Consider the following 70,794-nt stretch of genomic DNA (forward strand, 5'->3'; position numbering starts at 1 on the left):
GCGCGTTCGTGCGTATAGGGTAGGGGATCTCGTCCGGACGGCTCCGCACCCGCCCCTCCCTCCCCACCCGTTTGGGGCTGCGGAAAGCCGTGCGGTTCCCGCGGCCACGGCAGTCCTCCTGGCTCTCTGCGCGAGGCCCCTGTCCCCTCCTCTCCTCGCCACGGTGCAAGCCCCCTGCCCAGGCTCGCACCCTCACATACTCTTTCCCTGGAGGGTCATGCCGCGGCCCGGAGTGGGTCTGCAGCTCGCGACCAGGACGCACACCTTCGGGCCCCGAGGTGGAGCTGTGGGCCTGGCTGGCTGTCCAGCCGGCTGGACTGTCCCCGGCCCAGATGTGCGGTCGGGAAGGGGAGAACTCGGCACCGGCGCCGGCCTCTCAGAGACGTACTCGAGCACACAAAGCCACCGTTGCCCTTCGCCCAGAGGGGCAGACACACGCACGCGGACCCAGGACGCACTCCACAAGGCACTCTGACCTGATGCCCAGGCCTCCACACGCCTGGAAGCGTCTCCAACTCCCCAGGCCCTGCGGCATATCTCCCAAGCTGCGGCCGGTCCTTCCCGGTCGCTGCGAAGCCGGCTTTCCTGGTCGGGCGGGTGGTCTGGGACCCGCGCTATTTTTTTCACCCTCTCCGGAGCCCGCAACCCTCTTCCCGCGAACGAACCGGAGTGCACAGGCTCCGCGGCGCCCAGGGCTGGGGCCGGAGGGTGCTCCCGTGAGCTCCCATCACGCAGCCGGGGGATGGTGGCCGTGCACAATGGAAGGAGCGAAAGTCGCTTCCTCCAAGAGGCGGAGGATTCCCGAGGTGTGGGGGACCGCAGAGGCACCGACCCCTGAGCCGGTGCAGAGCTAGCTAGCCTGGGGGTAAAAGAGCTCACGCCGCCCAAGGCCCAGCCATTTCTGGGCTCCCAGAGAGGCCGGCCTCTCCCTGAACTCTGTGTGTGGAGCCCCACCGCCTGCAGCTCGCCCCTGCAGGTCACACGATCTGAAGTCTCCCGCCTCCCACTCAGGGCCAAAACAGCCGACCGCCTTTGAGCAGGCGATGATCTGGAGGAGAAATGGGAGATGGACCCGCTGCAGCCCAACCGCCGTCTTGCTCCAGGGCTGCGGCCCCGGGGAGGGACCAAAAGAGCGTGTGGCTGCGCGGTAGCTTGCCTAGGTTTGTGAGTAAAATCAGAGAAGCGTGGAAGCGTGGGGTCCCCTGCCTGGCTCAGGCGGCGCTTTGCAGCGGGTCTGCACCGAGGGGCGGACCTCCGCGCTCACCGCATGCGAACCGCGGGAAGGCCGCGGGAGAGCTCTGCGCCGGCGCCGCTCGTGGCCGGTTTCGTGATGACAATCATATTCTAACAATCATCCGAGATCTCTCCTTTCCCCTCAGCCGAGAAGAGCACGTCTACAGGGGCCAGAAGAAGGGCAGGGAGGAGCCCTAAGGGGAAGGACGCTATGGACAGCGGCGCAGAGCAACAAACAAGCAACAGCCTCTGGTCGGTGCTCCGAACATTTCCGAGTGGAAAATTCCCTGGATCAGCGCCCGCCACCCCCGCCCCCACGCTTTCTCTCAATCCTTTCTGGGCTGCTCGAGAAAGGTGGCTAAATAGTGAGACGGAGAAGAGGCTGAGAACTACCAGTGACATTGTAACCAAGACCCGCACAATCTGTCGCCTCCTGCTTCTTGGAGGCTGCAGGCATGGGTGCTGAAAGCCTAGACTTCTGTCAGCACCCAGGCTTTCGCGGCGGGGAGTAACAGACACACCCAAGGACGCACACACGACCCAGAGACGTCGTCGAAGAAGCAGAGCCTGCAGGCAGGAAAGGCTGGAGCCACGACAGAAGGGCAGAAAACTAAACGAATCCCGAATATTGGGTCACCATTCTCCCAGCCCCAGAGCACCTATTCCTGGTATTGTTCAAAACAAATTTGGCCAGAGCTTTGGGAGGAGTGAGAAGCTCCCAGAAACACCTCCCCAGGCAAGCGCTGAGCTTGGGTCAGGTGTTAAGCAGGCGTTATTTGAATAAATAGAAGAGTTCTAGTCTGGGAGCCTGGACACCTGGACCCAACCCAACGGAAGGGCCCTTCAAAAAGCCTAACAAGTCACGTGATCTCCTTGGACTGTTTCCACTCTTACAACTGTGTGTTCTGAAGAATCTGGAGGATTTTTAAAGAATCACCTTGCAGAACAGGGTTGAGGGGGCCACGTCTTCTTTCCTTGACCTGAGTTTCAGCAGAATGGAGGGTGAAGCAGGGTCAGGCAGAGGTGTGGGCTGGTGGCTGCAGCTGCTCTGTAGAAGGTGGAGTCTTGACTGCAGCAAGAATCAGGATATTTGGGCAGCAAACGCCTCAGTTAGTTTTACCCTGAACTTGGGCAGGGGCCTGGAGTGAGGGGAACCAGGAGAGAGTGCTGGCAAAGAAAGAAGCTACTGGTTCATATTTGCCATTTTAGAATTAAAGGACATTTAGAAAGTGAGATGGAGAAGGATGATGCCAGTGTTGTTTTTCTCTCTCCATTTACTTAGACATTACCAGAGCTCAGCTTGGTTGGAGCTGCTGTGTATGTAGTGGATGGTATGGGGTGTCTGTGAGTGTCAGTGAGAGGTCCCTGTAGTCATGAGCAAGCTTGGAGATTGCATAGGTTTGCCAGATAAAATACATCTGGTAAATCTAGCAACCCTGGGTATGTGAGTTCATCTGGACTCATGCAAATACCTGTCCCCAAGGCCTTCATTTGCTTCCTGGGGGCCCCAACACCTATGAAATTCTGATTCCAGGGCCACTAGTCTCTGTCCAATTTCTTGATTATGGTTTGAGGACTGGAGCACTTCTCTTTTCCCAAGGACAGTCTTTGCTGCGGACCCAGCACACTAGGTGGATCCCCTTGGTCTGAAGCCCCAGATGGGGCTGCCCAGCAGACTTGCTCTCACAGGATATGAGCAGCCAGATCTGCCTTCCACTCTCTTCTGCTCTTAGCTGAATCACTGGGGAAGATGGAGAACTCTTATTATGAGGATTCCATGACAAGGGTTGCACCCAGCCGTGCTTTTTCATGTCTGGAGACTAGTCCCCCTGCCTCCTGGGCATCTGTTGTCCCACCTGTGGAATACACTAGAACGGAGACTGCTGTTGGGTGAAAGATTTCATCCACTCTCACATGACCCTGCTGAGATATAGCCTGCAGGGCGGATAAATCCCTTCTACTCTGCCCCCAGTACTATCTACAGAAAGCCTAGTTCAGCAGGGTGACTGGAGAGGACTATTAATAGACAGCAGCCATGTAACCCAGCCCAGGGCTAGAAGGGGGTATGAGATCCAGATGGGAGACTACACTGCTCTGAACCCCCGTCTCCCCAGGAGTCTGCAAAGTGCCTTCAATATCCTCCTTTGTTGTGGCTACTTTTACATATTAATCAGGGGGTGGATGTTTTTAATCTCATTTTTACAGAGGAAGAAACACAAAATACAAAGAGCAGGTAAGGACTGAAGCCAGCACTGGGATCCCAGCAGGCTGGCTCCAGGGTCTTTGCTCTTAACTACTGTTTAGAGCCGCAAACTGAGGCGGCGGGTAGGGGTGGAGAAGGACTAGCTGACAGCCCTACAGTCTGCGACAGCTGAGCGCAGCTGGGCTCGCGGCCCGCATGCCTGAGCTTTGACCACTATGGGGCGCTGTCGGGGCAGCAGCCGGTCCATCGGCTCTGTACTTGATTACGTCCAGTGCCCATCTCCCCTGTCATCCCCAGAGGTTGAGACGGCCCCAGTCTCAATTGGGAGTTACTGGTTGCTGGAGGGAGGCCAGGAGAGAAGTCCTAACGGTATGGCCAGGAACCCAGCTGATGAAAAAAAAGCACGGAACCAACATTGTGTGCACAGGATTGTGAAAGCTGAAGGCAACACTGGCTTGCGGTTGAGGTCAGGGTTCATTGACAGAGGTCTCGGCGCTGCCTGTTGGTAGAGCCTGCAAGTCCGGCGAGAGAAGGGGGAAGGGAGAAGGAACGTAGGTGGCTCTGTAGTGAGACTGGGGGTGGGAGAAACAGGGAAATTGAGAAAGAGATTCTCAGACGGACGAATAGAAATCCAGATAAATGCAGGGTTTCCACAGAAAACAGAGGCAGAGATTCACCGAGAGCTAGAGAAACACAGTCACAGAGCTTGAGTGCGACAAACGGGTACCAAGACAGAAAAAGATCGGATACAGGCAAACTCAGAGATGGGCCGGTCCGCGCTCTCGAAAGACGACCGAAGCGCCCCAGAAAAGCTTTCGGAAAGCGGGCAACGGGCACGCGACGCGCTCCCTGGGTCCGCGCGCACAGTCTCCCATCTGGAGTCCCGCGGTGTGGCAAGGGGATGGGGTCCCCTTGAGGCGGGGTCCAGGCCTTGGAGGGGAAGACAGGGGCGCAGCCAGAATCGCTCACCTCTCCGAGGCCCGAGGCTGAGAACGCCAACTTTGTTCCTTGCGATCACTTAAGCGCGTCTCGCCTTGGGCCGGAAGCCGCTCGGGTTCCTTCGGGCCCCGCTCTGGCGGCTTTGGTCCCGGCGTCTCAGGCTCCGCTGGTGCGGCTCCAACCGCGCTTCGGCCTCGGTGGCCCGGGCGCTGCCTTGGGGAGATGACGGGTGGGGGACTATCGCTGCTGCTCCCAGCTCCAGCTGGCACCCGCGTGAACCCTTACCATCCAGGGCTGAGCGCAGTGAAGGCAGCGGCTCCAGGGAGCGAGGGTTTGCGGGATGGGCTAGAGGAGGATCTGCCTCCGGCCACCCGAGCAGCGCTCCCGCGGCGGCGGCTGTTTGTTCCCGCCGGGCCCCTCCGCCGAGGCGCTCTGCCCGCCCCCGCCAGCCCCACCCCGCTCGGGGAGCTCCGCCCCGGACTCGCGCTCTTCCGCCTTAAGCTGCCGCCAAGCGGGAGGGACTAATCCCCAGACCTCTCCAGCCCGGGGCGGGGGAGGGGGGGCTAGGGGCCAAGAGCGGCAGAGTAAGGGGGGGCGCCTCAGCTTCTTCCGCCCGCGCCCTGGGCGCTGCCCCCGGCTCGGGCTCCCGGGGCAGCCGAGAGAGCCGTCGCCAGTAGGGTACTCACCGAGAGATGAGAGCGGCAGAGTGAACCACGAGGGGGCGCTGCAGAGCTGGGGGACACCCCTCCCCGCCAGTCCTCAGTCCCCCGCCCCCTCCCCGCCCGCGCGCAAAACACACTCGCCCCAGAGGCAGCGCGGCGGAGCCCGAGCCGCGGCCGGAGCGGAGCCGGAGAGCGGCGGTGGCGGCGGCGGCACCATGACCCTGGGCAGCTGCTGCTGCGAGATCATGTCCTCCGAGAGCTCCCCGGCCGCACTGTCCGAGGCCGACGCAGATATAGACGTGGTGGGCGGCGGCGGCGGCAGCAGCGGTGGGGGGGAGCTCCCTGCCCGCTCTGGGCCCCGCGCCCCCCGGGACGTGCTCCCCCACGGCCCCGAGCTTCCCCCGGAGGAAGCCGCGGGGGAAGCCGTGGAGGACGAGGAGGAGTCCGGTGGCTGCTCGGACGGCGAGCCCCGCGCTCTAGCGCCCCGAGGGGCGGCGGCCGCAGCGGGAAGCCCCGGGCCAGTCTCGGCGGCGGCCCGGGGCGCGGCGGGGCCCGGGCCAGGACCGCCGTCGGGGGGCGCGGCAACTCGGAGCCCCCTGGTGAAGCCGCCCTACTCGTACATCGCGCTCATCACCATGGCCATCCTGCAGAGCCCCAAGAAGCGCCTGACGCTGAGCGAGATCTGCGAGTTCATCAGCGGCCGCTTCCCCTACTACCGGGAGAAGTTCCCCGCCTGGCAGAACAGCATCCGCCACAACCTCTCGCTCAACGACTGCTTCGTCAAGATCCCCCGCGAGCCGGGCAACCCGGGCAAAGGCAACTACTGGACGCTCGACCCGGAGTCGGCCGACATGTTCGACAACGGCAGCTTCCTGCGGCGCCGCAAGCGCTTCAAGCGGCAGCCGCTGCCGCCGCCGCATCCACACACGCACCCGCACCCCGAGCTGCTGTTGCGCGGCGGGGCTGCAGCGGCGGGGGACCCCGGCGCCTTCCTGCCGGGCTTCGCGGCTTACGGAGCCTATGGCTACGGCTACGGGCTGGCGCTCCCGGCCTACGGCGCACCCCCGCCGGGCCCAGCCCCGCACCCGCATCCACACCCGCACGCCTTTGCTTTTGCCGCCGCCGCCGCCCCTTGCCAGCTGTCGGTACCCCCGGGCCGTGCCGCGGCGCCTCCACCCGGACCTCCGACGGCCTCGGTGTTCGCGAGCGCAGCCTCGGCTCCGGCCCCTGCGCCTGCTCCGAGCGCAGGGTCGGGCCCGGGCCCCTCGGGCCTGCCAGCCTTCCTGGGCGCGGAGCTTGGCTGCGCCAAAGCCTTCTACCCCGCGTCCCTGAGCCCTCCCGCAGCAGGCACCGCACTCCTGCGCCCAGGCCTCAAGACGGACGCGGGTGGAGGGGGCGCCGGGGCCGGGCAGAGGCCTTCCTTCTCTATAGACCACATTATGGGCCACGGTGGCGGCGGGGCAGCACCCCCGGGCGCCGGCGAGGGCTCCCCAGGGTCGCCGTTCTCGGCGGCGGCGGGTCCTGGGGGTCAGGCCCAGGTCTTGGCCATGCTGACTGCCCCGGCCCTGGCTCCAGTGGCCGGCCACGTTCGCCTCTCGCACCACGGGGACGCTCTCCTGTCCTCAGGGCCCCCGTTTGCCGGCAAAGTCGCAGGCCTCAGTGGCTGCCACTTCTGACCGTGTCGGGATCCGGGCCACTTTGAGCCCGCACTCCTCAGTCTCTCCAGGAGCTCCTGCGGTCCCAGCGGAACTCAGGGAGTCTATTTATGAAGAGTCTCCAGACCTTGGGCCGGCGCCCGTGGTTCCACGCTCGGAATCTCTCCGACAGTTGGGACGAAGCGGGCTTCATCGCTCAGGAAGAGGCCCGGGTCTACGCGACGAGGTCGCTAGCCGTGATCCCATTTCACTTGGAGCAGTAAAAGGGGGAGGGGATGTCTTCGCTTTTTCCCAGTCTCTGCGCCTCTTGGCAGCCCCGGAAGAATGTTTTCCCGGAGAGGTGCCTACCCAGGCCCGGGCAGATCCGGCCAGAAACACCAACTGCGCAGAGAGGTCTCCCCTTCTGCTTCTCCCTCACTCCTTCCCCAGCTTTGAGGCCCTGATTGTTCAATATTATAATTTAAAGACATCTATTATCTACTTTGTGCTTAAAAGGAAAATGCAACTTTTCTTTTCCCCTCTCGCTCTTCTCCAAAGCAGTTCATTCTTTCACGGAAGCCTACTGCAGTGTCTACACAGGCGGAGGTGAACGGAGAGGTGAAGCGAGGGTCTTCACAATGCCTGGGCAATCCCGAGATCCCACTCCATTGAGGAAAATCCTCCCTCTTTTGCGTCGGGGGCGCTTTGGAAGGAACTTTACCCCTTTCCCGTGGCCGGCTGGGTCCAGCCATCCAGGGCCAGCAGCCCTCTCCGCGGTCTGCTCTGTCCCAGGCCCTGGGATATTTATTGTAGCTAAAGGCAATGAGGTTGGGGTGGGAGAGGAGGGTCCGGGTCAGGGACCAGAGAGGTGGGGGTGGGGTGGGCCAGGGCACATCCTGTGGCAGGGGTCCTGTAACCATGTGTAAATATCTGTATCGCAGGCTGCTATCTGCGTTCTCTGTCCACTGGGTGTGCATTGATTTAGACTTCTGCAGTTGGGGAGACTCTGTGAAATCGTCTGATGGTCTGTGTGGAAGAAAAGAAAACCTGTCTCCCCCCACTCCCCATCAGTGTCAATTGAATAAATGTACGTGAACTCCAGCAGTCACCAGCTCTGTCTGCTTGCCTGCATTCCCCATTCCCGGTCCGGGGTCTCACAGACTCCTAGGCAGAGTAAGCAGGCCAGGCAGGCAGAGGAGGGCTTGGGTTTGTCAGATACAGGGGACACTGTGGCCTTGGCCTTCGGCTGTTAATAAGGCCAGGATTCTGGGATGCCTGTGACCCCTCCAGCACTTTCATTTTCGCTGTGGTCCTCAAATGTTTCTGCCTGGGGTGTCTGCAGAGAGGTTTTATTTCAAATGTACCTGGGGGATTCTCATCTCTTTCCAGTTCAGACTTAGCATGGCCTGGGCAGATCTGGGTGCCTCAGGCTCATGGACACTATACCCTTTAAGAACAATGTGAGTGAAAGCGTTTACTGATGCATATTCTGTAAGCCTTTCTGTGCTTCTGGACATGGGGGCTTTTATGGAGCTTGTGTTCCTGTTTGTCTGGGTGGACATATGGCCTTGTTTTTTGTCCTTTATTGGGGGGGGTGTCAGTTGTGTTTCAGGATATCTGTGTTTTTATTTCTGTGTGTACCTGTGACCATGTCTCTGTGTTTTTGATTCTCTGTCACCGTCTCTTTCTGTGTCCCTAAGAGGAGAGAGGTCTCTCTCTGGCCATTGTAGGGCATTCTTTGCATCCCCCCTAGACACCCCCCCCCCCCCGCCACACACACACAAACATGGAATGATTGGAGTGAAAGGCCTGAATTGAAAACTGTGAAACCCCTCTCTCCTCCAGCCAGAGAAACTTGGTGGTGAGGGCAGTATGAACTAAAGGAGAGGATCGGTGAGGCCTTGTTCTATTAAGGTAAACTTCCCGAATCCTTGAGCCTTGCTCAGAACCTACTGCCTGAGTGCAAAGCCATTGGGCTGGCTGGAGTCTTCCATAAGCCCTGAGTCTGGAACTCCCAGAGGCCAGACTTGCAAGTGTGTTGGGTGAGAGGTGATGCTTGGGGTGAAACAAAGATGGTTACTTAGCTCTTTTCTCTGAACATTCAACTAAGGTCATAGGAGAAAAAGAGAAATATGGAGGTGCAGTAAGAAGCAGTTCAGCCTTCAGAGAAAATAGACACATGCTGGGGTTGACAAGTCTGTTGGGAGACAAGTGACAGGAGGAAGAAGGAAAGGTCAGAGAATCAAATGTAGTGAGCTTGAGACAGGCAGACAAGGAGAAGCCTTACAGGCTGCTTTAGGCAAATCTCAGACGTTAGGAGCAGTAGGAAAGGAGGAAGAAGTAGAGGAGAGAGTACCCTGTATGAAGAGGGTCAGAATCAGGATCTGGGTGAGAACACACCAGGGTCCAGGAAGAGTGCTTGGGACTCCTAAGTCTCTTAACACCTTCCTCAGGTAAGGAGAGAAGAGGTTCCAGGCACAGATGTTAAATGCAACCCCTCTGCCAGAGGTGAGGCATCCTCTCCTCCATCTTGTTGAGGGTCTGCGGGAGTGGAGTGAGACTGAAGCACGGAGCTCCCTTCCAGTGATTTTATCAAATAGTCCAGGAGAAGGAAGGTTAGATTCAGTGGTAGATAGAGGGAAATGTCTGCTGATTCTGGGATAATGGTCTCTTGTTGGCTGCTTCGTTGACTGCTGTTACTGAATTTGATTTCATTTCTTTTCACTTGAGGAAGGTTGAGCGTTTGAACAAGATGGTGTGTTTGCTCTCAGTAAAACACTTTGTAGCTTAGATGATCTTATTTACCATGACTATGCCACCCCCAGATATTAGGTTGGAGCGTTAAGTAAAAGATACCAATTTGTTTCTCCTCTAGAGAAAATTAAGTCAGCCAGAATTCATATCTGATGGTGTAGATAGATATTTCCACAACTGCTACTTCCAGGAGAAGCAGTGGGTCTTTCCGGATTGTTCAGTGTGTCTTTGTGAAGAGTGTGTGCGTGCATGAATTTATCTATGTGTATTGCTTGGTGTATCTGCGTCAGAGGGTCTGTATGAGGAAAAGGTGGAAATAAAGAGGATTGGACAAGAGTGAGATGCATCCTTCCAGGGGATTCTAGGGAGCTTGGCGTCTCAGACCAATTCAGACCCCAGTTTTGCCCTGGGTCAAGAAGGCCAGATCTGGGCCAGATATAATTACTGGCCTTGAAAAATACCAGACAAAAACTGTTGAGATATGTGCACCGTTTAAGTCAGGGGAGAAGGGAGGATATTTTGAATTCAGGACTCCTTCAGGTTGTGTGGGCTGGGAACCTGTTAATTAAGAGCTGGCAAGGACCCACCTGGGACCTGGATTGTAGGGAGGGGCAAGAAGGCTGAAGTAATCCCACGTTTGTAAGGTAGAGGCCTGGGACTTCTTTTTCCCCTTCCCCCTGACAAGAGAGGTTCTGTAAGTGGTCCCCTTTCACCCTCTGGGTGCATAAGGGCAGTGGTTCAGCATAAGTCCGCTTACCTAGGAGGGAAGCCAGCCTTCTGGGAGGAGAAATAGGCCATTCCATCTGGAGCCCCTCCTGTGGGTTCCCTGGCCGTCTGGGTGGATACAGCTGAGTCTCTGACCCCGAAAGCTCCAACGATCGGTGACAATAATAAGAAAATATCCAGGGCACACCTTCATCTCTCGAGGTGAGAAAAAAAATGTCGAAAAATCAGCTTGGGGTTCAGAAAGTGCTGCTGAGAGCGGGCAGTTTAAAGGAGAAGAAAATTGGCGAATTTCACTGGTCAATTTCACTTCATTTCGTTCAATTTCGTTCAATTTCATTCCTTTTCATCCGGCGCCGGGAGGCCCGAGGCCACAAAGAGGGGGAGGGGGTCTTTCCGGGCGGAATTTCCCCATCTTGCAGATTTACTCTCTACGGCTGAGAACAGCCTTGATTCTCAAACTGACATACGTCTTTCAGCCAAGGCTAAAGTCAGACATTTTATTTCATTTTTATTTTATTTTACTTTACTGAAGGGTGTTTGGTTTCGGTGATCGGGGCAGATCGGTGAGCCTCTCCCCATTTCTCTCTTGAAGCCCAATTAAATTGGTTAATTCTTTTCACCGCCGATTCCTCCCCATCTTTCTTTCTCCTGGGGCTCCCCGGACCACCCAGGAGCGGGAGTTGAGGTGGGGGCGGACACTTCCCCCTCCATATCCAATTTGTTCTCGCCACAGCGGGCGCGTCTTCGTGGTTACAAAGCGCTTTTCCCCTGATGACTTTTTTCCCCTTTTCAAAAACACTTCTCCCTCTCCCGTTCAACTAGCAACCCACCCCTCCTCCCTCTCCGCTCCGGTTTATTTAAACTTCGCCTCCTCCAGCGCCGCCGTAGCGCACACTTAATGAAGTTGAAGGCTCCGTGAGCCCGGGTGAAGAGGGTTTGGAGTCTGTTGAAAGGGGCGTTTTGTGACACTGATTGGGGCGGGGGTGGGGCCGACCGCGGACCAGACAATGACGGATCAGGCGGGTTTTCCTCCGCTTAGGGTCAGGCGAATAAAGGCGCCGACGCCGTTTAAACGAGGGACCCGGCAAGAAAAAAGGGGGGAAAGATTTTAGTGTGGAGCGTGCCTCTTAAGATTTCAACCTTAGCGGGGCGGTGTGAGGAGGCGGGTCGCCTAGGGTCTTTATGGATCGGAATCGGAATTTAACTGAAACGCTGCGCATCCCGCCAAAGAGAAGCGAGGCGAGTTTGGGTTTGCTCCCAAATTATTCCGATACGTGGTTCTAAAGGTTGTCAGGGCTCGGGCCTGGCGAGGTATCCAAGAGGACCCACCCGCACGCTGAGACCCAGCTCACAGTTGACCTTGCGGCTGGCGTTCTGAAGTTTCCGGAGAAGCGGTGAAAGAGAACTAGAGGTGGCCGAGGTCGTACAGGATGATTCAGCCTCTAAGCTTTTCGTCCAGGCATTTGAGAGCAAAACAAATGTTAGAGTTTTGGAGTGGAATTATTCTGTTCCTTAAGGTCGGCATAGACACGTACCAACGCAGAAATCTGTAGGGAGGACAGAGATTCCCAGCTCTGGTTTAGGGAACGAATCTTTCCGCGAGCTGGTGGGCGCGGCGCGGGGCGGAGCGGGCACCGCCTCCTTTCGTAGCGGAGAGGCAGTGCGACCCGAGGCTCTGGCCGCTCCGGAGCCCCAGAGGCTTCGGACTGTTGGTGAAGGAAAGCGTTCTCCTCCGGTACCTGCGCCCCAGGGCTGGACTGGGCGCGGAAACACCCTCGGGGTTGTTTCCGACCCTCGCACAGCTCCCGGCTCTGAGTCCTGGGTGTCTGTGGAGCTCTGTCTTTTCGCTCCACGCGGACTCAGAGCGGAAGACGCTCGTCGTCCGCGCATTTGCTTTTCTCCACGCGGCAGGGGTCTGCGCCTGGTGTCCTCCCCCCGGCCATGCCAGCCTCCGGGCCGCAATCTCGTCCTCCTGAAGGGGGTCGACAGGGTCCCGGTCCTCAGCCCGTACCCGCCTCCTTCCCGCCCAGCTATTCGGGAATGCGCGGCTCCCAAGGGCTACGCATCAGCGCCCGCACGCTCCGGCGGTTGGGAAGATGCTCACAGCAGCCGCCACAGGGAGTCCTGAGCGTTTCGTCCCGGGAAGCCGGGGTCTTGGAGGTCTGTTTTCATTTCCCCCGATGTTGGAAAAACTTCTTAGGATAGTCTTACCTTCGGGGCATTTCTGTCTACGCAGGCAGAATTATCCTTGGAATTGCGGTTGCATGGATCTTAGGACTGGAAAGAAGAATTAATAGCAGAACAAGATACTTAAATCAGTCCCTACGTTTCCAAAGAATCGCCACAGCTCTGAAAAGCGTATTTCAAATTATGTGTGGACACTGCAAAACGGTGTGTGTGTGTATGGCGGGGTAGGGATAGATGTGGGTGCCGGAGTGCGGCTTATTGTCCACATTAACTCATCGCCCCTTCCAGAGGGCCCTCGCTTTGTGTCCCCCTCCCCAGCAGGTGTCGGTGTTGTTTGGACTCCTAGACTAGCGGCCCATTCCTTTCAGATGCAGATGTGCGGGGCCCGGTCACAGTGTAGGGAGACCACCACCCCCACACATGCTCTAGTCCTTGCGGTCCCTCCGGTCTGCGCCTTCAGGGCCCAGGGGGCTCGAGTCAGAACTGCGAGTTCCATGCAAATGTCCAGTCTTTGGGGGCTAGTTCTCCCTTCCCCACGTGTCACTCAACTCCAGAGAGCGCAGCTGGTGAGGTAATCACTTAAACTAGCCTTGGACCCAGATGGCAGTAGCCTAGAGGGTTCTGAGGACGGTATGGCTCCACTTTCTGCTTTGGAATGGAAGAGACCAGATTACACAGCGGAACAGTTGTGGATCGGGCCAGTGGATCCAAGAACTTGGGCTCCCAGTATGAGGAGTGGAGGAGTCACATCACAAGGCTGGAGACGCTGGTGGGCTGGCCTTGCATTGGTACCACCCGACAGCCCCAGGCAGCCACTCTTTGTGGAGCCCCAGGCAGACGGCAGGTTCGGAGGACTGTTGTGAGGATCTTTTTGCAAAGCTATGAGTCTTTGATATAGCATTAAGAGGGCAGATGGACTTCGAGGCAGCTTCCGGGTTCTGATGGGCCCCAGGCAGCAGGTCTGGCCTCTGATCTGTTTACCCCCTCTCTCCTCCCTCTGTTGACCATCTGAAGAGTGTGAGGACAGTGTCAGGGCTCAGTTTGTGTGAACAGTTTTCCTGTTCAAGGAGGTAACTGTAAGGATCAAACGCTGGCGAGTTAATTTGCCTTAGGCCCTGGACATCTCTTAACTCTTTGGCTCCTTCTTTCCACAAATATTTATTGAACATCTACTGTGTGCTGGGCATTGTACCAGAGGTACAAGCAGCAAGCATCTGCCTAGCATCATTAGATGCCGTCTGATTCTGATAGTGGAGAACAGAAGAGAAACAAAAGAAGTGATTATTACCATATTTGAGGTTTTTAAAAAAAGTGGTATGTTAAGGGTTAAGGATGGTAGATTCCCACTTTATGATGATGGTTCCAGGTGTCACAGTCTATGTGTATGTGATTTTTGAGTATTTGGGATCTGTGACTGTGTATATGTTTGTGTGTGAGAGGAAATATGTTTCTGTGTGGGTGATGGTTCAGGGCTGAACACTTGCGTGTGCTAGCATGTCAATTTGTGATTATCACTGTGTGAGAGTGTGGTCCCCCCCTCCTGGGGCAGAGACAGAAGCTGGGGGGATGTGGTATGGAGGACTGGGGTGGAAGGGTTAGAAATAGGTTTCTTCAGGGGTGAGGAGAAGTCCTGAGTTCTGAGCCTCATCCCTTGTTCTTCTAGCAAAGACTGAGACCTGTCCACCTTTTTCCTACTTCCTTCCCCACTGCAAGCAAAGCTGGGATTTGGGGGCAGCCAGTGAAGGTACTGAGGGGCACAGCAACCAACCTGTAGTGGAGCAGATTAGCCTTCCCCTCAAAGCCTCCACTTCCTCCCTATCTCACTGGTGTCCAGTACCTTTAGCCTGCCTTAGATGGGTGGCTCCAGGCTCTTCCAGAGCAGCGAAGAGGCTCCACAGTCTGGCCTCTGACCTGCTCTTCTGCCTAGTGCCATGAGACCCCCCCACCTTGCCCCCACTCTTCCAGCCCACACTTGGTCAGCGGGCCTGAGAGCTTTGGAGTCTTCATTCCTAGGAAACTAATCTCACAGCAAGAGGACGGTGCCGTTTGTTGAGCTGGTAACACTGGAGCTTGCAAGGTTTCCAAGGCTAACATTGAATGGATGGAGAAAAAGGTCTAGAGGAGAGGTGAGGTTGGGTTCGCTCAAAGTTGCTCAGCAGGATGCCAGATGTAATGCTGGAATCTACAGGCTCTGTGAACCAACATCAATAGTTAAAGTATTTGCTTAGGCATTTTGAGGGAAATAAAAACCCAACATCTCCCCTGGTACTCTAGGGAAATCTTGAGTGTAGTCTGGGTTATGGATGCTTCTGAATCCTTGCTTCCCAGAGGAAGGACTGGAGAAATGTTGAGATCCAGGTGTGAGAAAGCAGACTATGATTCAGATAAGTTAGGGTATGAGATTGGTTGCCCTTAGGTGAATGAGGTACAGTCAGGAGGAATGTGAGTGAGCAAGAACCTCTAGCGCTCCACTCTATGCCAGGTTCCTGGGCTGGGGCAGACAGCCGAATCCTTCTGTGAGTCCCAGACCTGGCGAATTTGGGGCAGCAGCTTGGCAGTGAGGAAGGAGAGGTGACGGGAGAATAGTCAGAGTTTGCCAATAAATTGTCTCTTTCCCTTCAGTATTCCTAGGGAGTAGCATTCCTCCTTCCCGGTTTCTATGAGTCTGTTGGCCAGTCTGTCAGTCCACCCACCTGGCTATACCAAGTCTTGCTTCCCATGCCCCATCAGACTTTAGATCTTTCATGCAGTGGGGGATAAATTAAGAAAATCTGAATCAGGTAGGCCTGAGGTTCCCCTGGCTGGAGCCATTCCTTCCTGAACCAGGATGGAATGGCCCAGTTTTAAGGCTTTGAGGAATGTTGGTGGGTGGTAGGCCAGTGTATGTGTGCCTGTGTGTGTGACCCCACCTGTGTGCATGCACAGGGGTGCATAGAAATTCTGAGTTACACTGACCCCCGAATGGGGGGATGCCTCTTTCCCTTCCTTTGCAGTTTTCATTTTAGCACCTTCCTGAAGATGATTAATACTAGGGGCAGAGAAGGGGAGGAGGAAAGAGGATTGCTGACTCTGTGACCTGGGGCCAGTCTGTCCCACCCTCACTGACCCTCAGTTTCTCTGAGAAATGAGCTGGGTTGCGTTAGCCTGGACTCACCTTCCAGGTCTGGGGTCAATGACTTTGCCCAGCTCCTCCCTCTAGTCCGCCAAGGAGTTCTCGCTCCTCCCTCTGCTCTCCTGCCAGGGTGCAGGAAGGGACAGAGCTGGCCTGCCGCAGGTTGTGCTGGGACTCCAGAGACGAAGCCCAGGTGGCCACCTCAGAGTGTCCATTGTGTCGAGGGGCAGGAGAGTGGGGGCTTGACTCCTTTCTGGATGCAGGAGACTTCTAGCCTAGACTGTGTGATCTCTCCTCCCCTGGCAGAGCTGAGGGGCTGAGTCTCCAAGGACTTCTTGGTTCCCTGATTCTGCATAAACCTGCCTCCTCTGTGGATAATGGGGAATACATGCTACTGTGAAGGTGAGTCACCACCTGGCAGCCTGCTGAATCCCCTGCCCTTTGTGGCATTGGGATAGGTGGCGGGGAGTGGGAGGCTGGTCCCCAAAGTGACCGGGAGCCTCTTCCCCAGCTCCCTTTACTCCTGCCTCTGTTCATCCAGAGACACCGCACCCCCTTTCTGGGAAGCGCTGTGGGGAGTGTTCGCGTGTTGAGGCGGAGGGAGAGGGGCTGGACAGACAGGAACCAGGGTAGGTGGCCCGCGGCATGGGAAGGACAGTTCCAAATCCCGGCTGGGGAGCGGGCTGTGTTCTGCTTCTTCCCTCGGTGTCCCGTCTGAGGGCAAACTTGAGAACTTCAGATTGCGTAGGGTTGTATCGGCAAGTACACTGAGCCTGGGGGTAAGGGGTGGACCGCGCTCTCAGAGACAAATTAGCAGCAAGCCAGTCCTCAGACCGAGACCCAAGGCAGAGGGGAGAGGCGGGAGGGGGAGGGCCGGGCTCCGTGGTCGCTCCTCCTGGAGCGGAGACTGGAATTTCCGATGACTCGTCTGCTCTCCGCCTGCATCTAGGATTCTCGCTCTCAGATGCGCTCACGCACCCAGTTACATGCTGTAAGCAGAAAGAGCCCCAAAGATACGTGTAAAGACTATTGGGAAGCAAAACACTTCCTGCAGAGCAAGGCCCGGGACCTGGGTCCACCAGGCTCCCCACCTGAAAGTGAGAAGAACGAAGTTCCTGAAACCCTCCCAGACCCGGATCCGAGCGCCGACGGGGCCCTGCCACCTGGGGGCGCCGCTGGCCCCGAAGTACCCAGAGCTTTAGGTGACCCCGCCCCGCCCGCTCTGACCCTCTGTTAGAGGCTGATCTGCAAACAGGGAAGCTCTTGCTTTAAAGCGAACCGACCTAGCGCTACAAGGGATGACCCAACTCTGAGCGCGCCTGACCCTGCGCTAACAGGCGTGACCCTGCACTGACCCGGGCCGATCCACGCTAACATGCTAAGGGGATGTGCTTGGGCTAACCCGGCTGGCTCTGTGTTCTCGCTCGCAAGGCTTTCCCGCACAGATTAAGTCCAGTCCTTGTCGTAGGTCCCCAAGTTCTGGCACCGAAACTGGACCCCTCATCCTCACCCCCACCTTCACACGGGTCGCTGCTCCATCCTTTCTCCCTCTGGCACATCATTTGAAGAGAAGGCTGGGCTTGCCATAAAGGTCGTGGGGTGTTGGAAGGAGAACTTCCTTAAGAAACTGATTCTGTAGAGGCTGGGGCATCTTGGGGGCCAGGGCTCTGTGTGCCTTCCTGCGTCTATGCTCCCACCCTGCCCCTACCTCTCTGTCTACACTGGCAGCTCTAGCTTGTGGCAACTCCATCCTCTGTGGGCCCAGTGTTGCTCTCTGTGAAATGAAGCAAGCTTACCACCAGGCCATCCCTCATTTGCTGAAATGTCCTTCCATATCCACTCATCAGTCTCAATTCATTTCAGCAAGTCTCTTATTACCTGCTTTGTGCTTGAGGATACAGTGGCGAGCAAACCAGATGTTGTCCTGTCCCTAAGGTGATGATGATCTAGGGAGGAGAGGAAGAAGCAGGCACCTGCATATCTAATTAAAACTGTAACATGGGCTCTGAAGGCAGGAGACAGGGGGCTTTGAGGGAGACTAGCTGGAGGATATAATTAAGGAGGTGAACCACTTCCCCACTCTGGCAGGCCGCAATCTGTTGGGGAGACTGACCACCACCCAAAACTCCATCCTGTTTGACTCTGATGCCTATCAACAGAGCTCTGACCATTGGGTTACCAGTCACTGCATGAGCAGGGAGCCAGGGTCCCCTTCTGCTGTGCCATTGTCCGTCCCAGAGAATTCCTTTCATTCCACCAAGAGGGATTCACACTTCTTTCTTATATTCAGGGAATCTTCAAACTCGTTTTCCTCTCCCCTGGTCCTTGAAGTTGGAAGAGGCAGTCTACCCTTCAAGAACCGCTATGGAAGCCAGGCCAGCTTTGAGATACAAGATCCCTTTGATTCTGAGATCTTTTTACGCATCATGGTCATCTGGCACAATACATTGTTGTTCATTAGAAGGATGATTCTAGATGTCTCTGATTCTACCCTTTGATAAGTCCAAGAGTCAGTGATTCTAAGGTTCATGCATTTGATTGTCTCTTCTCCCTCTTTCTAGTAATACCTGGTTCACTCTTGGCTCAGGTGTCACTTCTTCCAGGAAGCCTTCCACCCCTATCCCCCAAGGCTGGTGTTAGATCCTGTCCCCAGTACTTCTACAGCCCCTGGTGCTTTTAACTAACTTATTGTAGAGTGTTTTCTACTCATTGTTCTACCTCCCTTACCAGACTGGGAGCTCCCTGAGGGCAGGAGCTGAGTCCAGTGCATCACTGTGTTCTCAGCGCCTGACACAGGCCTGGCACCTGAGTGAATGAATCAACCACCTGCGTGTGGAAGTGCCCCCAAAGTGCATCACATTGCTCAAACTCAAGTGGACGTAATGTTACTCAGAAGTTTGATCCTTAATAGAGCAGTGATGGTGTTTGGTGCCCTGTGTGGTGGGGGAGAGGGAGTGGGCACAGCAGTATCCAGAGCAGGGCCTGGGGGCCCGTGAGCCCCACAGTAGCAAGATAACCCAAAGAGAGAAAGGCGGCAGGGACTTCAGCTCAGCTCATCTCCATTCTCTTCTCCCTTCTGAAAGGAGCTTGAGCTGGGAGGAACCCTCTGAAAGAGGGGACCAGCGACCTCTCCACCATTTCCACGCTCCCATGGTGCGGCAGCTGTCAGGGGGCAGCTCTGAGCTTCCAGAGCTACACGGAGAAGAGAAGTGCTCCCAGTCCAAGGGCAGAGGCTTCACTTGCCTGGTGTGAGTGAGGGTGAGGGAGGGGTGGGAGAGAGGGGAGTGGGCAGAGGGAGTGGCTTTCAAGGGTATGGGACAAAGAGGCTGACTCAGCTGGGACCCGCAGAAGGCATCTTGCATCGGACTCATCTTGTTTTGAACTTCTAGTCTCATCTGGCTACCCATATGACAGAGACCTAGAGGACAAACGTATTGATTGGAAATCCAGACTGAACAGAAATAATCCCAAGAGAAGGGAACTTGAGGCCCCAGTGTGGGAACCCACTAGTCCCTCACCCTCGTCCGCTCCATTTTCCCTAAGTGTGCACACACGGTGTGGACCGGGACCAGGTTATAAGGGAGTAGAGCTGAATCAAACAGACAGTTCCCTGGCCACGCACCTACCTCCCATGCAGCAAACACTTACTAGTCCTACCATGGCTGATCATTCCTGAAGTGGGCCCACTCTAGGGGTGGGTGTAGGCTGGGGGACAGAAGGGAATTTATCCAATATCCTACCCCTGAGGAAGCTCACAGTCTAATGTTGGTATCACCTGGTGCTTCAATTCAAGGGCAAGGGGGTTCTGGGATGGGGAGGAGACCTAGGAAGACTTCTTGTAAGAGGTGGCATTTGAGCTGGGACTTGAAGGTTAGGGAGCATTTGGTTAGCAGAAGTTTGAGGGGAGGGCATTGGGGCATTCTATCCTTCATGAGCAAGGGCATTTAGGAGAACTAAGACTGAGTCTAGTGTTAACTCAAGCCAAGAGGGCCACCCTGTGCTCTTCCTGGATCTACAAAGACTACTCTCTGTATATAAAAGGTCTTCAACGTCTTAGTAGTTTAACAAATGAAGATTGTTTTTATTCATCTCATAATCCAAATGTTGGATCAGTGGTCATGGTAGTAGGGCAGGGGACGTCATCCAGAGACCCAGGGCCTTCCCTCTGGGGCTCTATTACTCTCTAGAGGAGGTGTTCTTATTTTTGTGTGTGTCATGGATCCCGTTGGCAGGCTGGTTAAGCCAATGGACCGCTAAGAATAAAAATGTTCAATACATAAAATCCAATTCATGGGACTATAAAATAAATCAATTATATTGAAATTCAAGTATCAAAGTATTAAGAGTTTTTATATAATAGGATGGAATATAACAAGTTAAACAGAAGACAGCAAAAGGATTAATAGTACAATTTCAACATGTTTTCAGTGTAAATGATCTTTTGATATTTTGGCAGCCACTTGACATGATATAGAAAAATATATCGGTGGCCTAGTTACAGGTATGGGGGATACCACTGGGATTTGTTGCCTTTCTTTGCAGTTGAATAGAATATTGAATCTCAGTTTGGAGGTTCTGTAAAAGTAAAGATAAAAATTTTCTCATCCAAATATATGAAGCTCCCACATAGCAAATTCTATCATCAACCCTCTGGGGATTATGTACCCCAGTTCTAGTGGTTTGGCATCCTCCACTGGATCTTCTAAACTCATCAGAGGAGGAAAGAGAGCTGAGGATTTGGGGTGGGGGTGGGGTGGGGGCATGTGTGAGTTTTTAAAAGGCCAGGTCTGCAGGCAGCAAATATCACTCTGACCACTTTCCTTGGCCAGAATCCAGTCACACGGCTCCAGCTGATTGCAAGATAGCTGGGAAATAGTGTCTGGTCTTGAGCACAGGGGTCTTTGTAGGTGGGAAAAGAATCCACTTGCCAGTTCAGTAAGTACAGGAGACCTGGGTTCGATCCCTGGGTCAGGAAGATCACCTGGAGAAGGAAATGGCAGCCCACTCCAGTTTTCTTGCCTGGGGAATCCTATGGACAGAGGAGCCTGACAGGCTACCGTCCATGGGGTCGCAAAAGAGTCAGACGTACCCGAGCACATATGCTTGTGTGCAGGAGGAGAAGGAGAAGGGAGAGGAGTAGCCTGACCTTGCCACACTTCTATCAGGGGAAAGTCATCTGCAGCCAAACATAGACGAAGCTTGCGAAGGAAAGGTGAACTTGAATATCTGAAGACATGAACTTTGCCCTAGACATCTCCTGCCTTCTTGTTGCCTCCGTCTTTATTCCTCTGTCCACCCATCTGCCCTTCAGTCAGTCTGTCTGATTTTCCCCTCTTAGCCAACTCAAATCCTTTGTGGGATGAGGAGGGACGTAGAAGCGCACATGAGTGTTAAGAGTAAAATGTCCCTGTGGGCAGATAATCGCTCACTGTCATGTCTATGCTGTCTCATGGCTTCTCCCCCGCTGGCAACCTCCATCAATGAAGAGGTGCACAGACCTCGCTAGAAAGTATTTCCATCCCCATTGTCTCATTTGGTCCACCTGGGGACTTGAGGTGAGCATCTGTGTTTTCCAGATGGGACTTGTAGATGTTAAGGGGCTCCTGCAATGTTGCACCAGAAATAGCAGCATCAGGACCTGAACTCCGATCTGCCTCCAAGGGTCCCTTTGCTCCTTTGTCCCCACTGGAAGGTTTTCTTTTTCTTCCCTCCCACAGGCTTCCTGCTCCTCCACGGGCCTCCAGGCAGGCTCTGAAGAGGGAGGGATGCTCACCCCTCCCTCTGGCCCCCTCACAGTGTGGTCCAGGTCCCAGGACCTGAGGATTCTTGGACAGGTAAGGCAGGACCCACACCTTGTCAATGACTTGCTAAGGCTGCCAGAGAGACCCTGGTCCTAAGTCCTTTCATCCCTTCCTGCTGCAAGAGTTTCTGTCCTTTATTTCAGCACTGACCAAGGTCCCCTGTTGGCCTCAATCTTCTTATCCATCCTACTCAGACATTTCTTCTCTTCTCGCTGCCCCTCTCTTCCTCTCCTCATTCATCTTTCTGCCATCTGTGCATCCAGTCTGAGTCTCCTTTGTCCGAAGGCCGCTCTGCAGGGTGTCTTCTCGGCTCGCGATCACTCTGGTGCCTTTGCCTCCTGGAGCCCTCTAGGCACCCTACCTTAGCAGCTCCAGGAAGGGAGCTGAGGCTGACCCCCATCCTCTCAGATCTGGTGACCTCAGAGGACCCCTGAGGGGCTGGAAACCCAAGTCCTCCTCAGAGCCTCAATCAGGCAGTGTCCACGGCTCTGGACCATCTCCTTGGTGATTACAGAAGAGCGCGTTCCTGAATCTATTCTCCTCTGGACCGGCAGGCCCCAGTTTCTCCCTCTGCCTGCCTTCAACGCCTGCCCCCCCCACCCCGCCCCGTCTCTTTCAGAACACCCCTCCCCCTACTGCTGCATTGATGGGGGCTGCGAGGGGATCTGGTTTCTGATGTGTTTGCTCTTGGATAGTTATGCAGAGGGCAGCCCTATCCTGCAAAGACTCCCTGGGGAGAGGGGCGGCCACAGAGTCACAGTGCGGGGTCTGCTCTGTACAAACACACACACACAGAGGCAGCCGTGCTGGAGTGTGAGCACATGCACACTTCTCACCTTGCCTTACCCTGCAACACACAGAGGCGCCCACACACAGATGGAGAGTCAGGGCTCTAGGTGTACCCAGCAGGATGAACCTTTTCAAACACTGGCAGCAGCAGAGAGAACGGCAAAATGAATTCCTTACACACTCACCACTTAGATAAAACAATGATCAGATACAGGCACATCCAAGTGACAGCTGCGTTTAGCACGAGTAAGTGAAAAAGTCTAATTAGTGTTTTTCTGGTTACACTAATGCAGAGTTGAGTGTGTTCATTATTTTCCCATGAATAATTACGTGGGGAGGGTGCATTTCATGGAAGTGGGTATGGGATGGGCATTACTAGCAGTCATGGAATATCCTCAGCCGTTATCCTTGTAGTGTCTTGTGTGTCGATGACAACAGGGGTGTGAACTGGATGCGTTGGGTGCGTTGGGAATCTGTGACATGTGTCATGCATGGGTGATTGTGTCCTGAACAGTGAACTCAGATCATTTGTGATGATAACTGTGCCTGTGAGGAAGTGTCTGTGTGTGATAGGGTATTTGGCGTGTGTGTGTGTGTGTGTGTGTGCGCGCACGCGTGCGCATGCCTGGGGCCCGCAGGAGAGGTGTGCAAGTGTCAGGAGAAGCTGAGAGGCAGCTAGCCTGGCTCTTGGGAGAGACACTCATTGTGAAGAGCTCAGCGCTCGAAAGCGGCTGTTTAACAGCTTGAGCATCAAATTATAGCCCACGTGGACAGAGGTGTCAGCGGTCGCTGGTTGCTGTAAATACTTCAGTGCAATTGACAACAGCTTGTGGAGGGCTAAGTGAGATGGGGAGTGGGGGGCCTCCTGCAGGGACCCTGGCCCTATAGTCCTGTCGTTGCTGGATGGAGTGCCGGTGGGGAGAGGGTGCCTTGCACAGAGCAGTGGGTCTGCAACGGGGTAGGCTTCAGAGCTAGATTGGTTCCAATAATCCATCCTTTATAGCTGGGTAATCTTGGGCAAATGATTTACCTACTCTGTGCCTCTGTTTTTCTATCTGGGAAAAAAAGAAAACAACCAACAGAGATCTTCGGGAGGAAGTATAAGAACTTTTTCATCTGAAAGCACTTGTAGTTAGACAGACACTAGCTTTTATCGCCTTGTGTAGGAAATTGCATGGGAATTAACACAGAGCCTCTCCCATAGGAAGCTTTCAATAAATGTTAACCAGTGCAGTTAGCTTAGTGCTATTGTCTTCATAAGCCTGGATCCATAGCTGGAGGTACCATAGTGCTTCCCAATATGCATGGAAAAAGACTTCCCAGAGGGCAGCCAGTGGGTCTTTGTGGGTTTTCAGAGAAGATGTTTTTTAGTTTCCTGTCTTTCAGAGAATCCTGCTGGACAGGATCTGAGAGATTCTGCCCAGGGACTCTCTCTGTAGATCTTCTTGCCTTCATTAGTGCCTTGGCTGCTGCGTTCTTGAAAAGTCCTGTGTAAATGGGTTTCTGCAAACTCAATTCCGTTTAAAATGCACTAGCAGGGCTAGGAGCTTAAAGGGACCCTGGGGTGAATTCTTTTGTAAAGCATAGCATCTCCTGAATGTATCTATTTTATAAAGCACAAAGAATTATAAAGTAATAGTAGTCAGGGTTTCTTGAGTGCCTACTATGTGTGGAATATTTAACATCTATTATTTAATTATGGGCTCACCTGATAGCTCAGTTGGTAAAGAATCTGCCTGCAATGCAGGAAACAGCAGTTTGATTCCTGGGTCGGGAAGATCCCCTGGAGAAGGGATAGTCTACCCACTCCAGTATTCTGGCTTGGAGAATTCCATGGACTGTATAGTCCGTGAGATCACAAAGAGTTGGACATGACTGAGTGACTTTCACTTTACATTTAATTATAGCCTCAGAACAAGCCTATGGAGGACAATATCCTAATCTTCAGAAAGAAGAAATAGATGCCCAGAGAATACCACAAACCTACCCACGGTCACACACGGGAAGGTATGATGGGAAATCGGTCCTGCTCCTGTGGAAACTCAGTTCTTTCAGCTGTGCCCTCCCCTGCTTCATCCTGCCCTTCCCATCCCTCCTCCCCTCTTCTTCCCTTTCCACAGCCTCTCTTCTTTCTTTCTTTTTTTTTTTTTTTTCTGCAATTACACAAGAATCTTTATTTTGTATGTACTACAAAGAGGGTAGTTCTAAGAATCAACAGTCACCTGAACCACAAAGACTTCAACAGTGTTTAGGCAGTAGGACCAGTAGTTGTTACACGTCTCTGAGTTTTTGATAATTCTTGTTAAAAAAAAATTTTTAATGCAGATTTTCAGAGAGAAAAGTACAATGAACCTCCTATATACCCACCATTTAGATTCAACAATTATCAAGATTTTGTTTCCTCTGTCCTCTACTTCTTTGAGATCGTGTTTTAATTTTGAGACAGAGGAATTATTGCATCAGTTGTGCTAGTTTCTGAGCATGCACTGAACTATATATACAGTTGGAGAGTTTTGTTTTCATTCAGAACAACTTGATGTAATTATCATATACCGTAGGCAATAGTGGCTTTCCTGCATTTCTATGTTATCATAAGATCCTTTTAGATCTTGTGACTGGGTAGCTTTTATCGTTGGCTTTATCCTGCACCATGTTAGCTGTTTTCTGATGGAAACCCTCAAGGAAGGAGGTTCCAGTGTGATGGAAGGGACCAGGCTCTCCAGCAGCCCATTCTCCACGGCTCAAGGCAGTTGATGGTCACCATACTATTTGCTTTCTTTTGTAAAGATGCAATGAAGCTCTCTCCTTCACTTCCTCCTCAAGTTAATAATTGTAATAATAGTTAAAATAATAACCATAATTTTCTACAGCTTTCCATTTTCCAGGACTACTTTCTTTTTTAACTTTTTTATTGGGGGGGAGGGTATGCTGTGTAGCTTTCAGGACCTTTTGTTCCCCCCGCCAGGAATTGAACCCGGGCTCCAACAGTGAAAGCTCTGAGAAGGACCACTTTCTTAATGCCCTTGTGAGTGGTCCTGCTTCTCTTCCAGTTTACTGGCTTTTGTGCGTTGAATTCACCCATGAGAGGTCCTGTCTGTGGCGATGGGGTCTCGGGCAGGTGTTTGGCTGGAAGCAGCAGGAAAGAGCTCTTCCATCTTAGAGGAAGCCGTGGCTTCCCTGTGTGCTCTACCCCTCCACAGCATCTGGACGTTCAGTCATAGGGCTGTTGGGTGAGTCTTGAACACTCTGTGCATGTGGATGTGGATGTGGAGTGTTCCAAGGACGAGCTACTGAGGGACGCGAGTCCTCGGACCACGAGACCTGCCCTTCTGATGTGGGATGCAGGTTTGCCACCCGGGATGGTGGCTTCTAAAGCAGTCGGCCGAGTAGAGGAGATCGTCCCCAGCATGGCAGCTGGCTGCCCGTGCACAGCCGCCCCGCGGCTGCCTGGGTGGTCATCTTGTGAGATCATCATAGGAGAGTGTGGTGGGCTGGCAGCAACACTTAACGCCACTTCACTCAGCAGCCAGGCCTCCCCGCTTCCCACCAGCTCACATTCCCATCCATCCTGTTTAACACAGGGCGGGGCACTTATGACCCCTGAGGAGCCAACACCCCAGGAAAGTGGAACAGTTTCTCCAAGAGTTTTGAGACGTGACTGCATCTCACCGGGTTTTCATCACCTTTGTGAGATACTGTTCCCTCTTCACTGCTTGTTGTAATTACAGAATTTGATTTAGTTTTCATCTCCTTTTACCTCGCTATGAACACAGCCTTACCCTGATAAGGCCTCTTCCTCACTGAGTCTGCCTTGTCCTACCAGATTATCTCTGGACAAGTCATTCATGAAAAATTTTCATTGTTCCAGTTCTGGAAAAATCTGGGGGACTGTCAATGGCAAGATGATTTTTGCTGGTTGGTGCTGCATCTGTTCATCATATGGTGTTTCGTCTGTCAAGAGCCCCCTTACAAACTATTGAAAAGATTTCAGAAAAATTACCCAAGATGATAATTTTGAGGAAAAATTATAAAGACCATTAAATGATCTGACTTTACCCATAAGAATGGCACTGCTCGACACAGACTTCAGTCTGGGCAGCCGGCAAGGAAACGTTGCAGGCTTGCACGTTAGAGCATCAGACGGGCCTTATGGACAGCCTGGCTTCACTGGATCTTCCACACCTTGCCATGACATGGCACCCGGAGATTGTCCTAGTCGTTGTATGGCACACTGGTGTAAGTGGAAGGGGATTGTACTTGGTCAGAGACCCCAGAGTGTATGGTTCAGAGGTACACTCACTGTGTAAATGCAGCTGTGAGATTCAACACAGGGCTGCCCACAGAGGGGGGTCCACTGAAACCAACAAGGGGGTATATTCTGAGGAGGAATGATTGCATCGACAGTGGGGTTTCCTGGAAGATTCCCTGGAGGCAGTGGGCTTTGGTCAAAGGCCTTAAAGGTTTAAGAGAATCTTTGTTAATTGCAGATGGTGGTGGAAGGAGAGACTGATGTTGTTTTTAAGGACTGCCAGGTGATGGTGGCAGCACCCGGGGTGGAGGGGATGTGAGCACAGGTGTAGCAGTGAAGGCTTTTTACCATTTGCAATTAAATTGTACAGTCACTTTTTAATAACTGTCTTGAGAGCAGGGACCCTTGCTCCATTATTCATCTCTGTATCCCCAGCACAGCCTGGAAGGATGGTGGGTTTGGATGTAGGGCAGGGAGAAGGGAGGGCATTCCTGGAGAGGAAGTAGTGTGGGCAAAGGCACAGAGGTTGGAAAGCATGAAACATGGGTTGAGATCAATGAGGAGTCTGGATCATCTGGAAAAAAAAAAAGAGTGTGTGCTGGGGAGTTGTGGGCGATGAGGTTGGAAGGTGGGCAGGAATGCTACATTTTCCAGGTTGGGTCTGAGGCCACAGCAGTGATTCCCTGTGGAAGAGCAAGGGAAAGGACTGGGCAGCAGCGGGGTTTGCTGTGTGGCCCGTGGTGGGCTGGGGTGGGTGGCAAGAGGCTGCAGCCGCCTCCTTGAGTTTCTGTCCAGCCCCTCGTCTCTTCCGGTGTTATGCAACTAGAAGTTGAGGGAAGGGCCAAAAATGTCATTTTTCCTCTGTGGGCAGACACACAGACACACACACATCAGTCCTGAGAATGATTTTTTTTTCCGTTTGTCAAGAGCCAGAAAAAGGCTGAAGGTATAAAGTTCAGAACTGGCAGGGCCGGAGGGCCAACAGGAGGGCTGAGAATCTTCAAGCTTCATAAGCTGCAGCAACTGTTGGGAGCTGAGGAGAAGAAAGGGATTTCCAAGAAGCTTTGCAGGGGCCCGTGGGAGACTGTATGGAATGTCTGGAGAGGGCGTGCACTCTCTCCTGAGCCTGGGCTATGCTGGGGGTTGGCACCCATGCCCATCAAACACTTCTCTGGACGTAGAGGGTAAGCACCTGGACTCACTGCCAGAGCCATGCTGCCAGGATCCATATCCTGAGACCCCAGCCTGCCAGCTCTGTGACCTTGAGGAAGTTACTCAACTTCTCAGTGCCTCCCTTTCTTTGTCTATAAAACAGACGCCACAGTTTCCACCTTCTAGGGTCTGGACGATTATGTCAGCTCATACTTACTTAGAACGGTGTATGTGGTAAGTGCCCAATAAATGTTAGTTGTTGTTGTTGTTATTGAGAACATGGAGGTCAGAGAAGGGACATGATGAAGTTATTTATACTGGAGTCCCAGCTGGGATTAGAATGGCTACCTTTAGGCTTTAAGCAAGGTTACATTACTTTCTGTATATGCTGATTAAGAAGGCAGGGGAAGAGTACAGATTTTTAGAGAACAGTTTCTAGAAATGATTAAAATTAAAAAACAAAGTTGATGTTTAAATCTCTAGCCGTCTGAAAGCTCTGGTATCTGGAAAAATGCATTAATCAAAGGTTCTAGATAGCTGAATTTCACCGTATGTGTGTTTGTTTATTTTAATTCTATTTTTGTTTTCATATGTGAAGTTAGATTTGTGGCAGCTAGACACAATTAAAAATTGAATGTAAGCATTGCCAACATTGGGAAGAGGTCACGCAAAAATGTTTTGTTTTGTATTGTAAGGATCACTAGACGTGGAGAGTAAAGATCTGGGTGTTGGCTCAGCCAGTAACTGGCTATGTGTCTGGGCAACTAGTCTGGCCTTCCTGAGAGAGGATAAAAATTCATTATTCATTCATTCATCAGTGATGATGATGGTAACAATAACTATTCCTATAAATGAGAACTGTCACAAAAAACAGCAAAACAGGAAATGTCCCTGTATAATTTCAAAATGCTAAACTTTCCTCCACTTCTAGGTAGAATTTATTTTTTTCAAACTTTAGTTTTCCCAAGTTATTAAATAAGTAATTTTCATTTACTGTAACAACATTAAAAACTACCATGAGCAAAGAGAAAAAAACTAAAAATCAGCTTAATATAATTGCGTGTTTGGTTTCTACTGAAACACTGAAAACCTGTGTATCTTTAACAGATGTTCAGTAGGTGACCATTTGCATTTCATTCCATTCTCATAAGAGACCTGGGGGAGGCAGGCAAGGCTGGGAATTATTAATTTTGTTTTATAGGCAAAGAAATTGAGGCCCAGAGAGGTTCGTGATTGGATTAAAGTCACACAGCTAACCATGTTTCTTCTGGATGGAGGAGACAGGAATCCTTTCCAACTAAGCCAGAAGGGCTGGGCAATGTGGGTAGCTGGGCTTATTGACAGGGAAAGAGAAAGAGGGGAAGGTGGCTGAGCTGCCCCAGACATGCAGGAAGACATGTGAGCAGGCAGCAACCATGGTGTGGGTGGAGATTACCCTCTCCAGCTGTGGGTTTGCTTTTCCAGGGCATCATTCCTGGTCACCCCCTTACCAGGCCATCCTTACCCTTGGAATGCTCCAAGGCTGGGAAGATTTTTAGGAGGATGGAGGACTCGGAAAAATGGAGACAGGGGTGGGCCTGTGAGGTGGTAAGATCGGTGCAAGAGAAAGCATAGACAGAAAGACTTCAGGTCTCTAATGAATTTATAATTTCCCAACTTTGTGTCCCTTTCTCCATGCACCAAACTGCTCCTCTTCTGGTGCCCCCATCCCAGCAGAAGCCACTATCTGTATCTTAGCTTAGGTGTTACCTCCTCCAGGAAGCCTCCCAGCTTGCTCTGCCCTGCTCCGGTCATGTCAGATTTACCTGGACTGTCAGCTCTGAGTGGCCTTGATCTAGGGTGTGTGTGTGCTCCCATTTGCCCTTTCGTGTACCCTCATCACTCACTACCCTCCTTCCTTCTACCACCTCCAGACCTAGAGGGTGCCTGTGGGTAGACCTTTGCTGTCACTGGCCAGCTGTGAACTCAACCACACTGACAGCATCCACTACTCGCAGATTCCCCAGGATGATACCTATGTCATGCATTCCATTCTGTTGTCGCTCTGTTCCTTAGAGGCTGGAGTTGGCCAGGTGTGCTGAATTTCAGTTCAGAAAATTCTGTCTCTATGGTTGTACAATGTCACGAACCTCCGTCCATAGTTCTTCAGGCACTCTATCAGATCTATTCCCTTGCATCTATTTCTCACTTCCACTATATAATTGTAAGGAATTTGATTTAGGTCATACCTGAATGGTCTAGTGGTTTTCCCTACTTTCTTCAATTTAAGTCTAAACTCGGCAATAACGAGTTCATGATCTGAGCCACAGTCAGTTCCCGGTCTTGTTTTTGCTGACTATATAGAGCTTTTCCATCTTTGGCTGCAAAGAATATAATCAATCTGATTTCGGTATTGACCATGGAGTCGTAAAGAGTTGGACAAGACTGAGTGACTGAACTGAACTGATGGTTGTACAACCTCAGCTGACAGAGTCCTAAGGTATCAAACCTGAGCTTCATAGCTTTGAAAATTTTCAGTGAGACGAAAATATGTAGGCATTCTTTTGCAAAATGAAGTATTGTCTTCAAAGGTAAACTTTCATAATCATTATTCAGCAGAGACATCACTTTGCCGACAAAGGTCCATATAGTCAAAGCTATGGTTTTTTCAGTAGCCATGTGTGGATGTGAGAGTTGGGCTATAAAGAAGTCTGAGCACTGAAAAATCGATGATTTTGAACTGTTTTGCTGGAGAAGACTCTCGAGAGTCACTTGGACAGCAAGGAGATCAAGCCAGTCAATCCTAAAGGAAAGGAAACCAACCCTGAATATTCATTGGAAGAACTGATGCTGAAGCTCCAGTACTTTGGGCACCTGATGCGAAGAGCTGACTCATTGGGAAAGACCCTGATGCTGGGGAGGGATTGGGGGCAGGAGGAGAAGGGGATGACAGAGGATGAGATGGCTGGAGGGCATCACTGACTCAATGGACATGAGTTTGAGCAAACTCCGGGAGATAGTGAAGGACAGGGGAGCCTGGAGTGCTGCAGTTCATGGGGTCTCAAAGAGTTGGATATGACTTATTGACTGAAAAAATTACTAATAAGGCCTCTATATATCTCTCAAGGGAGAAATTACCTTCTCTACCAATCTTTACTTTTCTCAGATCTCTCTATGTATACACATCTCACAGTTTCTTTATCCATTTATCCATTCATTGATGAGCACTTAGATTGTTTCCATATCATGGTTATTATAAATGTTGCTACAATGAACATGGGGATGCAGATTAGTTAGTGTTGTTGTTTTCTTTGGGTAAATACCCAGAAGTGAAATTGCAGGATCATATGGTAATTTTATGTTTAGTTTTTTGAGGAACCTCCATACTGTTTTCCATTTATACCAATTTACATTCCCGCCAACAGTGTAGGAGGGTTCCCTTTTCTCCACATGCTCACCAACACTTGTTATTTTTAGTCTTTTTGATAATGGGCATTCTGACAGGTATGGGGTGATAACTCGTTGTGATCCTGACCTGTGTTTTCTCAATGATGTAGGGCATCTTTTTATGTACCTGTTGGCCATCTGTCTTCTTTGGAAAAATATCTATTCAGATCTTCTGCCCAGATTTTTTTTTTCTGCCCAGTTTTTAGTTAGACTGGTTTTTTTTTGTTGTTGTTGTTGTTGTTTTGCTGTTGAGTAGTATGAGTCCTTTATATATCCAAAATAATCCCTTCTCAGATACATGCTTTGCAAATATTTTCTCCTGTTTTGTAGGGTAGGTTGCCTTTTCATTTTGTTGATAGCTTCCTTTACTCTGCAGAAGCTTTTAGTTTGGTGTAGTCCCACTTGTTTATTTTGCTTTTGGTATCAGGTTAAAATAATCATCTCCAAGACCTCTTAATTCATCCACTGTTATAAAGACGGTATGGTAGATCATGAATTTAATTTTCTATCCATCCATCCATCCTTCACCATTTTACTTACGTATCTTGCTTCTTCATCTCAACTCCCTCAGTTCTCTGAGCAGCCTCCCCAGTATCTCAGCTTTCCAATTTAGAAATATCCCTTTGAAATCGTAGATACCCTCTACAGAGTATCCATAACCACTTTTTCCAGTTCAAAGGGATTTTTCTGGACTCTTCCCCTGTCCTTCCACCAGGGAGCTCCTTGGCCTGGTTTGTTTTCCAGAATTTCAGCCTTATTGTCTCCTTGAATTCTCCTCCTTTGCCTGGTCTTTTTGGATTTTATCCAGACTCTCATGCCTCGTCTCTGATCGTTTCCTCTGCCTGGAACGCTCTTCCCTACGTTGTCTCCTGTTGATGCCTTTCTACTTATCCTCCGGAACACTTAGTTCAAATGTCACTCTTTTGTGACAGTGTCTCTTTCACATCTTTCGACATTACCTTTTCCAGCTGAATTAACAGTCCCCTCCCCTGTGCACCCTCAACAATTTGCACATCTCGCTAGCACAGCATTCACCACTCTGAATTTTAATTAATTGCTTGCTTCTCTGTCTCACCGCCTGGAGGGAGCATGCTTAACCCATCACTGCGCTTCTGATACCTGGATCAGAGCTGGGCTAGTAGTAGCATCTGTCTGTCTATCTATCGATCTATCATGATCATCACCATCATCAACATCTATCCATCATTTATCGTCTATGTATCTACTATCTATCAATCATTTATCATCAGTTGATCATTTACTTATTTTCTATCAATCATTTATCACCTATGTATCATCTATAAAAGAAGTTAGATGTGTTAGTCGCTTAGTTGTGTCTGACGCTTTGTGACCCAAGGAACTGGTCAGACTCCTCTGTCCATGGGATTCTCCAGGCATGAATACTGGAGTGGGTTACCATTCCCTTCTCCAGGGGATCTTCCTGACCCAGGGATCAAAACTGGGTTTCCCACATTGCAGTCAGATTTTTTATCATCTGAGCCACCAGGGAAGCCCATATCTAGTTCATCTATCACCTACCTATTTATCTATGTATGGAATGAGTAACTGTGGATAAACAGGCTCTGTCCTTCACCACTGTGGTCTCCATTCACCTGGTCACGCACGCTCTACTCTTCCTTGAAAGCTTTGCTCATGTACTTGCTTCATGAAATCATCCTTGATTTCACTGCCCCAGTCAGAATTTCCACTCCCTATTCTGACTGTCCGAGCACTTTGCTGAAGGGGAGATGGAGTGGGGAGTGGGAAGAGGTATCCTGCGGAGACTGGTGGCACCTCTCCTCCTCTCCCGCGCCTCCTCTGTTTTAGCTGTGTGTCGTTATACAGGCCCCTGGCCAGCCTGGCATTCTTGATCCTTGAGACTCCAGCTTCCCCTCACCTCTACCCCATGTAAGAGAGGAGCCTTCAGAGGTGCTAAGACAAAGCTGGCCCTTTCCAGGATGGGAGGGACATGTTCACCAAGAGAACTGTCTAAGAGGATGGGCCCATGCTAGGGGACTTATGTAAATCAGAAGCAAATTGAATGCAAATATTATGCAAATATACATGTGGTTCTCCTGATTGCTTCTTTCAGTGGGAGGGGGTCTTTGGCAGGCCTCTTGCCTGGGTCACTGGGAACAGGATGAGCAGGGACCCTCCCCCCTTCCGTTTGTTCTCCTTCCCTCCTCCCACAAGGCCCATCATCTGTGACCACAGCTACAGGGTTTCCTATCACCCTCTCCTTAGGGGTGGGCTGGCTTGTGTCTCCCCTGTCAGACTGGGGAGTCCTGGAGGGAATGTGGTGGCAGAAATGCTGAGGTCGGCTTATCTCAAGCATGGCTAAATTCTGAGAGGATGAATATGGGAAAAGGTCCTTCTCCATGACTGTGTCAGCTTTACCTGAGTAATTCTGCCCCTCTGTCCCCACTGTCCCCACAGACTAGGGAAACCCAGCGGGGAGGCTGGAATGAGACTTGAATTTCTTGGTTTGGAGTAAGGCAGAATCCTGTTTTGTCTACTCTACCAAAAAAAAAAAAAAAAAGGTTGTTTTTCCTGAGGGGAGAAAAGCTCTAGTCATTTCCATAAACAGGTCCACCTCCTCTCCTGAGCTAGAGAGTAGGTTTCTTAGCTGAGCCTGGCTCTTGGTCTGAGTGTGAATGAGTCAGTCCCCACAGGCTGCACCGTGATCCAGGGCATGTCTTTAATTAAGGGGACAATTGCTTGGCTCAAAGATGGAGGCTTCTAGCCAACAGCCCAATCCACTCGGTCCTGTGAATCTTCTCTCAGCCTGTCTCAGAGAAGAGCCTCTTTTTTTCTTACTGAAGAGATGAGATGTGGGCAAATTGGAATGAGAGATGGGGGAGCAACCACCTTCTGTGACTATGTCTGGACTCTAGTGAGGGCTCCTCCAAGAATCTGGAGCTGGTAAGAGTCGGAGACATGCTGGACCAGAGCCCTTGACATCTGTATCCTTTGGTATAGGAGGGTGAGAGATCAATCCCTCATTTTACAGGGGCCCAGGGGTGGGAGATCTTTGTAAACGTTATATAAAAAGGCAGTGACAGAATTTGGATGCTAGAATCCTGAACTTGTGCTGAGTTTAATTCATTGACTTCTTTATCCAGTGGGTATTGATCTGAGCAAGAAGTGGTCAAACGAGATGATGGAGGCCTGAGCTGCTGGACTCAGCACTCAATAGGCTATTTTCTCAGCAGTGATGTTTACACCTGCAGATTAGCTTTTCTTGTTTTTGTTTTTCCCTTCTTTTTTTCAAACTGCTTCTTTTGTGGACAGAGCCTCTGTCTGTTGTTTGATTGCTTCAATTAGTCAAGTTCCTGAAAGAGTCCTAGAAATTCTTTGTCATTTACCAAGGTTGCTAGTACTGGAGCTGCGGTGTTGGGGTTCCTGGGTGATCCCCTGAGCCTGGGAGGAGCCTGGGTCTTGGGATGCTGAGTTTGGAGGGGAATGCTCTGAGGTGTGGATGCTGGAAGGATGGTGTGCTGCGCTTTCCCTGGGTCTGCTGGGTTCTCAGATTGTCCCTGGGAAAGAGGAACAGGGCCCAGACACTCAGGATCCATGGGGAAAGGTGCAGGCTAAGAGGTTTGGAGTGCTTCTCTTTCCTCAAAGACAGCTGAAATCTGGAGATGCGTGCAGGGAGAGTTGTAGCCCCTCACATCTGCTTCTCCAGCAACTCAGCCGGGACCGCCAAGTCCCCTCTAAAGGGTAACAGATGGACCACAGCTAGGGCTCTGGAAAGCAGTGCCAAGTCCTTATATCGGAGCCGAGTCGGAGGCCCATGGTATTTCACTAGTAGCGAGGCCTACAGGGAAGTGGGGCCCTGAGAGGATGGCTCCTTCCACAGTGGGCCTTGGGAACCTGGTCTTGGAACTGGGGCATGTACCTCTGCCCACATATTCTTTATTTTATTTTGTCCACATATTCTTATCTAGGGCATCCCCGATACAAGGAAGTGGGAGGGGGGTGGGGCCATAGGAGGTGTAGTGGCCTGGATCACTGGGAATGCTGTTTGTGTGCGTGTATGTGTGTCTGTGTGCATATGTGTATATGGGAACATGTCTCACCTCCCAGAATCTCCAGTATTGTGTGCAGAGGTTAAGGTTAAGGGCATAAGGTCTGGAGCCAGGTTCAAATACTGACTCTTGTCACTTACCAGTTGTATGATCTTGGGCAAGTCACTCCACCTCTCTGTGCCTCAGTTTTCCCATCAAGAAAATGGGGATAACCTACCATGTAGGATTGCTGTGAGATTCACTTCATGAACACTAGCATCTAGTAAGAGTTATTTGTATTATTTTGCACAACACTTCCTGTCAGTCTCTCTTATGAGTCTTAGGACTAGGGTTGGAGGCAGCTTCACAGATGTTCACTGCTTTCTCTGTGTTTCAGAGACCAGGGATTGGAGGGCAGCATGATTGATTAGAGCAAGTCCAGAGTTATACAGCCAGGTAGACCTGAGTTCAAAGCCGTTTACAAGGTGTGTGACCTTGGTTAGGAGACCTTGCGTTTTTGTACCTCAATTTTCCCATCTGTGAAATGGGGAAATCCTTATCTCCTAGAGAAACTGTGAGAATTAGATGAGAGGACATATGAAATCTCTTAGCTCACTGCCTGCCAAATAGTAGACTGTCAGTGGTTAATGTGGTTTGTTCCTTTTTGCCCTTTAGAATGCCTACAACAGAACAGAACTTTTTTTTTTTTTAAACCAATAGCTTATTTTTGGAGAAGGCAATGGCACCTCACTCCAGTACTCTTGCCTGGAAAATCCCATGGACAGAGGAGCCTGGTAGGCTGCAGTCCATGGGGTCGCTAAGAGTCGGACACGACTGAGCAACTTCACTTTCACTTTTCACTTTCCTGCATTGGAGAAGGAAATGGCAACCCACTCCAGTGTTCTTGCTTGGAGAATCCCAGGGATGGGGGAGCCTCGTGGACTGCCGTCTGTGGGAACGTGCAGAGTCGGACACGACTGAAGCAACTTAGCAGTAGCAGTAGCATCTTTATTTTTCCTCCGTATACATTTAGGAAACCGGTCTGAGAAGAAGGTTCATATGATAGACCAGAGGACTGTAGACACTCAGGAATTCCAGATCAGCAAGACAAAATGCACGGACAGCACACTCTTCCCCAGCGCCCTGGGGCCTAGGACTGTCCCAGCCGAGGTGAGGCAAGCTCCTGGATGGCTTATGAGCGCAGCCGAGGAATCGTGCTGATCTTCAGGAGTTTGCTACTTGCATGCTTATTCTTGATGGCAGTGAACTTCGCCATGTTCCCGTTGATTCGCGTGGCGTCTTTGGCCAGGTGCTACATGACCTCCAGAACCTCACTCTCTGTGTAGCTGGTGTAATACTGCTGCTTTAACAAAACCGAACTTTTAAAAAGCGTTTATTTATTTATTTGTTTTTGGCTATGCTGGGTCCTCATGGCTGCCCAAGTTGTTCTTTAGGGAGAGGGGCGCTCCCTAGGGAGGCGCGTGGGAGCTACTCTCTAGGGGCGGTGCTTGGGCTTCTCCTTGCGGAGGCTTCTCTTGTGGAGCACGGGCTCCATGGCGTGTGGTCTCCAGCGCTTGTGGCGCGTGGACTCAGCAGTTGTGTCTCCCAGGCTCTAGAACATAGGCTCAGTAGTTGTGGTGGTCCCCGACCACCCCGACCTGGCTGGTCCCCGACAGGTGGGTTCTCTCCAGATCAGGGATCGAACCCATTTCTCCTGCATTGGCAAGGGGATTCTTTACCACTGAGCCCCCTGGGAAGCCCAGAGCTGAACTTTTACTCTATGTGTTTCTCTTTAATTGCAACAATTATTTGAATGGCAGTGATAATAACATTCATAATAGTAAGAACTCCCCTCCTCCTAATTAGCTGTTTATTGATTTACACATCGTTCACGTATATCATCACAGGTAATCATAACAACAGCCCAGGGAAGCATGTGGTATCATTATCCCCACTTAAAGATGAGGAAACTGAGGCACCTTGAGAAGGCAAGTAGCTTCCAACAAGGCACTGGCCAGGTTTTGCAGAGGGATCCACTTTCCAGCTGTGGAGAGGCCATGGCTTGCTTGGGTCTAGGGAGCCCCCGTGCTTATGCAAATAGATGCGTGCTAATCGCTTTCCTAATGGGAAACACGCAGGGAGATAGGATCTGAAGCAAAGCGGAAAGGCCTTCCAGGAGAGCAGAGTTGCAAGAAATCCCAGAGAAATCTGGGAAGATAAGGCGCTGCCCTGGGAACTCGAGGGTGGGAGCCTGGCAGTGACTCCAAGGCAGGCTGGAATGTGTGTAGTTAACCGACTGCCTTGGGCCCGGAGCAGCTTGGAGAGCAGGGTCCCTCTACCTGAGCCAGGTCCACTTGTAGGGCAGCTGAGCACAGAATTCCTGGGCACCTTCTCCTTTTTACTTTGCTCTGTGATGGGTTCTGGTGTCATCCAGGCACATCTAAACCCTGCCTTTTAGGAGAAGAGTTCAGCAGATTGAGCATATGGACTCTAAAGCCAGATCCTCTGGGTTCAAATCTAATTTCTGCAAACTTACTAGCTGTGTGACCTTGGGCGAGTTACTCAACCTCTCTGTGCTATAGTTTCCTCATCTGTGTACTGGGATACTATATGTTAGTGATGATCCTATACTGAGGATTAAGTGAATTAATCCATGTAGAATGATTAGAAGAGTGACTGAGTACTAGATAAATGATAGATACTGTTGTTGTTGTCATTATTACTTTAGAAAGACAATAAAAATTTGGCCAAGTCCTTTCTTTGCTTGAAATACTTCCAGAGAGTCCCACTGCCCTCAGGCTCCAGTGCATTCTCAGTGCTGTTGTCTGCATGTAGCCCCTGCTCACGTTCCAGCTTTATCACGTTTCCCGACCCACTCCCCTGCAGCCACCCTGAATGACAGGTGTTTTCCTGAATGGTCCATACTCTTGCCTCTGGGCCTTTGCATATGCAGTTTCCTCGGCCTGGAGTTTCCCCTTCAAAGGATGTGCTGTCGTCTCATCTCCTGTGTTCGGCTGTTGCCAAGGAAGCTTTATTTCTGATGCCCAGCAGATTTTTAAAAATATATATATATTTATTTATTTGGCTACTCTGGATCTTAGTTGTGGCATGTGGGCTCTTTAGTTGTGGCGTGTGGGATCTAGTTCCCTGCCCAGGGATCAAACCCGAGCCCCTTGCTTTGGGAGCACGGAGTCTTAGCCACTGGACCGCCAGGCAAGTCCCTGCCCATCCGATTTTGACATCCATGCCCACGGCCTCATGGCCTCTCGAGTCCTACTAACCCAGCACTTACCACCGTGTCATGATTGCTCAAGATCTGTCCCCCACACTGGGCTAGGTGGCCTCTCTGTCCCCAGTGCACAGAGCAAGTACTGACCTGGAGGAGTTTCAACAAGTGTTTGTTGAACAAATCTAGAAAGGAGCTCAGACAAGTACAGTACACCGAGCTAACTGCCCTGAGGCCCCACCCGGCTTCTGTAGACAACACAACCTGAGAACACAGCAGCCTGATGGGCAGTGAGGCTGGTGGTTATAGAACCGGCCTTTGAGACAGATTGAGGTTTGAGTCTCGACCCAGCTTCTTGTGAGCTGTGTGACTGTGGGTGAGCTGTGTAACCTGTCTGACCTTCAGCTTCTACCCTGGTAAATGGGAATAATAGTAGACACTGAGCATGAAGTGAAACCATGGTGTAAAGCACTTTACCCCATGTCTGGGACATAGTAAAGGCTGTTAAATGGTGAGTGTATACTTCACCCTCACCATGATCCATCCTACAGCTGCCTATCCCACAGGCTGCCTTTACAGCTACTGCCTTTAACCTGCGGGCAGCAGCCAGGCGTGTGAAACTGCCTCTCACATTGTCAGCAAGGAGGAGCCACCTGGGGATCTAAGTGGAAAGAGGACGGTTCGGTGTTCTGACATCTACCTGGCGGCCCTGCAGGACCCAGCCATTTCCAGAGATCTCTTCTGGCATTTGGATTCCAAGGTTTGGTCCCCTGGATTCTAGAATTTAAAATTGCCTTTCTCTATCTGGGGTTCTATTATATGAATAAAGCCACGCTGTGTATGGGTTGATGCTAGCAGGCATTCATTTTCGTTCATTCCACATTTACTGAGTACTTGCTCTGTGGTTGGAGTTGGCGATACCTAAGACTAGTATGGTACGGTGAGCCTGCTCTCAAATTTGCTCACAGCCTGGAGGGGCAAAGGTGTAAATGAACAGTTAAAGACCAAGCTGTCAGGACTTCTCTGGAGGCCCAGTGGTTAAGACTGCCCTTCCAAAGCAGGGGTGCAGGTTCGATCCCTGGTTGGGAACTGAGATCCCACATGTCTTATGGTCTGTCCAAAAAAATAGAAAAAGGAAAAAAGCAAGCTGTCAGGGACTGTGAAGGGATCAGGGGGCTATGGGAGCCCTAGCTTGGACACCTGACACTCCTGATCCCGTTCTTTGTCCCAGGTGCTGTGCTAAGGAGTCTCCATGTGGAATGCTATTTGGTCTTTCAAGAGCCCGAAGCTGAAGTTCCAATACTTTGGCAACCTGATGCGAAGAACTGACTCATTGGAAAAGACCCTGATGCTGGGAGACATTGAAGGCAGAAGGAGAAGCGGATGACAGAGGACGAAATGGTTGGATGGCATCACTGACTCAGTGGACCTGAGTTTGAGCAAGCGCTGAAGGATAGTGAAGGACAGGGAAGCCAGGCGTGCTGCAGTCCATGGGGCTGCAGAGCCAGATGCGACTCAGTGACTGAGCAACAGCAGGGCCCAGCAGCTAGGCCTGAATATTGTATTTGCCTGAATGTGTTTTCTGTTGCTGCTGTAACAAATTCCCACAAAACTGAGTGGTTTAAAACAACACAGAACTACAATCTTATAATTCTGGAGACAGAAATCAGGAACCACTTTCACTAGACTAAAGTCAAGGTTTTGGCAGGGCTGTTTTCTGCAGGCTATGATGGCAAAATCCATTTCTCTGCCTTGTCGGGTTTTGGAGACTGCTTGTGTCCCTCCACTTCCAGAGGCTGGCTGTGTCCCTCAGCTCATGGCTCTTGCATCTCTCCAATCTCTGCTTCTGTCACCAAATTCCCTCCTCTTACTCCGACCCTCTGCCTCCCTAGGGTGGCAGGGACTCTTGTGATCACACTGGATCTGCCCAGATAATCCAGGATAATCTCCCCATTCTAAAACCCTTAACACAATCACACCTGCAAAGCTCCTTTTACCACACAAGGTAACACATTCACAGGTTCCAGGGATTAGGATGTGAACATCTTTGGGAGGGGGTGTTATTTAGCTCGCCCCACCATCTTCCAGATGAGAAAACTAGGGCGTCTGAATGTTAAGGAATTTCCGGAGTCATTTAGCCCCTAACTGGCCAATCCTGGGCTCCCTGGCCTTATGAGCGCTTGTCCTTGAAACAAGAAGACTGCTAGTGGAGGTGAACCTTGAACCAGGTTTTGAAGAAAGAATTGGAGTGAACAAAAGGTGTGGCAGGGAGAGGGGTGGTGTGAGCCAAAGCACATTGGTGAATGTAAGCTCAGCTCCCGATGTGTTTTGGGGCCATAAATTGCTCAGAATGGCTGGAGTGTGACATGAGTGATGGGGAGCAGGTGGACAGGGTCTGGATGGTGGAAATGCCTACCATTCAGCCTGAGAGATGTGAAGATCCCCGGGGTGGGGTTGGGGTTCCCTGTATGTCCTGGATCAAATCCCATTCTCTCTCTGAGCTCTGATTTCCAGTCATGGGAAATGATGGGCCATGACTGGGTGAACCCACCGGCCTGCCCCCTTGTTGCCTGGCCTGGTCCCATCCATCTCTGGGCAGAAAGGAGGGCTTGATGAACTGCCCCTCCCCCCATACCAGGACAGTGACGGTTTCCAAATATCTGTCTGTTGAAATAATGTTCTCTGGGCGCTGGGCCTCCCTCCCGCCCTCACATTCCTGGGCGAGCCTGCCTGTTTGGCTTGCTCGGACAAATATTGACTTTCTCTGTCCTTCTCACTCTGGGTCTGTTTAAAAGGCATCAATCTTTGCCGGGGTGTGAGCTCCCTCTCCGTAACCTGTGGCCTCTGCGGTCCTGTCCGGGCAGGGAGTGGTGGGGAGGGGCTTGCAGGCCCCAGGGGACACCCTTGGGCTGCCATAGAGAGGCTTTCATGGGATCGTCAAGTGCCTTCCATCCGGTCCCTGCAGCGTGGCATTCACGCGGAGACCCTCCGGTCACCTTCCTCCCAGCTTTACCACACCAAGCAGGGTAGCTCTGTGATCCTCTGTTAGAAAACCCTGCTGACTCTAGCTTCCAAGTCCTACCCATAAGCCAACCACTTCTCAGCTTCCCCAACTACCGCCTGTGTCCAAGAACCATCATCTTGCTCTTGGGTTATTAAATTAGCCTCCTAACTGGTCTCTCTGCTCCTGCTCCTGTCAGGCTGTTCTCAGTGTTGGAGCCAGACTGTAAATGGTCGTCAGATCCTGCCACTCCTGTGCCCCCAGCCCTCCAATGACCTCCTGGTCACTCAGAGGAAAAGTTCTTAACAGTGGCTTCAAATCCTCCATGGTCTGTCCCCGCCTTCCTTGACCTCCCTCCTCTCTCACTCCTGGCTGCTCTGCTCCAGCCTCATTGGCCTCAGCCTGAGAAACTTTGCACTGACGGTTCCCTCTGCTGGCCCGGGGGGCTCCTCTCCCCCACGTCTGTACTGCTTTTGCTCAGATGTCACCTTTTCAGTGAGCCCTTTCCTGGACAGCACCCTCCTACCCTTCTGCACCCCCAGCACTCTGTCCCCTCCTGCTTTACAGCGCTTCCTGCATCCAACAGGCTGTGTATTTTGATCACTGATTTTACCAGCTGTCTCTCCTGAGGGCAGGGACTTCTGTCTGTTTCATTTCGCAGCCTCAGTGTCTGCACCTAGGATGATGCTGTCCCACAGCAAAGAGCCTGACTGTCCGTGGAGTAAACGTGCGGCTTCCTGCTTTGTAGATGACAGTTCATGGGTTGGTAGTGTAGTAGCCAACGTTTATTATGTGCTTTCTGGGCACGTCACATACACAAGCTCACCAGATGCTCACAACCAGCAGTCCATAAGCTGGGCACAGCTATTGCCACCTTTCATGGATGAACAAAAAGAGGCACCAAGTAGCGTAGGGTGGGGCCTGGCTGCCTCACCAGGCTGTGTCCAGCCCTCGGTGCGTGCATGTGTGCGTGTGCCGCAAAAGGCCAGCTGCGGGGTGAGCCGGTGTCCAAGCCTGTGATCCTCCTTCATCCCCTGCTTCCTTGGCCCTCCCACCTGTCACCAGGACATGAGTTCACAGATTCATCTCAGTCCATCTCGCCCCATGGCACTTGGCCAGCCCCCTTCATTTAGCTCTGGCTTCCAGCCCCTCCCTCTGTATCTGTGTCTGCCTCTCTCTTTCATGCGCCACCCAGCTTGCTGCCCACGCGCTGCCCTTAGACCTCATTTCCCTCCTCTCTTTGCCCTGAGCTCTGGGGGGACCAGTACTAAACCCCCTCCTGGATTTCTAAGCCCTGTGGTCTCTGGCTCAGGAAGCCCACCCCAACTCCCTCCCTTCTCTAGTAACGAAGATCAGCCCCATGGTTTTCCCCACCAACCCTGCAGGCATGCACACCTCTGCTTTTGGGATGCCTTCTCCTGTTTTCTCAGTCTAACCAATACTCCTTTTTATTTTGGAAAAAAAAAAAAAGTTAAAGAACAGAGAAGTTGTAAGAATCATTGTAACGACATCATACATCTCAGGTTACCTGTCTGAATACATTCTCCCCTTCCTCCCTCTGTGCTACTCACCTCTTTCCTCTCTGCTTCCCTCTCTTTCTCTCCCCACCGTCAGTCTCTCAGCATTTGTAAGTGAATAACAGCCCTCGGCCCTCAAACTTCAGTACATATCTCTCAAACAGGGACGTTTTCCTACATAACCACAATACGATTATTGCCCTGAGTTCAATTTGGATACTTTATTATTATCTAATACACAGTACCCATTCAGATTTCCCCAATTTTCTAAATAATGCCCTGTAGAACGTTTATTTTCGTTGTCATGTCTCTTTAATCTCCTTTAATCTGGAGCGGTTCCCAAGTCTTTTTCGGTCATCTTTCACGACACTGATGTTTCTGAAGGGCCCAGATTGGTTGTTCAGGGAGTTGTCTCCTGGCTTGGATTTGTCTCAGAGGTTCCTCACGATTAGGTTCAGAATAAGCGTTTTTGGCAGGAGTACTCCCCCCCTGCCCCCAGCCTCTCCCTCTCTCTCTGGACCTTCCCACCCACACTGCTGCCTCAGGCCTTGCCCTTGACCTCGCCAAATCTTGCCAGTGCTTCTCCACCCATGCCCAGCCCCATTCCCAGCCCCAGCTGCAGGGTCAGCGGGAAGACCCGGCACCCAGGGACCGGAGTGGGAGGAGCAGAAAAGCTGGCCTGCCCTGCTCACTCTGAAGACATGAGGGAATCAGGGACCCTTCCGCTGGAGAGGTTCAGGAGGTGAAGGTTTGCTCCTGAGATGGTTTCTAGCAGCAGAGTCTTCTGTTCAGATACACTGTACATGGGAAAGCGATGGAGACTGGCCCTGCTTCTGTTGGAGATGTATGTAGGTGCATGTGTGTGTACATCTGTGTGTGCATATCTGTGTGCACACACAACTGTGCTCTTGGGCTTGAGTTCTGAAGCTCCAGCTCCAGGCCATCCTTCTGTGTCCCAGGGTGCCCCCAGGAAATTTTCATAGAGTCTTGGGGGTCCCACTGATCTAAGGAAGCTGAACCACACAAACAACCATGAGATGTCCTGGGTTGAGTCTGGTGCTAGGCCTGTTGAAGGTGGTATAGCCCACTGGCTTTGGAATCACGTAGATCTGGCTTCCACAGCCTACCCTGTTTTATTTTGGTTATGTGGTCCTGGGCAAGTTACTTAACCTCTTTAAGGTTTGGTTTCCTAATCTATAACATGGGATGATAACAGCATATACCTCTGTATGACCCTGTGAAGTTGAAATACAGTAATGGCCTTGCAGGCCTGGCACATAATAGATGGATGTCCTCAAGTGGAGTGAGGAGAGCAGGGAGGGGGTCCACAGGCTGGGATGCTGAACCCCCTACCTGGCAGGCTGAGGCTCAGGAACTGATTGTCAGAACAGTTGTTTCTGATCCACAGAAGGCTCCCGACTTTCCGCTCTAAGACTGTCATTCTGCGGTGGGTAATCAAGTGGGGCTTTGATGGTGGATGCAGCGGATTAGGGCTGCGAGGAGTTTCCAGGCCCAGCCCTTGGCAGTGACTGTGGGGAGGAGAGACTTTCAGAGCTGAGGGCTGGAGTGGGGGGCGGGGAACCCTAATTCACATCAGCCTCTGCTTGGCGCTTACCCCACCCTGTGCTTGGAGACCACTCCAGCTTGTCCAGATGTGGGAGAGGAATTGGTCCCCTGGCTCAACAGTTGGGGTGTCTGAATTCTAGCACTGACTCAACTGCCTACTCTGTGTGGATCAAGGTGTCAGTCCCTGGCTCCCAGACTACTTTCTTCATCTGTAAATTGTGTGTGACTGTGCATATGTGTGTGTGTGCGTGTGTGTGTGTGTGTGTATTGGATTCATTCACTAACTCATCAATATTAGTTGAGCACTTACTGTGTACGAGATGTAAGGATATAGTGGTGAGCAACAGAGAACTGTGGCAAATGCTCAAGGAGAAGAGCAGAGTGCTCTAAGACTGATAGTGATGGTGGGGGGCAGTCGGGAAGGCATTCCTGAGAAGGTGACGTCTAAGTCAGGCATAGGGCAAGAGAGAGGCAGAGGAAACTGTATTTGCAAAGGTCCTGGGGCAGAGAGAGTACAAATGCTCTAAAAGGACTGTTTCAGCCCTGCCGCCTGAGGGTGCTTGACACGCACCTTCCTTCTCATTTGATTCATGCCTCTCACAGTAGATGGGATGTTCAGAACTGGCCTTCCTTCCCCGTGTTCTCTGTGGCCCCAAAGACTGGAGAAAACAGGGATAGAACTGGAAAAGGGATATTCTATTCCCTCTTCAAGCCTCATCAAGACATTCCTTGTATCTTGGGCCCTCTCTCCCATTTCCTCAATCTCAAAATGACGTATGATGCTTGGGATTTTCTTATTTCTTGTTTGCTCTCCTCTCGTTCTGGTTTTTTCTCCACGCTTCCTATCAGTGTCTGCTAGGAGGAGAAAAACAGGGAACTTTTGGTTTTGTTGTCAAAGTGACTCATTCTCCATGTAGGTGACCCAGATGAAGTATGAGTGTGAGGTGTGTGTGTGTGCGTGCACATGTGTGTGTGAGGCAGTGATGAGTGGGTGGTAGTAGTTGCTGTCAGGAGGCTCGGGGTTGGAGAACCCAGGCTTCAGCCCTGCTCTGGCTTTGGGACTAATTAGTATGTGGGTACCAGGAGAAGCGGGGTAAGAAGAGACTGTTTGAACCTCAAAGGCCCCTTGGCCAGATGTGGCTATGCTTCGCTCAGGGAGAGCAGCAGGTTGTTGTCTTGGGCCAGCTGCTTATAAGGCGCTGCTGCTGGTACCCTGGAGTCACTGAGGACAAACTGCTCTAGCAGGCCCCTGATGGTGCTCGAGGGCCTGGGGGCTGCTGCCTGGAGCCCTGCCGTGTGCCTTGCATGGCCGAGAGGGCTGAGTGCATCCTGTGGCCAAGCCTCTCGAAGACTGCAATCAAACAGTCTTCAGGGAGCTCCAGGGGAGGCTGAAGGGTAGGGAGGTGTCTCTACTGTCTGCTAGTCTGCGAAAAGAGGATCTGGGTAGTGGGGGGTCCATGGATCTGTGTTCAGGGTTCTCCAGGAGACTGGTCTCAAACGCATGTATGAGAAAGTCATCAGCATGGTTTAAGGTTGAGGGGCTGAAGGACTTGGCCTCCCCCAACCTGGGGGGATGGCAGGCGGCCGTCAGAGGGCTATGGCGGGTTCCGGACACTCTGTGTGGAGAGGATGAGTAACTTCTCCAGGCTGTCTGCATCTGTGCTTTATTGGTGTCTGCTTTCTATTTTAGGTCCCGGCAGGCCCGGCAGCCTAACTTAGCACCAGTCTGTTCAACCCTGGTCAGCTCAGATGAGCCCAGCTACACATGCCTCCTCTCATCTGAGTTCCATCCAGGAACTCAAGGAAACTTGACTCAATATGACCCAACTCCACACAGCTTAGAAACTCAGCACAAGCTCTCTCCCTTCTCCCCAACTCAATGAAGGCCTGTTTCATCCAACCTTACTCTGGACAATCCACCCCAACCACCAAAGTTGACTGAGCTCACCTACCCCACATCTATTCAGCCAGGTGCTTGACTCAGTGCTTGCCTGAGTTCAGCACGAGAGCAAATGACATTTTCAGCTTCTGTCTGTTTTGGCTAGGCGTTCACTGTGGCTTGGTCTTTCTCTAGTTGTGGCACGTGGACTCAGTTGCCCCGTGGCATGTGGGATCTTAGTTCCCTGATCAGGGATCGAACCCATGTCTTCTGCATTGAAAGGCAGATTCTTAACTCCTGGATCACCAGGGGAGTCCCTCAACTTTTAAAAGACTTTTTATTTCATATTGGAGCATAGCCAATTAACAACGTTTTGATAGCTTCAGGTGCATAACAGAGTGACTCAGCATGTCAACAGGCTGCAACCTGGATCCATTCTCCCCAAAGACACTTTCAACTTAGCTCGCTCCTTCTCCCCTCAGCCCAGCCTAGCTTCTATCAATACAGCCCAACCTAATGCAGTGCAACAAAACTGAGTTTACCGTAGCGCAGGTTTATCCAGCTCAGTACAAGTCAGCTGGGCCAAGACTAGCTGTGCTGCTGCTGCTGCTGCTGCTGAGTCGCTTCACTCGTGTCCGACTCTGTGTGACCCCATAGACGGCAGCCCACCAGGCTCCCCCGTCCCTGGGATTCTCCAGGCAAGAACACTGGAGTGGGTTGCCATTTCCTTCTCCAATGCAGGGAAGTGAAAAGTGAAAGGGAAGTCACTCAGCCGTGTCTGACTCCTAGCCACCCAATGGACTGCAGCCCACCAGGCTCCTCCATCCATGGGATTTTCCAGGCAAGAGTACTGGAGTGGGGCGCCATTGCCTTCTCCGGACTAGCTGTGCACTGACCCGTTATCCCAACCCAGTCTGAAACAACTTGGTCCAGCTTGAATCAACCCAGTCTGACTCAAGTTCAACTAAAGTTTCCTTTCCTAGATTTGACCTAATTGATCTCAACCCTTTAGTAACTCCTTTAGTAACTCAGACTATTAACTCTGAGGGCAGAGGTTTTCTATGTTTTAGTCATCCAGGTATCCCAAAGAAATAAAATAGATACAGAGTAGATGCTTGATAAATCTTTGTAAAATGAATTGTTGAATGAACCTTTTCTGGCCCAACTTTAATTGACTCCATTTCATTCCACTTCAAGTCTTAGTTTGAACTGGATTCTATGACCTCTTATACCAAACATCCAACTTATAAAAATTTTGTATATTTATTCAATTATGTACTGGGAAGGGTTCCAGTGCTCTGAGTATCACAGTACAAAGGCTGACGAAGTCTTTCCTTGAGCTTACATTAGCAGAGATGACAAGAATAAAATAAAAATATATAAACACGCATGAATGTGTGTGTGTATGTTGTAATGCCACATAGTGAAAAGTCCAGTGAGGATAAACACAGCTGAGTAAAGGGGTAGAGGATGATGGGGGTGGATGGGGGTGGAGCAGTCGTCTTCATGCTACGAAGAAATACGGTGGTCATAGAAAGCCTCTCTCAGATATTTGATCAGGGACCGGAACAAAAGAGCAAGCCCTTTGGTTATCTGGGGCGTTTTCCAGGAATGGGATACAGCAGGTGCAAAGGCCCCGAGGCGGAAATGAACTAGGTTTGTTCAAGAGACAGGAAGGCCAGGGCAACTAGAGCAGGGTGAGACCCAAGAGACTTCTCAGCTGCTGATCTCTTGGCTTTGAGTGTTGGGACTGTCTTGAATATGGCCACATTCCCGGCTTCTGGCATGTGCTGACACACAGGAGCCACTTAGAAACACATTTTTGAGTGAATGGAGTCAACTGAGCATAATGCCAATTGATTTAACCCTAATTAGTATATTTAACTCAAGGCACTTTATTTTAGTTGGACTTTGACTTTTTTGGACCTTGACAATCTTTGGAAAAGTGGGCTGCAATTCCAAGATTTGAAGAATGTAAGATTCTCTTAATTTTCCTAAGCCTCAATGAACTCATCTATTAAAGAAGAATAGTTACATCTGCCTTGCCTCTTTTGTGGGTGTTTTGAGGATGAGTGAGATTGTGAGTGTGGAGGTGCTTTGCAGACAATCAAGTGCTCAGGTGACCTTCCTGACCTTGGAGGTGTATGAGTAAGGGGAGGGAGGGCAGACCGTGTCATCTCTCTGGTCCCTTCTCTGTATAACAGTCCACAAATCTCTTTTTCTATGAGCGTATCTAAGAAGACCCAGATTTGAGCAAATCCCTTCACAGTTTAAAACCCTCCTAGGGAACTTTCCTAGTGGTCCAGGGCTTAAGAATCCGCCTGCCAATGCAGGGGACATGGGTGCGATCCCTGGTCTGGAACGATCCCACAAGCCTCAGGGCAGCTAAGCCTGTGTGCCACAGCTGCTGAGCCCGTGCTCCAGGGCCCTTGAGCCACTACTTCTGAAGCCCTTGCACCTGGAGTCCTGGGCTCTGCAACAAGAGAAGTCACCGCAATGAGAAGCCTGCGAGCCGCCGCAAATAGAGAAAGCCAGTGATCAGCAGCAGAGAGCCAGCACAGCCGGAAATAAACAAAGGCAACAATAGTAACAACAAAAATCTCTCCTAGGGATGCCTGGTGGATATGAGATGAAGTTCAAAGTCCTCACCATGGACCCACCACCTATCACAGCCTGCCCTGACCTGCTGGGCCTCTGCCTAAACGCTTGCTCTCCTGTGTGTCCTTCCCCAGGCCTCTCTTCTTTCTCTGGGTCTCTGTACCTGTGGCTCTCTCTGCCTAACTCCAATTCCTTCCTTCCTTTTCTTTTTCTATTTAAATCTCAGGTAGGCATAGCAAGTTTAGTTGATGACCCTTCTCCACATGGTAAAGCATCATTCTCATATATCCTGCAAGGCCCTGCTCTTGTTTTATTGTGTTTATGATTTTCCTACTCCTTCATCCCCAATTCCTCCTCCCATTTCACTCTTCCCAATAGGTCCCCACTCTAATGTGTTTGGTGTATGAGCTTGAAAATGCACATTTCTTACAAAAAATGCATGGTGTTGTTTTCTTCGTGTGTGTTTTTAATTTGTGTAAATGGTATTTTGCTTTTGAGCACCTTCTATTTCTTATTTTTGTACTCTTGACGATGTTTCTAAGACCTATCCATATCAGTGTATGTCCCCTGGAGTCTAGCTCCTTGTGTCTAACTGCCTACGCACTGTGCAATTTCACAGCATTTTTCTTACCCACTCCCCTGTCACGCCCTGCTCCTCGGCACCACTAACAGTGCTCTCATGAACATTCTCGTACCTTTGTGATCACGGACAGGGCGAGTGTTTATTTGTGGTGAATAGCCAGGAGGAACACTGCTGAGTGGGGGTGGGGGTGGGTGCTCAGACCTGGATTTAATTTCCCCAAGTCTTGCCTGATAGTACCCTGCAGTGGTTCAGGGGTCAGTTTTCCCTAAGTCTTTGCCAGAATTTTGTATTACTCAACTTTCACATTTACAATCTGATGGGTGTAAAATGGCCCCTCACCGTTTCGATGTGCATACTTCTGTTTAGGGTGAGGCTGGGTGTCGCTCCCACACCTATCGCCTTTGGCTGTCCGCTTCCTCTTTACCTGAGTCCTGCTGGCCCTCCCGGTCTCAGCGCAGACGTCCTCCCTTGGGAAGCCTTCCCTGACTGCACCCCCCTCACTGCGTTTCCTGTCTCTCCTTTGTTTCCCTAACCCCCTGTACTAACCAGGCCTGACCCTGCTTTGCTTCCCAGATCAGATGAGATTGGGCACATCCAGGGTAGTAGTATGGCCGTAGATGCCCCCGTGCCCTCCGTTGCAATAAAACTTGTCTTCATCTGTGCTAATTGTCTCTGTCACTAGACTGTGGTCCTTGAGGGTCCCCTCCAGGTCTAACTCATCTCCTTGACTCTGGTGCTTGGTATGGGGCCTGGTCTGATAACAGTGCCGGGGAATGTTTGATGACTGACTGACTGATGGAGAGAATCAAGGTGGTGGTTTTGAAAGGTTGAGAGGTCATGCTGGCAGGGGGTGGTGTGTGACAGGCAGAAGGGCTGGGAGGCTTATAACTGGAAAGGCAAGGGAGAAGCCGAGAAGGAAACTGTAAAACTAGATCAGAGTTCATAGACTGAGCCACAGGCTCAAGATCCTGCCCGAAAGTCACCCCACACTTCGGGGGCTTTCGTTCGCCTCTTGTTGGAGGGGCAGTCCTGGGGTGGTCAGCCTGAGTTTGGGGCCGTGGCTGGGAGCAGGAGGAGAGCAGAGAGAGCCCCTCACATTTGGTAGTTACTCCTTTGCTCACCATCCTGACTCCTTATCCGTCTCTGCCTAATGTACTCCTGGTTCTCTTTTGCCCCTGCCGACGTTAGTTCAAGATGCATCTTCTTACTAGCTTTTAACCTTTGTCTTGTGGCCGCAGCTGCCGAGGGGGCTGATGGCAGGGCTGTGGGCTTTGGCCAGCCTCGCCTCAGAAGCCCCTGCAGTGACGTGCAGCTGCGATCGTGGCTGTCCCAGCTGAAGGATTCTCTCCGCGGAGCCCACTGCCCTGTCCTGCGGCTGAGGTAATTCCCCGCCAGAGCCTGCTCCCTTCTCCTCAATGCCCTTCTTTTCTTTCCACATGGTTTGGCAGAGGCTGAAAGGCAGAAGATTATAAGCATGCAGCGCAGCCCCGCAAACCAGCGTGAAACCCCACGGTTGTCTTTTTCCACCCTCTGCCTCTACTTAGTTTTTCCTTTCTCTGAGGAGCTGGGTTCCCAACATCTCTTTCCCCAGGATCAATCAGTTGGCAGGGTGTTGTGGGAAATAAATTTGCATTCAATCATGCCCATGGCAACCATCATAAGCAGGGCCCATGTTCCTGTCCTGGAGCCCAGACTCCTTTCTGTTTTAAAAGGCTTGGGGTTTACAAAACTAAGTGGACTAGAACATAACTTTTAATAGCACATTTGAACAGAATTTAATGAGGTTTTAAGACAGAACTATAAAGTGGTTTTTCTGCAAAGACTATTATTAATCATAAGAATAATCATAGCAGTCTATTTCATTTGCCCAGCATGTTCCAATAGTCAAGACATTTTCACATTAGTCATCCCATCTGACACTCTTAACTCTCCTGGGAGGGCTGATATTATCTCCTTGTAGCTTAGAACTGTGTTTCTCAAATGTGAATGTGCACAGGGATCAACCAGGGATTTGTTGAACTATAGCCCCTAATTCACTAGGCCTAGGGTTGGCCCGAGATTTGGCATTTCTAACAAGATCCCGGGTGATGCCCCGCTGTACAGCCATGGACCACCCTTGATTATTGAGAAGGAGTGACTCAAAGTTTGTATAGATAAACGGTGTGAGAGCCAGAACCAGTCGCCTTCTTTTTTCCTTCAACAAACACCAGCAAGTGCTTACTTTGTGCTACACGTGGTTCTAGGTGCAGGAATGAGTGACATCTAAAATACCTGACCCTGGGAACTTCCCTGGTGGTCCAGTGGTCAACAATCTGCCTTGCAATGCAGGGGACACAGGTTCAATCCCTGGTCAGGGAACCAAGATCCCACATGCCAATGGGCAACTAAGGCTGCAGGCTGCAATAACTGAGCCCGTGCTTTGCAACTAAGACACAATGCAGCCAAAATTAAATAAATAAATATTCTAAATACCTGACCATGGTATTTAAGCATTGGTCACAAGCACTGACCAATCAGATCATCAGATCACTGGCTATGTCATTGGGCATTGACCCTTCAGTGACGGATGGAGGCAGGTCCAGAGGATCTCAGAGGAGAGTGTGAGTGGCCAAGGGAGTTCAGGGTGGGTATTTGGGAGGCGCTGACAGAAGCCTCTCAATATTCAGTACCAGTTACATAAGAGCTTTGGGCAGTTATACAGAGAAGCATCAGGCAGAGCGTCTGGCCTTGCTGAGCACCCAGTGCAGTGGGTGAGCAGACCTGGCTCCATGAGGCTTGTAGAGCATTGTGTCTGTAAACTCCCTAAGGGAGGCCACTGCAGTCATCTGTCCCCTTCACTGTTATATCCCCAGTCCTTGGACAATGGATGTCCTGGTACATAGTGGACACTCCGTAAATATATATATTTTCTGAGAATGAAGACTGACTAGGACTCAGGGGGTGCAAATAAGGGAGCAGTCAGTTCTACTTGGGGTGTACTGAGGTGGGGAGGAGCTATCAAGGAAGGCTTCCCAGAGGAAGCCATCATAAAATTGGAGCCATCATAAAAATCAGTGGGTATTTGCCAGGCAGATGGTGAAGGGGAGCAGGCAGGTCTAGAGCAGGGACTCCTGTTTAACCTCATAGCTACCTTAGTACAGGGAGCTGGCGTGTCTGTCTTGCATTCAGGATGCTGGAGCACTCACCTGAAACTCCCCTCATCCAAGGTGTCTGGGCGTTTGGATGTGATATCAGGGTTCCCCCAGCTCCCTAGGACGTCTTCTCCTCACAAGGTGAAGGGGCTCCTCCTGGAGGACGATTCAGGCGTGCTTGAGCATACTGCGTTCTGAGTAGGCCCACCTGGTGGAAGGGACCTCCCCTGTGCCAGATGCTGAGGCCTCAAGGATGAATCAGGTGGCCTTCCATGAACTCCCAGCAAGTCTTCCCTAGTTTAGCCTCAGGCTGGTTGACTTTCCTGGCTGAAAATGCTGGCCACCGAGTGCTCCCCACCTCCATACTCTGATCCCATGGCCTCAGGCCATAGCTCTTGCCACCTTCTCTCACTCTCTGTTCCACCTTTACATGTTTATTATTATTTAAATAATAATATAATAATAACTTAATATATTAAAGAATTTAATGTATCTTTTGATATGGGAATCAGAGCAGGCAACATAACCCCCATTTCACGGATGTGGAAACTAAGACTAAAGCTTTTTGTGTATGTGTGTAGCAGAGTTTTATTAAAGTGAAAAAGGGACAGAGAAAGCGTCTGACGTAGACATCAGAAAGGGGACGGAGAGTGCCCCTAATGAAATGTTTGACCAGGAATTCTTCCGTAAGGGAGAATTAGACTCAAATTCTGTATTTTCGTCCTGGGTCGAATGACTTGCCTAAGCGGCAGCGTTTTAATCAATCAGTCAATCAACAAATACTTCTTGATGGTCTACTGTTCCACGGTCTACTGTGCGCCAGTCTCTGGTCTGGGTTTTGCCCTCATGGAGCTATCTCTTTAGTGCAGGGACACAGACAGTAACAAATATAACATACAGTATAGCAGATAATGTTCTTATGGACAAAAATGAAGCTGGGAAGCAGGACAGAGAGCACAGAGGGGCTGTGTCTGCCTGTAAAAGTGGGGGTAGTTAGGGACTACTTTCCTGAGAAGATGGGGTCTGAATAAAGACTTCAAGGAGATGATGGAGCCAGCTTTGCAGATATCTGGAGGGAGGACGTTCCTGCAGAGAAACAGCACAGGCCCAGAGGTGGAAGCACGGGAGTCCCTGCTTCCCTTTTGATGTGAGGCTGGTCTTCTCAGCTCCACAGGGACAGGATTCTTTGTTCATCTGCTCTCTCCATCTCCCCTTGGGCTCCCAGCATGTGGCTTTAATAAGCCAAGGCACCTGGGAGCCACTGCAGCTGCTGGGTGGGTGGTAACAAGCCAAGAGAGGCCGCGAGAGCCCACGAGGCTGGGGTACCCACTCTCCCGCTGCCCTGGGATGTGTCTCTTGAGCAGCAGTGGTAGTATTGAAAGGTTGATCTCCCCATTAGAAGGGATTTGTCAGCACGAGCTGGGGGCTTAGCGGCCTAAGCCGTGGGTCTGAAGGCTCAGACAGGTTCAGGGCCTGGAAGAGCTGACTCAGGCCTGGCTCCCCGGGGAACCAGGGAAGGCCAGCAGCAGAGACAGCCCAGGTCAGAGTCAGAAGGAATGACTTGGTGTCTCCAGTAGCACTACCAAAGCCACCGTTGCTCCCAATATTCTTCCTGGGATTCAGGAGCAGCCCGATGCTGTGCCTGGCATGCAGAGCTGAGCAGAGTCTCAGGGCTCAGCTGGGCACTGTGGGGCTCACTTTGCTCTCTTCCCCAGGGATAGTGCCTCCTTATCCAAGGCTTTGGATACACCTGAGCAGCAGTAATTCCCTGACTTCCTCAGGCCGCACTCATGACGTGCAGCAGTCTACCTACCTGACGTCCCCACCGGGATGCCCAACAACCTCTCTGCCTGAATGCGACCAAAACTAGACCTCCAATCTTCTCCCAGATCTGCCTGTCAATCAGGCTACCTTTTATTGTCCCACTCAATTCATAGTGTATCAACTCACCTGTGTAATTTCAACAGTCTTATGAGTTAGGTCCTGTTGTGCCAAGTCGCTTCAGTCGTGTCTGACTCTTTGCGACCCCCCAAGACCACCAGGCTCCTCTGTCCGTGGGATTCTCTAGGCAAGAATGCTGGAGTGAGTTGCCATGCCCTTCTCCAGGGGATCTTCCAGACGCAGGGATGAAACCCACGTCTCTTATGTCTCCTGTAATGGCAGGTGAGTTCTTTACCACTAGCACCATCACAGCCCCATTTTACAGATAAGAGAACCGAGGTAGGGGGAGATTACATCACATAACTCTTATGCTAAACTGCTTTGCTGAGTCAGTTTTACATCCGGAATCTACTTGGAAGCTTCACGTCCCTCCATCTCCCTTGCCATGACCATCCAGTTCCAATTATTCTAGTAGTTTGCCCTGGAGCAGCCTGAGTGATTGTCAAGAAAAAACAGAGAGTTTCCCTGGTGGCTCAGTGATAGAGAATCTGCCTGCCAATGCTGGAGACACGGGTTTGAGCCCCGTTCTGGGAAGATCCCACATACCTTGAAGCCACTAAGCCTGTGCGCCACAACGAGAGAGTAGCCCTTGCTTCCTGCAACTAGAGAAAAGCCCATGCATCAGTGAAGACCCAGCACAGCCAAAAAGAAATAAATAAGGAAAGGACTAAAAGACAAAATACAGAGCTGATGATGTCACTTTCCATGGCTCTTGGATAAAATCCAAACTCCTTACCGTGACCTGCCAGGCTGTGTCCAGCGTGGCTCCTGGTCACCCCTCCTGACTTTTCCCCCGGCCCTTGCGCAGCTCACACCAACACCATGACTTGCTTTTGGGTCACACCAACACCATGACTTGCTTTTGGGTCCTTAAACATGACAAACCCCTTCCTACTCAAGGCCCTGCCACTTGCTGCTTCCCCTGCTGGGAGTGCTCGGCTTCAGGTTTCAGTCTAAATGTCACGTCCTCAGGAAGCCTTCATTGGCTTCTTTTTCAGGTCTCATCACCCCGTTAGACGTTCATGGCCCCCTGAACTTCACATTGGCCATCTCTACATCAACTGCAATTGCCTAATGGTCTGGGTCCTTCCGGGTTGAACACACGGCTTCCCTGAGGGTCAGAAGACCTGTGGGGCAGGCCTGGGCCTGCATGGTTCCCAACACGCACCTGACACGCTGTGGGCGCCTGGTGAACACTGGAGAATGAGCCAATGACCTCCTCAACCTTTCCTTCCAAGTTGTCCCTTGGTCCCCTTCACAAGCGTCGTGTTTCACCTAAGCTGCTTCACACTCGGTGCAGCCTCTGTGCCTCTGCTCCTTCTGGTGCTCCAGTCCAACGCCCTGCCACCTCTTCCTGCCCCTCCATGACCTGTCAGTCACTCCAGGCTCTGCTCTGGCCTCCACTGGCCGGGAGGCCTCCCTTCTGCACGCTAAGAGTTGCATAGCCCTTATTTTTTCTTGCCATCCTGTTCTATTTCTCCTCTAATACTGGCCATGCAAGAATCCTTGACCTCAGCTCCATGTAGGCAGGGACTAAGTCCTTTTTTTCCAGGAATCTTCCCAGAACTGTTCAGCTCAGGGCTGGGCACGAGAGATGTGCATGAGCGTGTATTGAGTCAGCTGAAGCCCCATTCTGCCGTCTCCATTTTTTCTGGTCTTTTAGGTTCTCCTGGGAGGCACCTCAACCCCAACCCCATTCCTCACCACCTCTGCTTATACCGCCTGAGAGCAGCTTCTCCCCCACTAGAACCTATGAGTGAGCTTGCTTGTGAGAAAGCACAGGAAGTGGAAATAGCTTTGGAGTCAGACAAATCTGGACTAAAATCCTATTTCTGCCAGGTTTACCCTCGCAAAATTGCCATGTCTCGACCCCAAACTATTGAAAACAACAGATTCATGGGTTCAACATGATCGTTCAGGCAGCTGGCCTGAGCTTTTTGAGACTTAGTTTCTTCATCTGTGAAAAGGGAATCGAACCATAGTTACAGAGAAGGGGGATCGGGTGGGGAGGAGAAAGTGGAGTGTGGCATTGTGGGGAAGAGCTTGAGTTCTGCAGCCAAGTTTGGACCCTGGATCCCACTGTCTTATTGGGGTTTCTAATTGCAAGCAACAAAGTTCATTATAGTTGGTTTAAGCAGAGAGGAATTTATTACAGGATGTCAGACAACTTGCAGAACCTCTGGAGGGCCCAGGAATGAGGCCTGACAAAACCATGAGCACATTTTTAGTGAAAACATCTCTGCCCTGCCACTCAGTCCCTATGGCATTCTGGGCTGGATGCCAGAGGCTCCGTCGGTTCTGTCCCTCATGTCCTAGTTGCCTCTGCCACTGCCCTGGCCGCACGACCAATCCTGTCTGAATCCAGGTTTCATATCAGTGTGTGCCTGAGTCACAGGTCTCCCTTAGAGCCACAAAGCAGTCTGAGGATGAGGCTCTTCTGGCTTCTCCCCGGAGAATGTTGTGTTCAAAATACAGGAAACAGCCAAGATGTAGGGAGGGTCTTCAGCAATGACAGCTATTTGCTACTTTTTCTTCTTTTTTTTAAAATTGGGGCTTTCTTGGTGGCTCAGGTGGTAAAGAATCCACCTGTGATGCAGGAGACCTGGGTTGGGAGGATCTCCTGGAGGAGGGCATGGCTACCCATTCCAGTATTCTTGCCTGGAGAATTCCATGGACAGAGGAGCCTGATGGGCTGCAGTCCATGGGGTCACAAAGAGTTGGACCAGACTGAGCGGCTAACACACACACACGCACACAGCTGCTTTACAATGTTGTGTTAGTTTCCACTGTACAACGAAGCGAATCAGCAATATGTATACATATATGCCCTCTCTCCCTACCTCCCACCATCCCATCCATCTAGGTCACCACAGGGCACTGACCTGAGCTCCCTCCACTATACAGCAGGTTCCCGTAGCTATCTGCGTTACACATGGCTGTGGACACACGGCTATTCCAGCTCATCCCATCCCTCTTCCCCTCCATGTCCACACATCCATTCCTCACGTCTGCATGTCTATTCCTGCCCTGCAAATAGGTTCATCTATGCTATTTTTCTAGATTCCACATAAGTGCATTCAGTTCAGTTCAGTTCAGTTACTCAGTCGTGTCTGACTCTTTGCAGCCGCATGAACTGCAGCTCGCCAGGCCTCCTTGTCCATCACCAACTCCCAGAGTTCACTCAGACTCATGTCTGTTGAGTTGGTGATGCCATCCAGCCGTCTCATCCTCTGTCGTCTCCTTCTCCTCCTATCCCCAATCCCTCCCAGCATCAGAGTCTTTTCCAATGAGTCAACTCTTCACATGAGACGGCCAAAGTATTGGAGTTTCAGCTTTAGCATCAGTCCTTCCAAAGAACACCCAGGACTGATCTCTTTTAGAATGGATTGATTGGATCTCCTTGCAGTCCAAGGGACTCTCAGGAGTCTTCTCCAACACCACACTTCAAAAGCATCAATTCTTCGGTGCTCAGCTTTCTTCACAGTCCAACTCTCACGTCCATACATGACCACAGGAAAAACCATAGCCTTGACTAGACAGACCTTTGTTGGCAAAGTAATGTCTCTGCTTTTGAATATGCTGTCTAGGTTAGTCATAACTTTCCTTCCAAGGAGTAAGCATCTTTTAATTTCATGGCTGCAGTCACCATCTGCAGTGATTTTGGAGCCCCCCAAAATAAAGTCTGACACTGTTTCCATTGTTTCCCCATCTATTTCCCATGAAGTGATGGGACCAGATGCCATGATCTTCGTTTTCTGAACGTTGAGCTTTAAGCCAACTTTTTCCCTCTCCTCTTTTTCACTTTCATCAAGAGGCTTTTCAGTTCCTCTTCACTTTCTGCCATAAGGGTGGTGTCATCTGCATATCTGAGGTCATTGATATTCTCTGGGCAATCTTGATTCCAGCTTGTGTTTCTTCCAGTCCAGCGTTTCTCATGATGTACTCTGCATATAAGTCAAATAAGCAGGGTGACAATATATAGCCTTGACGTACTCCTTTTCCTATTTGGAACCAGTCTGTTGTTCCATGTCCAGTTCTAACTGTTGCTTCCTGACCTGCATATAGGTTTCTCAAGAGGCAGGTCAGGTGGTCTGGTATTCCCATCTCTTTCAGAATTTTCCACAGTTTATTGTGATCCAAGCAGTCAAAGGCTTTGGCTTAGTCAATAAAGCAGAAATAGATGTTTTTCTGGAACTCTCTTCCTTTTCCCATGATCCAGCAGATGTTGGCAGTTTGATCTCTGGTTCCTCTGCCTTTTCTAAAACCAGCTTGAACATCTGGAAGTTCACGGTTCACGTATTGCTGAAGCCAGGCTTGGAGAATTTTGAGCATCACTTTACTAGCATGTGAGATGAGTGCAACTGTGCAGTACTTTGAGCAGTCTTTGGCATTGCCTTTCTCTGGGTAAGTGCATTAATATACGATATTTGTTTTTCTCTTCTGACTTCACTCTGTATGACACACTCTAGGTCTATTCATGTTTCTACAAATGACCCAATTTCATTCCTTTTTAGGGCTGAGCAATATTCCGTTGTATATATGTACCACGTCGTCTCGATCCATTCACCTGTCAATGGGCATTTGGGTGCTTCCGTGTCCTTGTTATTGTAAATGTGTGCTAAGTCGCTTTAGTTGTGTCTGACTCTGTGACCCAATGGACCGTAGCCTGCCAGGCTCCTCTGTCCATGGGGTTCTCTATGCAGGAATACTGGAGGGGGTTGCCGTGTCCTCCTCCAGGGGATCTTCCTGACTCAGAGACTGAACCCAAGTCTCGTATGTCTTCTGCATTGGCAGGCAGACTCTTTAGCACTAGTGCCACCTGGGAAGCCTGCTATTGTAAATAGCTACACTAAACGTTGGGGTGCCTGTATCTTTTTGAATTGCGATTTTCTCAGAGTATATGTCCAGGAATGGGATTGCTGGGTCATTTGGTTGTTGTTGTTCAGTTTCTAAGTCATATGGACTGCCAAACGCCAGGCTTCCCTGTCCTTCACTATTTTCCAGAGCTTGCTCAAACTCATGTCCGTTGACTCGGTGATGCCTTCCAACCATCTCATCCTCTGTCGCCCCCTTCTCCTCCTGCCCTCAATCCCTCCCAGCATCAGGGTCTTTTCCAGTGAGTCTCAGGTCATATGGTAGCTCTATTTTTATTCTTTTAGGGAACCTCCACAGTGTTTTCCATAGTGGCTGCATCTGCTACTGCTTGTTACTAGCTGTGCGATCTCAGGCAGGTAACTTGTTCTCTCTGAGCCTCGGGTTTTTTCTTCTGCAAAGTGGTGATAATAGTAATATGTACTTCATAGGGTTGCTGCGAGGACTGATTTCTAAAAAAAGTTCTTAGATGAAAACCTGGCATATAGTATACTCCTAGTAGATGAGAGCTAGAATTATTATTTTATTATTATTAATGGCTTGAGACTCTCGGCATGGCCTAGTATGGAAAAAGTACTCTTTAAATGTCTTTTCAGTGCAAAGCCTGGGCGGAGGTGCTGGTGTTCAGAATTCCTCTTGGCCAGCCCAGAGCACTGCAGACATGTCGGATCAATGGTGTGTGGCAACTGATCTGTACTAGCTGACTGTTAACTTTTTAGGAATTTTACAAGCTGGTTAATGATGATACTGGTAGCTAGAAATTCACTGCTGTGGGAGAATCTACACCATAGAAATTGGTAAAAAGTCTACAAATCGGGGCTCTCTTTCCCCTAGAAATGGCAACTTTGTATTCACGTGGTTAGCATTCATCAGCAGAGCACAGGCTAGACAGGGTAGGAGGTATACAGGTGCCTAGCACTTGGCATCTCTGCTGGTCCTTTTGCATGATGTCCTTCTCCTAGCTGGCAGACTCTTAGCATCAGCTTTATTTCCCAGATACCAGGACATGTAGATGAACTGAATCCCTGGATTCGTGGTTTTTTCAGGTTCCTAGCAGACAGTGAGTGCTTTGAGGGTGGCCCCAGCACCCAGCGCTAGCACGTGGTAGTGCAGGAGACATTTGTAGAATGGCTAAATGGATGAGATTCCCTTCCCCTGCACTGCTTAACAACATTCTTTCTTGCTTCTTGATGCTCTTAGAAATGCATCATCACTCCTGTTTTCCTTCTTGGTGCCCTTCTGCCAAGTGGATCGAGGAAGAAGGACAAGTGGTGAGGTTTGGGGAGGGGGGAAGGGCCACTCAAATATTGGTGAACCTCCTAAAGAGGGGAAGGTGGGGGGCTGCCTCCCACTTTGGAAACATTTCCCTGATTGCTCTGCACAGCTCAGCAGGCTGCCCTGGCTTAGTAGGAAAAGGAGGGAGAGGCAAACACCCTTTATTTTAATTAAAGCCAAGTTTACATTGTTATTCCATTTGCCTGTGTTATTGCACGAGCTTACAATAAAGTTATATGGCGCCCTCAGGGCGCCTTGAGCTGCGTGATAGAATGTATCCAAGTTCAGCACTCCAGGACTGTGCTTGGCTCCTCTGCAGGGTGAACCCGAGCCAGCCCCTGGTCCTCTCTGGGGCTCCAAGCCATTGTTCGAGCTCAGATCTGTCACCAGTGCCTGTATTTATATTTCATTCATTTGAAAAACATTTATTGAGTACTTTCCATGCACCCAGCAATTGACGAGGTGCCAAATCTACCCCTGGCATATTGCTGCATGCCCCCCGCCCCCACCCTCCCCAAGAGTATACATACTCAGTCTCCAGGACCTGGCTGATTCATCCCTCTTCAGCATTCCGGAGCTCCATGTGGTCACCCCTACCCTCACCTGCGAATGCTTAGTCCGGTGTATTTTCTTTTGTTCAGAGGAGGCATCAGTGATTGAATTGAAGAATCCTTCATATTTAGCAGTTCCCTAAGTTCCTTCATATCAGGCATCTTGTCTGGTTCTCACAATACTCCTATTCAGATTCTTTAAGGCTCAGTGCAAATGCCACCTCCTCCCTGAAGCCTCCCCTCCTCACACCTTTCCCTAGATGTTTTTGGTACTCTCTTTGCCCTCCTTTCATGGATCTCATCACAAGTTTTTCAACTTTTAAAATTAAAGCTGATTTTAGACAGAGTGAGATGTATAGATCTTAAGTGTGATTGGATGAGTATGTACATACCTAGGTAAACACCACCTGAATCAAGACATAGAACATTTCCATCATTCCCAGAAAGTTCCCTCAGGGCTCTTCCCAATCAATTCCACCCCCCAGAGGCAACCAGTTTTCTGAATTTTAACACTATTGATGAGTTCTTGCTTGAACGTCATATAAATTGAGTTTAACAGTATGTATTCTTTTCTGTCTGTTTTCTCTTGCTCTGCATAATGTTTTTGAGCTTCTTCCACGTTGTTGGTGGATTAGCCGTTTGTTTTTTGTGATTGCTGAGTTGTATTCCATTTTACAGAGATACCACTTTTTTGTTTATTCGTTTACTTGGCTTGGCTATGGTTTGAAGCCATTATGAATACAACTGCTGTAAACATCTCTTGTATAAGAAAAATGAGCACATGTCTTCATTTCTCTGGGATAAATACTTAAGGCTGGAATTGCCAGGTCATAGAGTGGATACGTTTTTAACCTTTTATGAAACTATCAAAGAGTTTTTCTGCATGGTCGCACCATTTTACAGTCCCTCCAGCAACGTATGAGCATTTTAGTTGCTCCACATTCTTGCCAACATTTGCTATTGTCAGCCTTTTTTCATTTTAGCTATTCTATGTGGTGTGTAGTTGTAGCACTTTGTAGTTTTTAACTTGTGTTTACACATGCTTAAGATATTGAGTAATTTTAATGCATTTATTGATTATTTGTATATCTTTCTTTATGAAGTGACTATTTAGCAAATGCCAGTTTTTATTGGTTGGGCTTCCCTTGTGGCTCAGAGGGAAAAGCATCTGTCCTGCAGTGTGGGAGACCTCAGTTTGATCCCTGGGTTGGGAAGATCCCCTGGAGAAGGAAATGGCAATCCACTCCAATATTCTTGCCTGGAGAATCCCATGGATGGAGGAGCCTGGTAGGCTACAGTCCACGGGGTCACAAAGAGTCAGACATGATTGAGCAACTTGACTTTCTTTCTTTATTGGTTTGTCATTTTATTATTAAGAATTTCTTATATATACTGAATACAAGTAATAAGCAAGCTATATTGAGTTTCATGATATCTTTGATGAACAAAAATCCAATTTGTCAATTTTTAATTTTATGGTTAGCACTTTTTGTGTCTTGAGAAATTTTTTCCTAGTCCAAAGTCACAAATATATTCCATGTTTTCTTCTAAAAATTTTATAGTTTTAGCTTTTAAATTTAGGTCTATAATCAATTTTGAACTTTCCTTTTTTTTTTTTTTTTTGTAGAAGTGAGGTAGTGGTTGAAGTTTGATTTTTCCCATATGGATATACAATTGTTCTAAGTATTGTTGAAGAGACTTTCCTTTCCCTATTGGATTGGTTTGGTCAAAGGTCAACGGATATGTGTATGAATCTATTCTGGATTCTATGCTGTTCCCAATCTATTTCGCTACTTATGCCAGTTCCAACTTTTCTTGATGACTGTAGTTTTTTGGTAACCTTGAAATCAAGTAGTCTTAAGTTGTCTCTGTTCTTTTACAAGATTGTTTTGGCTGTTCTACGTCATTGTTTTTCCTAAAAATTCTTCAAATAAGCTATTGTTATTTTGATTGGCATTGTATTGAATATATCAATTTATTTGGGGGACAACTCAACAATATTAAGCCAACCAATCCATAAAAATGGTGTATCTCTCCATTTCTTTAGGACTTCTTAAATTTCTTTCAGCAACATTTTTTAGTTTTCTGTGTAGAGGTCTTACACATATTTTGCTAAATTTACCTGGGTTTTTTTTTGATGCTATTTTTAATGAAATTAAAAATTTTTTATTTTCTAATTGTTCATCACATATATTATATATAATTGGTTTTTAATATTTGCCTTGTATCTTGCATTCTTGCTAAAGTCATTTATTAGTTCTAATACATTTTAAGTGTTTATTATTTTTGATAGTCAGAATTATGTCACCTGTGAATAAAGACAACTGTACTTTTGCTTTTGAAATATTTATGCCTTCTATTTCTTTTTCTTCCCTACTGCACTAAGATTACAGTACAGTGTTGAAGAGAAATGCTGAGAGTGGCATCCTTACCTTATTCTTTTTTAAAAATTTAATTTAATGTATTTAAATTTTTAATTTTATTTTGGAATATAGTTGATTTACAATGTTGTACTAGTTTCAGGTGTACAGCAAAGTGATTCAGTGAGACACATACATGTACCTATTCTTTTTCAGATTTTTTCCCTTTTAGATTATTACAGAATATTGAATAGAGTTCCTTGTGCTATATACAGTAGGTTCCGATTCATTATCTATTTTATATATAGTATATGTTACTCCCAAATTCTTAATTTATCCCTCTCTCCCAGGTTCCCCCTCTGGTAACATAGGTTTGTTTTCAGTCTGTGAGTCTATTTCTGTTTTGTAAATAAATTCATTCATATCTTTTTCTTCTTCTTTTTTTTTAGAGTCCACATATAAGTGATATGATACAATATTTGTCTTTTTCTGTCTGACTTTCAGGACTTTCCAGGTGGCGCTAGTGGTGGAGAACCTGCCTGCCAGTGCAGGAGACATAAGAGATGAGTGTTCGATCCTTGGGTTGGAAAGATCCCTTGGAGAACGGAAAGACTACTCACTCCAGTATTCTTGCCTGGAGAATCCCATGGACAGAGGAGCCTGGTGGGCTACAGTCCATTGTGTTGCAGAGGTGGACATGACTGAAGCGACTTAGCATGCATGCATGCATCTGACTTACTTAACATTGTATGATAACCTCTTGGCTTGTTCATGTTTCTGAAATAATCTTTGCCTTATTCTTTATCTCAGGGGGAAAAGGACTTACTATTTCATTATTAAGTATGATGTTAGTTGTCGATTTTTCACAGATGTCTTTTTATTGGATTGAGAAAGTTTTCTTCTATTTCTAGATTTCTGTTTTTATTACAAATGAGTATTGAATTTCATCAAATGGCTTTTCAGCATTTATTGAGATGATTTTCTGCTTTGTTGTGTTAATGTGGAGAACTGCCTCTGCCAACTTGGTGTATGTATATACATATAAGCATGCATTTGGTTGTTTGATTTGATAATGATCTGTAAAGATTTTTGTGAGTGATATGGGTTTGTAATTTATTTTTCTTATAATGTCCTTGTCTAAAACAAGGTATCAGGATTACACTAATCTTATATAATGAGTTCCTCCTACATTTTCAGGAGGAGTTTTGTTGTTCAGTCACTCAGTCATGTCCAACTCTTTGCGACCCCATCAACTGCAGCACACCAGGCTTCCCTGTCCATCACCATGTCCCAGAGTTTGCTCAAACTCATGTCCATTGAGTTGGTGATGCTTTCCAGCCATCTCATCCTCTGTTGTCCCCTTCTCCTCCTGCGTTCAATCTTTCCCAGCATCAGGGTCTTTTCTAATGAGTTGGTTCTTTGCATCAGGTGGCCTAAGTATTGGAGCTTCAGCTTCAGCATCAGTCCTTCCAGTGAATATTCAGGGCTGATTTCCTTTAGGATTGACTGGTTGGATCTCCTTGCAGTCCAAGGGACTCTCCAGAGTCTTCTCCAATACCACAGTTCAAAAGCATCAAATTGTTTATTTATTCAGTGTTTAGGAGAATTTGCCGTTGGAAGCATCTGAAGCCATTTGTGAGAATTTTAAAAAATTGTGAGTTCAATTTCTTTAAAGATATAAGGCTATCAAGATTTTCTGTTTCCTGTCATATCAGCATTGGCAATTTGTGTCTTTTAAGGAATTTGTTTGTTTCATCTAAGTTGTTGGATTAATCAGTATTAAGTTGTTCCTAATATTCCCTTATAGCATTTTAATGTCTGTAGGATCTCTAGTGATATCTATTATTTCTGATATTGGCAGTTTATGACTTCTATTCTTCTTGGTCAGTCTAGCTAGGGGCTCATCAATTTTATTAATCACTTCAAAGAGCAAGATTTTTATTTCAATGATTTTTCCTTATTGTTTGTTTTCTGTTTCGATGTATTCCATTCTTATCTATACTATTTCTTTCCTCTACTTTACTCTTTTTCTGGATTCTCAAGCTGGAAACTTAGATTGTTGATTTTATTTTTCTATTTTGGCTGCTCTGGGTCTTTGTTGTAGCACACAGGCTTTTTCCAACTCCGGAGCCGGGGCTCTAAAGTACACAGGCTCAGTACTTGAGAAGGGGGGCCTCTCTAGTTGTGGTGCTCAGGCTTAGCTGCCCTGCGGCATGTGGGGTCTTAGCTCCACAACCAGGGATCGAACCTGCAACCCTTGCATTGGAAGGCAGATTCTCAATCACTGGACCACCAGGGATGTCCCAGATTATTGATTTTAAATCATTCTTCTTTTAAAATGACATTTAAAAGGATAGAATTTTCTCTAAGCACTGATTTAACTTCTTTCTACAAATTTTATGTTGTATTTTCATTATCATTCAATGTGCATAGTTTCTTTCCACTCAGGTCTGTGCTTAACTGTCAGTTTCTGAGTCTTTCACGATCAATTCATATAATCTATTTCACCTCTACCAGTCTTTATCCATACCTTAAATTATTTTTTCGTAACATATGATATACTACAATATGTTAACATATTATACATATGTGTAATATATATGATATAATTTTATGTGATAGTTTATTTATTCACTTTTTTATTATCTGTCTTCTCTACTAAGCTCCTTCAAAGCAGAGGCTATTTATTTTCTTCCCTGATGTAGCCCAAGACTTTAAAAGAAATAAAAAAATATTTGTTGAATGAAGGAATAAATACATTGTTTAAAACCCTGTACAAATATCCCCATCACAGAAGTCCTACTTGATAGCCTTCTCTAATTCTCAGGCAAGTTCACCTCACTTGTATATAATGTTTTTATACTTGCTTATATTTTTTCACTCGTTATAAGTGTAGCATTAGTGTCTGTCTCTTCCACCAAACACCTGCTCAAGAGCCAGGATTATGTCTCTATTCACCACTGCCCAATATAGGGCCTGAGACAGAAGAGACTAGCAAATGTTTAGAAATAAATAATGAAGTGTCATCAATCATTCCTGCCTTGCAAATCAGCACTGAGCTAGACTTGTTTGTTAGAGCAAAAACCTCCTCATGAATCTGGGGGATTTGAACTAGAAAAGCTTTTCAGTCTGTAGGATGCTGCTGCTTGTCTGTGATCTGGGCAATGAAGCAAGTCTGAATAGTTTTAATAAAAGTATGTCCATGCAATATTTGGCATATATCTATACAGACAGCTATTTGTTTATCTGAAATTCAAGTTTAACTGCATAGTCTGTTTTATCTGGCAACCTTAATCCACGAGTTTGTAAGTATATAATAGCTTTGAAGCCTTCTGGGAAAGGTGATGCTTTTGTTATGGCTTAGACTGGGCAAGGGCCTAGGGACCTAGAAATGGAATTGGCCTGAGAGCCCACTAGTCGAGGGCCCCCACTTTACAGACCGCCACCCAGAGATTGGAAAGATGTGGCCAAGTTCACACAGTGGGAGGCTGAGGGGGCGCCAAAGGGGAGGCTGGAACTCGGGCCCCCAGCTCCAACCACAGCTCCCTCCTGGGCCAGCAGCTCTGGGCTCTGGGCTGATGGGGCGGCTCAGGTTCCCACTCCCCTGCCCCTGACCTGCCCTTGGCCAGCTTCAGAGGGGGGTCTGAGGACGAAATGTGATCCTGCCATAAAATCTATACCAAACCAACTCTTCTCACAGCCCACCCGCCCGCCTCAAAGGGGGGCACCTAATCCCCATTTATGGGGCTGAGCAGCTGGGCCTGGCCCAAGTCTTTGAACGTGAGCATGGGGTGCCCTGGGTCAGCCCAGCCTTGGCCGGAGGAACCTGAGAGTGAGGGCATCTAGGGAGGCCACGCAAGTTGAGGGGCCAGCCTGTCAAGCACGGGTGAGAATATAAAATCAGAGGACTGAAGATGGAGGGTCAGTGTGGACAGACCTTTTCAAGTGTGTATGAGGAGCCTGGGCTTTAGTCCAGCAGCCGAGAAGGTACTGGGGGGTTTAAAGCAGAGAGCAATAAAATCCTAATAGCAAGATGGCTTGGAGACCCCTTAGTTACAGATTCTGGAGGTTAATTCAGAAGGAATGATGACAGTTCTGACTCTGAGAGTGGTGGCCAGTGGAGAGATTGAAAGGAAACCATTTAGATGTCAGGAGGTTGTAATGGGACAACTGGGCCATGGTGTGTGTGTGTGGGGGTCCCGAGTGATGCCAGTTTTCTGGTTTGGGTGATGTGGTAGGTGGAGGTGCTGGCACAACAGAGGAGCCTTAGAGAAGGTGCAGGAAGAAGCTGGGTTCCCTTGGCTGTGCTGAGTAGGAGGGGCCTGTGTAGACCCCAGCAAAGATGCCAGAAGGTAGACGTGAGCCTGGGAACTGGGAACAGAGCTGGGATGTGGAGATCAGGTTAGGCATCATCCACCAAAGCCTTGAGACTATTACTGAGGGGAGAGTGAAAAGAGAAGAGACCCCAGGAATGCCAACAGGAAGACCTGGGTAGAAGCAGAGAAACCCACAGAGGAGATGGTAGACCCCACCATCTGGGAGAAGGAAAACCAGAGAAGGGAAGGTTGTGGGAGCCAAGGAGACAGGCAGAGAGTGCTGCAGGCAGAGCCTTCGTTGGGTTGAGCAGCAGGCTTGTGTTGGTTCTGGGGGGTGTGCTGATTTGCCAAGGAATGGGAGGCAAGGGCTTGCAAACCCTGAGTGTAGACAACTCTCCAAAGATGATTGGTTGTGAAGAGATCTGGGAGGTGTTTGGGCAGAAGGGTGTAGTCATGGGAGGAGAATGCGGGCTTGAAGGAGAGATTGTTTCTGAGATTCTTAAGGATGTTCAACTGCTAATGGGAAGGAGGAAGTAGAAAAAGAGGCAGAAGGATGCCTTTCATTCTTTCCCAAATGTCAGACCTACATTATCTTCCAGACCTGGGACGCCTACACACAGATACACACCAGAAACAAAGTTTCATGTCATGTACTCAGCTTTACTGGATGTGACACTCTGCTATTTCCTCTCCTATTTTATCTTTTAAAATTGCTGGTCACAGCACCCCAAATTGAATTTGTGATCCTTGAATGGTTCACCGTGGTCAGTTTGAGAAATCCTGAAGTAGAAGTTATGAGCAGAGAAGAGAGAATGGGGAGGGGTGATCTCTCTAGTGGTGAGGGCCAGGATCCAGAGGGGCGGCTGGGCTTCCCGTGGGGAGGCATCCCATCTGTTATTCTGGTAGGGGAAAAGGAGGTGAAAGTGGGAGGAGGCTCAGGTAAATATGCAGGTTTTGTGGCTGAAAGTTGATGGCTTTTGTTTTCTCCTTGAAGGTCACCTGTTGAAGGGGCAGGGGAAGGAAGAGAAAGGTTGGAGGTTCTGAGGAGAGGGAAAAGATTTAAATAGCTACTGGGGGGAACAGAAGGAGCAGGGCAACAGCTTTCAGGTTTGATGGAGGTGGGCAGCCAGCGGTTTAAAGTGGTACTGATTTTCCAGGAATCTTTGTGAAGCTGATGCAAGAGAGTTCCTTGTTTGGTTGGGGTCAGGTAAGTCCTGCCATGGAACAAGGGTGGAGATTTCTTAGCTGAGTGAATGAATGAGCAAATAGCTCAATGAGCCCATTTGTCAATTCAACAAATATGTGGTGAGCACCCACTGTGTGTCAGGTGTGTGCCAGTATGTCCCACTATGTGCTAGGAGGGAACAGAGGTGACAAGGCAGAATTCTTGCCCCATTGGAAGCAAACTGTGCAGTGGACCCTGTGGACTTCATGAGGCTTTCCTGAGGGTTTCCTCCTTTCCTTCCTTCCCTCTTTTCCTCTCTCTTTCTTAAGGTGGCAAGCCCAGTCCAGTGAAAAATGCGGAGAGATGGCCATCATCTTGCCACGTCCCTGTTTGTGTTCATTTCAGCCCAAGATGAAGGAGTCAGGAAACCTGGTCCTAATTTTAAGCAGCTCGGAAATGCAAAGGCACTTGTTCCAGGTCACACAGCATATCAGCAGAGCAGCTGAGAAGGCTGGGGGCTGAATTTCCCTCTCCCAGTGCCAATCTATTCCTGCTGTCTACGGGGCGCTGTCTCTACAGACCTTGATGTAGGTAGGATAGTGGGGTGGGAGGTGGCAGCTTGGATATCAGTTTTCTGGAGGGAAACCTCAACAAGCTTTTCTCTTCTTGTTTCCCTGAAGTACAGCAAACAGGGATTGGCTCAAAAGGTAGTAGGTCCAGCAGGCCAATGAGTATCAGTTGGAAGCATGGCCTTTCATGGGGAATGTCTGCCCTCAGTGGAAGGTATTGGTGTGTGTATTCAGGACCCAGACCCCCCACCCCCAAACGGACATCAGAAAAGGTATGGGAAGTGGCGAATCAGTATTCGTTAAAGACACATGTTAAGAGGTACAGATGCTTGTGCAAACACGAATTTACAAGTTTTTATTCAGACTCACAAATATGGACATATAGTTACATGTATAGGTATACCTGCAAATATACCCATATTCACATTTAAGTGCTTACCCATTCATTTATACACATACACACACTTCCAAGAGGACATACCCATTTTAAACAAGCACATGTATGGTGCATATTTGGGGGTATATTCAAATATACCGCCAAATATATATACACCTTAGGTATATATTCTCATGTGTATATGTGTGTTTGCATGTGAATGCACACACACACACACACACTCACACAACAAAGAATCAAATCTAAAAGTGCTCACTGAAGGTTTTATGCTGTGAATTTACACTCCCCCAACCCCTCTCCATCAGTCTCATTTCCCTCTGGGCCTTCACCAGGGATCACATGCTCTCTCTTGCCTCCGCGCCTTTGCAGGGGCTATTTCTTCTCCTAGAATCTCTCTCACTGCTGCCTCTGCCACTCCTCACCTTTCAGCCAAGTGTATCTATCCCTTCCTCTGGGACCCCTGCCTGGGCACCCACTTGGCATTTTCTATGCCTCCTTTTATAACACTCAGCCTCTTTTGTTCTAACTGCTCGCCTGTTTCCCCCAGACTGTCAGCTGTTTAGTTCATGACTGTACATACGAAGGCCTTAACAAATGTAGGTTGCCTGAATAATAACCACTGTGTATGGAGTGCTTAGCTATGCCAGGAACTGGAGTAGGTGGGTACAGGTATTAACTTTCTATTACTGATGGCATTTTATAGGGGAGGAAAGGGAGGCATCCTAAGTGTCAGAGCTGGGATTTGAACCCAGGGTGGACTCTTTCTACTCCCAAGTGTTTCGGATTCCCCTTTTCCCCAGAAGTCTGCACGTGGAGACCCACCCACTAGTTCATCCTTATCCTGCACTTCTTCCCAGGGACTTCCCACCTCCCTGGCCTAGGGCCTTGAGGTCCCTGTATGCATATCTCAGGGGTGCCAGCTCTGGTGTGGCATCGGGCTGGGGCGGAGCAAAATCTTCCGGGAAAGGAGCAG

The 70,794-nt window shown here is 49.7% G+C and overlaps 1 protein-coding gene and 1 long non-coding RNA gene across 2 annotated transcripts; both read left to right on the forward strand.

Annotated features, from left to right (window-relative positions):
* The first annotated feature begins 5,163 nt into the window (after positions 1-5,163).
* Positions 5,164-7,772, forward strand: FOXD2 (forkhead box D2). The gene has a single exon (XM_012106504.5). The coding sequence runs from the start codon at positions 5,253-5,255 to the stop codon at positions 6,711-6,713; it is 1,461 nt and encodes a 486-aa protein (XP_011961894.3). The 5' UTR covers positions 5,164-5,252; the 3' UTR covers positions 6,714-7,772.
* A 7,822-nt stretch (positions 7,773-15,594) lies between these two features.
* On the forward strand, positions 15,595-48,101 carry LOC121819226 (uncharacterized). Its single transcript, XR_006059472.2, has 3 exons — positions 15,595-15,852; positions 23,948-24,047; positions 39,332-48,101. It is a non-coding gene; the product is annotated as an uncharacterized LOC121819226 (long non-coding RNA).
* The last annotated feature ends 22,693 nt before the right edge of the window (positions 48,102-70,794 follow it).

This window comes from Ovis aries, chromosome 1, assembly GCF_016772045.2.
Source record: "Ovis aries strain OAR_USU_Benz2616 breed Rambouillet chromosome 1, ARS-UI_Ramb_v3.0, whole genome shotgun sequence".
NCBI classification, from domain to species: Eukaryota; Metazoa; Chordata; class Mammalia; order Artiodactyla; family Bovidae; genus Ovis; species Ovis aries.

Bases quoted from the DNA above. Each gene is read 5' to 3' on its own strand.
- FOXD2 (XM_012106504.5), top strand. From the start codon at position 5,253: ATGACCCTGGGCAGCTGCTGCTGCGAGATCATGTCCTCCGAGAGCTCC.